This window comes from Chrysemys picta, chromosome 12 (assembly GCF_011386835.1).
Source record: "Chrysemys picta bellii isolate R12L10 chromosome 12, ASM1138683v2, whole genome shotgun sequence".
NCBI lineage: Eukaryota > Metazoa > Chordata > Testudines > Emydidae > Chrysemys > Chrysemys picta.
The window spans coordinates 6,207,623-6,276,803 of record NC_088802.1 but is presented as its reverse complement, the minus strand read 5'-3'; the positions used below and the strand labels follow the sequence as shown (position 1 = coordinate 6,276,803).

Genomic DNA, 69,181 nt, shown 5'->3' with positions numbered 1-69,181 from the left:
TTAACCTGTTCCCCCATCCCACTCACTGTTTAAAGAATAGACCTAAATAGGTTTCATTAGGAGCCACTTTTGTTATGTTAAATGGCTCACTGAGAGCTGAAGTTGCTTGTGGTGAAACTGTTTCTGCCTGGAACTGAAGTCACTTGTGGTGAAACTGTTTCTGCCTGGAACTGAAGGCCTTGGCTGCACTTGCAGCTATACAGCGCTGTGAGGTAAACCTGTCTTCGTACGGCTGAGTAGGGAAAAGCGCTGCAGTCTGTCCACGCTGACAGCGCAGTGGTGTGGCCACACTTGCAACATTTGCAGCTGTGTTGGGAGTGGTGCATTATGGGCAGCTATCCCAGCATTCATGTGGCTGCAACGTGCTTTTCAAAACGGGGGGGGGTGGATTGTGACAGGGAGTGAGGGGGGAGAGAGTGCTTTTTGGAGTGTGTCAGCACTCTATTTTGCAAGTTCCGAACTCCTGGCCCCCGAATCATTCATTTACTCACGCAAAGCAAACAGCAAACTGTTCGCTTTTCTCTGTGGTACGAGCTTTGAAACCGGCACTTCTGCATTCCTGCAGCCGGTCACAACAATGGAGAGGATTGGCCACTTGACAAGGTGATTAGTACAGCGCTGCAAGCGTTTACACTCACACCCGTGAGTCGCAGCCACTCCGCTGCAGCTGTTATTCCTCTCGGAGATGTGGAGTGCCTGCAGCGGTGTACCCAGGGAGATACAGCGCTGCAAGTGCCCTGCCAGTGTGGACAGGGAGTGAGTTACAGCGCTGGAAGAGGCTTTACAGCGCTGTAACTTGCAAGTGTAGCCAAGGCCTGAGTCACTTGTGGTAAGACTGTTTCTGCAGTGTTAGGATATAGGTTTCAGAGTAGCAGCCGTGTTAGTCTGTATCCGCAAAAAGAACAGGAGTACTTGTGGCACCTTAGAGACTAACAAATTTATTAGAGCATAAGCTTTCGCGGGCTACAGCCCACTTCTTCGGATGCATATAGAATGGAACATTTTTGAAGTGATAATCAAGCTAGCCCAGTACAGACAGTTTGATAAGAAGGGTGAGAATACTTACAAGGGGAGATAGATTCAATGTTTGTAATGGCTCAGCCATTCCCAGTCCTTATTCAAACCGGAGTTGATTGTGTCTAGTTTGCATATCAATTCTAGCTCAGCAGTCTCTCGTTGGAGTCTGTTTTTGAAGCTTTTCTGTTGTAAAATAGCCACCCGCAGGTCTGTCATAGAATGACCAGACAGGTTAAAGTTTTCTCCCACTGGTTTTTGAGTATTATGATTCCTGATGTCAGATTTGTGTCCATTAATTCTTTTGCGTGGTGTGGGGAAATAGAGCAGGGGGGCCTTCTTTTTAATAGCCAGAGCTGTGAATCTGAGGCCCCAAAATAAACCCTCCAACAGAGATCTGTTATTCTAACTACCCTTACACAAAGCAGTACAGGCCAGGGCCTGAATTAGACTAGACTGCACAATTCCCTGCCAAACTCGGTCAAGGGTCATGACCAGAGGCGGGGGGGCAAGGAGGGAAAAAATAAAAAGCTCCAGCAGCAGCACTAATGAAATATGTTCATGGCTGATGAAATATAATAACCGCTTGTGTGAAGCAATAGGTAACTTTAGCTAAATGCAATTTCTTAACTCATGCAGCTTCTCCCTTGGGTGATCTGTGACCCACTCCGTGATTCCAGCTATCTGCAAAAATAGCCAATCATAGATTCTCTTTAGGCGTCCCATGGAACCCCCCCCCCCTTAATCTTTAACCAAAAGACCCCGGAAAATAACATGTGTCTTGAGAAATGTACCCAAACTGGTGCCAAGTATCACCCCTGGGGAAAACCACCAAGTGCCCCTCTACCCAAATAAACACCCACTTCTCGGAAAATTAATGAGGAAGGTACCAGGGGGGAGGAGGGGGGACTGACCCCGACCCTACTTTCTTAACTCGCGGTTTGGGGGAGGGACTAACCCCAACCCTAATTTCTTAACTCATGACGTATTGTTTGTACTTTGCTTGCGGTTTGATGAAATAAAAGCCCGCCTGCGAACGGTCCTCGGGTGTCAGTCTTCGGACTGCACCCCAGTGCACTGGTATGTATGTCAATAAACTGGCCTCAGGCTTGAGTCTTTGAACTAAAATCACTGCGTGGGTGTCTTTGACCACGACAGTAGAGATGTGATGTGATTAGGTCCTATGATCATATCAGCCATACCATCAGGGGCTCGTTCACCTGCACATCTACCAATGTGATATATGCCATCATGTGCCAGCAATGCCCCACTGCCATGTGCACTGGCCAAACCGGACAGTCTCTACGCACTGGAACAAGCAGCCAAGGAAAGCGGTGGATTCTCCATCGCTTGATGTCTTCAACCCAAGCCTGGATGCCTTTCGGGAAGATGCGTTAATCAAATACAAGTTACTAGGCTCACTAGGCAGATAACGAGGTGGAGTTCTCTAGCCTGTGATATCCAGGTCAGGCTACATGATCGGATGGTCCCTCCTGGCCTTAACATCCATGAATCAGGCAGGTCTTGGTTCAAAGCCCATTGACATCAGTGATTGACTTCCTTGGGGTCTGGATCTGGGTCCCAGAGCAGAGACACTGGCTAGGCAGAAGAGGTGGAACTGAGCTGCCTTGAGCTTTGACTTAGCTGGTCCCACCGTCACCAAGACCTGTTCCTTGGCCATCATCTGGCTCTAACCTCACCCATCTTTTATGGGTCCCACCAGCGGGCCTCAGGTTAGCTGGTGAAGCTGGTGGTGTCATGGCAACGCTCCTCGGTGTGGGACTCCCTCCTTCTGGATGTTTGGTTCAGCAACTCTCTCCTCTTTAGGGGGGGAATGTGTGGGGGTGCAGAGAAGGGATCCACTGTTATTATAGGACGGATTCATCTGGGTGCACAATAATTATCCTGTGTAGTGTTTTACATACTCAAATCCTTCCCACACTCTGCTCCTCACAGCATCTCTATCACTAGCAATCCCACCTGGTAGTTTCTGTCAGTTGTCTAGTAGTTACAGCAGGGGGGCTGGAAGCTAAGACTCCTGGGTTATAGCTCCAGGTCTGGGAGGGGAGTGGGGTCTAGTGGTTAGAGCAGGGGGAGATGGGAGTCAGGACTCCTGGGTTCTAGCTCCAGCTCTGGAAGGGGAGTGAGGTCTAGAGGCTAGAATGGGGTGGGGTGGGTCTGGGTTCTGTCCCCAGTTCTGACTCCCTGTGGCACATTGGGTAAGTCACTTCACCTCTCTTGTGCCTCAGTTTCTCCCCTATTAAATACTGGTACCGACCCACCTTTATAAAGTACATTGGGAGCAGAGCTTTTTCTTGGACAAAAAATGCCTCTTCAACCAAATCCAATTTCCTGTGAGCCGTTTCGATCCTGCCAGCGTTCTTTGATTTTTGACATTGTGTTTCAGCCTGAAATAACATTTTTCACTTTGTTCTGGTTTTTGAAAACAGAAAAAAAAAATCTCGGGTTTTGATTTTTGTTTTTTTTCCCTTTCCTCTCCCCTTTCTTCTCTCCCCCCCCCTTCATTTCTCCATCAGAAAACAGGATGAAAGACTGGGGTGGCTGGGGGTGGAAACTCAGACACATTGTACTTTATCCTGCCAATCAGTAACAGCCAGCTGGATGGAATTCCATCTCTTCCTTGTTCCTCCTCCACCCTGTATCATAAACTCATCGCCATATGCTGCTCCGACTGCCACTATACATTTCATGTTGCATTTCAGGTTCCTGCTTGGGGAGATCCCACAGCCTGGGTTTCTGCACAACCGCCCCTCTTACCCCAACCTTTAAACACTAGCTCGCCTTGCATTTCCCGACAGGGAATGATTGCAGTGAGTGAACAATGGGATTGCAGGAAGAGAGGGGCACCCCTAGGGGTTAATAGCTGTATTCCGTTCATCTTTCCATTGGGGTCCTTCAGAGACCGGCTCACTGGCATAACTGCAGTGAAAGGGAGAGGGCACTGATTTTATACGTCCTTGTTCTCGGCATCCTGTAAAGGGTTTACCCCTGTGTGTAGGGTTTGGTCTGTCCTGGTTCTTTCCTCTTTTGTGCTTTTCCACACTGATCCTCTCTAGCTTTCCTCTTGACTCCGCGCTATGGCCCCTAATAGTTTATTTCTAAAGCCAGACTTCTTAATGCCCGGAATATTTCTACCCATCCACCACCCTTGTAACTTTCTTTTTCACTCTCCTTTGGCAGGAGTGGGGTTGATTGCTGGCCTCCTGTCTCTTTCTTATTCTGGGAGAGCTGTAGGGTTTAATCTGTCTGTGTTGAGATTTTCTGTAGCACTCAAAAGCACAGTATCTGAAACGAATCACTGTTGCTTTGCGGGATAAGTTCTTTCCTTTCACTGGCGCCCTCTGAGACGCCTGTCTGGATCGATGGACAAAAATATCAAGTTGTTTGCAGCATTGCTGTAGCCGGGTTGGCCCCAGGAGGTGAGAGGACAAGATGGGAGAGGACAGATCTTCTATTGGACCAACTCCTTCACCTGGAGAAGAGCTCTGTGCAGCTCGAAAGTTTGTCTCTTCCACCAACAGAGATTGGTCCAATAAAAGATATTACCTCCTCCACCAGGTCTCAGAATGTAATTGTAAATGGGGAATTGTCACCAATCGTATCTGTTGCCTGTGGGGTCCTGCAGGATCGGTTCTTGGCCCTACACCATTTAACAATTTTATCAGTGACCTGGAAGAAAACATAACATCCTCACTCACAAAGTTTGGAGGTGACACAAACACTGGGGGAGTGGTAAGCAATGAAGAGGACGGGTCACTGATAGAGAGCGGCTGGGTTGCTTGGTAAACTGGATGAAAGAAACAATGTACATTTTAATACGGCCAAAGATAAAGTCATATCCCTGGGAAAAGCATGCAGGCCATACGTACAGGATGGGGAATTCTACCCTGAGAAGCAGGGACTCTGAAAAAAGATTTGGGGGTCATGGTGGATAATCAGCCAACATGAGCTCCCAGTATGACACTGTATATTAGGAAAAACTTTTTCACTAGGAGGGTGGTGAAGCACTGGAATGGGTTATCTAGGGAGGTGGTGGAATCTCCTTCCTTAAGGGTTTTTAAGGCCTGGCTTGACAAAGCCCTGGCTGGGATGAATTAGTTGGGGATTGGTCCTGCTTTGAGCAGTGAGTTGGACTAGAACTTCCTGAGGTCCCTTCCAACCCTGATATTCTATGATTCTATGATTCTGGGAGATATAAACAGGGGAATCTCGAGTAGGAGCAGAAGATTATTTTACCTCTTTGTTCGGCAGTGGTGTGACTGCTGCAGGAGTTCTGGTGCCCACAATTGAGGGAGGTTGTTGATAGATTGGAGAAGATTCAGAGAACCATGAGAATCACTGAAGGATTCAAAAACCTGCCTATAGAAGAGCTCAATCTATTTAGCTTAACAAAGGGAAGGTTAAGGGGTGACTTGATTACAGTCTATCAGTACTTACATGGGGAATAAATATATAACAATGAGCTTCAATTGAGCAGGGAAAGGTGTGACATGATCCAATGGCTGGAAGTTGAGCCTAGACAAATTCAGACTGGAAATAACAGGACATTTGTTAACAGTGAGCGTAATTAACCACTGGAACAATTTACCAAGGGTCCTGTGGGCGTCTCCATCACTGACAGTTTTTAAATCCAGATTGGATGTTGTTCTAAAAGCTCGGCTCTAGGGATTATTTTCGGAGCAGGTCTTTGGCCTGCGTTATCCAAGAGGTCAGACTAGATGATTACAATGGTCCCTCCTGGCTTTGGAATCTACGAGGGGATCTGCTACTTGCAGTTATTGCCAAGAGACGATGTTGTGTTTGGATTGTAAGCTCTTTGGAGAAGAGAGCGCCTCTCGCTTTGCACGACCTCAGCACCTTCCACAGTGATGCCCTGATCTCAGCCAGGGCCTCGGTGCTCTGTGATAAGCATGCGCTCTGCATCTGCCGTAGCTCCTGATTTTGCCCTGATGCAGGATTTGTGTTGGTGTTTTTGGAAGAGTGAATTGAAAATTGCTTTTCCCCCCATTAGGTTTCCTCACTGAACTGCGTTGTTCCCAACAAGTAAGGATGAGACTGTGTCACAACATTCCTTCTTAGACAACCCCTGATCCTCCACACAGTTCTCCATCTATAGTACTTTTCTTGCCACTGTTGGCATCTCACAATCTTTATTGTATTTACCCTGCAAGGCAGGGCAGGGCTGTTGTCCTTATAGAGGGCTAATGGTCACACAGGGAGTCTGGGACAGAGCTGGGACCCAAATCCAGGTGTCCGGCCAGTTCCCTACTCACAGCACCAGCTTTGCGCTTCACTCCACTGCTGTCCCTTTCTCCCCACAAATAACATTGCTGTCTGTCTCCCCTCCCCAGCAGGCAACTCCACTCCACCCATTGCTGCTGCTTTTTTGGCCATACGCCAGCACAGGGGTGGAGTTTCCCCACATAAAGTTCAGTACCCACAATGTTCTTTCTCTTTCCGTTCCCGGACTCGGTGAGTTCACTTCTCCGGGATCAGGGCGAAGTGGGGAGCAGGCGCCCGGTTCTGATACTTGTTCATTATTTAGGGAGTGGGGAGAGGGGGATTTGAATCATATTCCAAAGCCTAGGGGTGATTTAGCTGAGGGGCGGGGAGGGACAGAGAGGGGAGAGACAGGGGTTGGGGGAGGGGCAGGGAGAGACAGGGGTTGGGGGAGGGGATGATCTAAGCGCACACGGGTGTACTAGGCAGAATTGACACCAAGAATAGGAACGAGCCAGGTCTGGTTACTAAACTGAGCGTCTTTTGGGGACTGCGACCAGTTTCAGACCGAAGAGAAGACCGGGGGGCCAGGGAGGGACCCCTTGCATCGCTTGCGATTCAGATCAGTAGTAAAAGTGAAAGCATGTCGAAACACGTACTGCTATTGAAATGATCTTTGCTTTAGGGGAGTGTTTCTCAGCCTTTTTGTATCGGTGATGCCCTTTGGACTTAAAATAAAATTGTGACCCTCTCCCTTAAATTAAGACTTGGAAAAATGGTGACCCCCTCCCTTAAATATCATTAAGTAAATTATGAATACGACTCAGGGCTGGCATTAGGGGTGGCAAGCAGGGCCATTGCCCAGAGCCCCACCGCCCAGGGTGGAAGCATGTAACTTAGTTTCGTGGGGCCCCCTTGTGGAGGGGGCCATGGGCAATTGCCCAGCGTGCCACCCCCTAACACTGACCCTGCACCTGTGACCTCCTAAGCCCATCCCGCGACCAGGGCCGTCCCTAGGGCGGTACAGGGCCTGGGACAAATCAACCCTCACCGGCTTAGGGGCCCTGCTCTGCATTGGTAGGGTGACCAGGTGTCCCATTTTTAAAGGGACAGTCCCGTTTTTGGGGCCTTTTTCTTATATAGGCACCTATTACCCCCACCCCCTGTCCCGTTTTTTCACAGTTGCTATCTAGTCACCCTGTGCATTGATGGGTGGGCCGGTGGGATGGATCCGGCCTGGTGCTGGGCCGCCTGCTGCTGCTGGTAGTGCCGGCGCCTACCGTGACGCTATTGTTGGCCATAGCACCATGGTGGCTCAGGGCTCCGGCCGGGGGGGTACTCACTGCATCAAAACACGGGCGGCCGAGCCGGGCGCTGTCTCCGCTAACTGCCAACAAGATGGTGGGCCCTGTGGAAGTGACAGATTCACCTTCTGGGACCGACCGTGCTGGCCAATTGCACCAGCCCACGGAGCCCCCAAAGCGTGGGGTCCGTAGCGGTTGCCCCGATTCGCCCTAACCCAAGGGACAGTTCTGCCCGTGACCTGCCCTGGGGCTCGCAACCCCCTGGTTGAGAAACACTGTTTTAGGGTGATCCCTTCACTTCCCCATAACTGACATTACCCCCTGCAATTCCTGATCTTGGCCCCTGGCAGCAACGTTTTGTCTGGTATGAAACAAATCTGGAAGGGTGAAAAACTTAAGGTTCCCTAGATACAGTCAACCTGAAACCAAATCAGTTTTAATAAATAAGATAAAATCAGCCGCGGTTTTCTGCACTTAACCCGGAGTCTCCCCGCCAGGTTTTTTTATAATCAAATGTCTTTTTGTCATTAGCTGGTTTTTCGCTCCCTTTTTGCTGAGTGAAAGACACACATGAAACAAAACAGGAACTTGACTGAATATACAGGGGAAGCGATGGACCCGACGATGTACTAGTTACAGTCATAGAATCAGTTCAGGGCTCCTCCCATCTCGTTGTTGGATTCACCCGCTGGCTCCTGTCTTATAGGTGGGCTCTGATCCTGCCAAAATGAATGCACAGGCTTAGCTTTATGTGCTGCGAGTGGCCCCACTGGCTTCAGTGAGACTGCTCAGTGTGTGACGTTAAATAGGCATAAGTGTTTGCAGGATTGGGGGCTTTAGGTCAGTTCTACACTACAGCCGTAGATTGGTATAATTACGTCACTCGGGGTGTGAAAAATCCACACCCTTGAGCAATGTAGTTATACTGACCTACCCCCAGTGTAGACAGCGCTATGTCAACGGGAGAACTGCTCCTGTTAACATATCTCCCGCCTCTCGGGGAGGTGGAGTAAGTATCCTATTGGCTGACTGGAAAGCTCTCACCTATTGGCTTAGAGCGTCTTCATTAAACTGCTACAGCAGCGCAACTGCGCTGACGCAGCATTTTAAGTGTAGACCTGCCCTTAGATTGTAAACTTTTTGGGGGCAGAGAACAGCTTTTAGTTATTTGTGTGTGCAGCGTGTAGCACAAAGGGGCACTAATGTAATGCAGATAACAAATAATAACAACACAAGCTGCTGTCCAATGCACAAAGGAAACACAGCAGAGAGAATGTTTCCCCTCTAATTATTCAGTTACATCATCTTCTCTGTTACTGTGACTATAGCAGGTTCAAGCAGAATTGTGTTGTTTTTTTTATAGAGAATGACACAGAAAGACAAAGGATGTACAATGGCCTGGATACCTGCAAGGAACAGTGGCTGGATATGCCCCTTAATAGCAATGGAGACCAGGAGCGAGGAAAGGAACCAAGTAGGTGGAACCCCTCTGCCTGGGAGAAACACCGCGGCTTACACAGATGAAGTTTTGGGTGCAGCAGCCCACATGCCTGCCTGCGAATGCAGCAGGGATCTGATCACCTCACCGGCTTCCTTTGAGCACCGCCGCTTGCTTGGCATCTACTGCCACAACTTTCCCTGCAGCCGGGCGCTTATGGCTGTGTAACAGGGTGCAGGGGCATTTTGTGGGCTTGCCAGCTGCACCCGTTTGGGACTGTGGCCCTGTCTCTCTCGCTCTGGTTCAGGGCTGAATATCCCAGTTTGTTTCGCTGGGACACAACGGCAAAAGCGCAGCTGTGCAAGGAGCAGGTTGGCTTGTTCCATGCCGGGCTCTGATCTTTACCTGTTTAAATCTCTCACCGAGTTAGAGTTACTACGGTGATAAGTGCTGTCGAAAAGCTCAGGAGGAAATTCGTAATCCCATATTCAGTGCAGGGTAGATCAGAGACAGCTACAAACTCTGATCTATCAAGCAGTTAGTGACTTTCCATTTGCTTGACTAGGGGGTGTGCAAACTGTCTTCTGTCTCTGGACTAGGCCACGGTAAATAAATAACTCAGATCCCTCCCCCCCGCAGCAGCCCCAGGAGTGTTAATATGTTGGTCTCTTTCAGGTTACGGATTCAGGAAAACTAGAACATTTACAATCGTCGCAGCAGTCACAGTCTTCCTCGTCCTCTCGGGTTTAATCGCGACCACAGCTACCCTGGCAGGTGAGCGCGCAGCTCTTATGGATTCACTCTCTGTGTTTTCTGTTCGGATCTGGAGCTGGCTCGAGCGCACGTTTCCAGGGCCTGGCGCTGACATCCTTGCGAGGTTTGGGGGAGCCAACATAGCACTGCAGCTACTAGGGAAAGCTTAGCCAAACGGCTTCCCGGGTCTTAGCTCCTGTAGTTGCCTCCTACTTCTTTTTTAATGCTGGTTGAAAAATGGGAAGGGGGCTGGACCAGGGCTGGCCCTAGACCTAACGGCGTCCCAAGCGAGGAGCATCTTCGGCGCCCCCCCTCCTTCATTCATTAAATGTTTGGAAGGTGAGGTCATGTCCTGCATGCATTGCCTTACTGAAAACGTCACGGCCCACCACTGCATCCAAGCAATTGCCAGAGCTGCTTAGGGGATTCTCTGAGGCCTTGGTCTAAGGGGATTATTCTACGTGTTCCCCTTGGATACGGAGATGAGGAGGGGGCAGCCTCTTACCCTATTCTACGTTCTCTGTTTCAGTCAGAACTGCTAAGTCGTGTTTGGCCTGTGCGGACGTCCCATCATGTCCGGATGGCTGGGTCGGCTACCAAAGACAGTGCTACTTCTTCTCCGAGGACGAAAGGAATTGGACCGCCAGCCAGAGCTACTGCTCTTCACAGGGCGCCTCCCTGGCGGGGCTTGACAGTGGCCTGGAGATGGTGAGGGACCCAGGTGTTTTGTGAGCACAATAAACAGGCCTTGACCTGACAGACCATGAGCCAATGGGACAGTGCCCAGGCCCTGCAGCGTGAGGCGCCCCTGTGTGTCCCATGTCGGGAGGGAAGAGTGAATGAGGTTTCCCAGGTCCCTGGCTGGAGTTGGAGCTTTGCAGCCAGTGCGTGATTGAAATTGCTTATTGGCAGCCTGCCCCCGCTCTTTCTCTGAGCAGGAATTCAGTGGAGAAACACAGCTCCAGCCCTGCTCATCTCCTGGGAATTCATTCCCTGCCCAGCTCAGCACAGCCAGTGCTTCCGTATGGATGGATGTACAGGAGAAGTGGCTGGCTGAAGAGATGGCCTGATTTTGCCCGGCTCTTGAGTGTTGTAGGCATTTCCCCTTTACTATAAAGCCACCCTTTGCCCTCCAGCACCCTAGCCACTACACAGAGCAACATGCTTTCCCTTGTATGTCAAAGCAAAGACACAGGGGCTTGTGCCCTATTTTGCTTTGTGACAATAGAGGAAGGTGACCTAAAAAGTCGTTCTTTTTTAAATGCCCCCCGCTCCTCCTCCTGTTTTTTTTTTTTCACATGATAGATACTGTCTAGGCTGGAAGACATTATGGGCAGGGTGTCAAACATAAGCCATTCATCCATGCAATACAATGGTCCCCCTTTGTTTGTTTTGAAGACGTTCCTTCTGCGGTACAAAGGCAGCGTTTACCATTGGATAGGCCTCAGAAGGGAGCCCAATCAGTCTTGGAAGTGGCCCAACGGCACCGAATTTGACAAACGGTGAGTCTGTTTCTGGCTATAAATTTTCTCAGTGCTAAGTCACTGGTGTTGGAAGTGCTGAGTGCAGAGAGATCAACAAAGGAGATCAACCCGACAAACGTACATGGGTCAAAAACAGGTGAAAAAATCAGTATTTCCACCCCTTGTGGGTTTAGTTTGTTATGGGGTGGGGTGAACCCCGTGGCTCCACTCTCCTGAAACTGGCATCAGCACCTCTGTTTTCTCACTGTATCTCATTTAGCTGGGTCCAAAACAGCACAAGCCCCGGCTTAGAGCCCTCACCCTTTGAGGGAGTGATGCAGCCAGCAGCTGTTTGCAGTGACCCAGGACAGCCTTTGAGGAGCATGTTTGAGTCAACGGGAATACAGTATTTTAGGGACTTTAGGTTAGAATGGAAAAGCAAAGCTTATATACATGGCCATGCTCACAAAGTTACCTGCCTCTCTGGCCCAGTGGATCGAGGGTTTCATCTCTGACTGTTTGCTCCAACCCCTCGCTCTACCCTGCTCTGTCGCAGGGTCTGTCTCTGCCCCAGATGAAGGTGTCATTGTAGCATGGGCAGGGCTGTCCCCAGGGGGGTGTGGGGCCCGAGACAACTCTGCCCCCTCCGCCCCTTACCCCCAGCCTCCGCCCCCACCCTGCCTCTTCCTGCCCCAGCTGCGTCCCCACTCCACCCCTTCCCCCCAGCCCCCAGCCCGCCTCTTCCCACCCCTGCTCTGCCCCTGCCTCTTTCTGGCTTCCACCTCCTCCACTGAGTGATGCCGGGAGCTGGTGGGGGAGGTGGAGTGGACCCCTCTGGGCTGGCCTAGTGCCCCCCGCAGGACCGTACACAGAACCGTCCCTAGGGTACGGCGATTCGGGGTGGCCACCGCGAGGCCCCCCAAAGCGTGGGGTCCGGGGCAGCCTCCCCGATTCACCGTACCCTGGGGCGGCTCTGAGCATGGGGTAGGCCTGGCAGCACAGGTGAGCAACCTGAGTGCACGCATGCCAGGGTGTCTGGGCTATGCACTCAGGTGGCTAGCCCGCACTGACGTCCATGCTGCCACCTCGGCACATGCAGAGTAGCCCCTGTTAAACTCAAGGTGCGACTTTAAATCGGTTTAATTAAACCAGTGCAAAAGGCAGTGTGGACATTCTTCTTTCAGTTTACATTGCTTATTCTGGTTTAGCATCAGTCAGCTGGGAACTGGTAAAAGATAAAACAAAATAAAATGCTCTGAAACTGGAATAACAGCTTCCATCCACCCAGGGGGCTTCCCCAGTTTAACAAAATCCAGGCAAGTTTATGCTTCCCTGTGGGTGTGACCGACAAGTAGGGCCGGTGCTACCATTAAGGCGAACTAGGCGGTTGCCTAGAGTGCCAAGATTTGGGGGCGCCAAAAAGTGGTGCCCCCAATTTCCCCCCCCCCCGCGGCAGCTCCCCACCCCAGCTCACCTCTGCTCCGCCTCCTCCCCGAGCACGCCGCCCCCGCTCTAATTCACCTCCCCTCCCAGGCTTGCGGCGCCAAACAGCTGATTGGTACCGCAAGCCTGGGAGGCGGGAGAAGTGGAGCAGCAACGGCGTGCTCGGGGAGGGGGCGGAGCAGAGGTGAGCTGGGGTAGGGAGCTGCCGCACGGCTCCCCGGGCCTGGGGGGCGGGGAGCTGACATGGGGGGGTGCCTTAGGGCGGGGGGGGGAGCTGCCACGGGGGGGTGCCTCAGGGCGGAGGCGGGGTTGGGGCAGGGAGTGCAAGGTGGAAGTTTCGCCTAGGGCGCGAAACTTCCTTGCACCGGCCCTGCCGACAAGCCTTGGCTACGGACTGATTCTAGCTCCGCGGCTTCTGGTTGCAGGTTCGAAGTAAGGGGAGGAGGAGCCTGTGCGTATCTGAATGATGTAGGCGTCAGCTCGTCAAGCTGTGAGACGGAGAAGAACTGGATCTGTGCCAAACCTGATCGATATGGGAAACGAAAAGAGAATAGTCCGGAAGGGACGGAAAAGTAATGACACTCAATTGCTGCTTCCAAACAAGTCTTCTCATTAAAGATGCGAACTGTCTTACTCTCATTCGTAATGCATAGATGATCAGTAGGTATCTAGTCCAAGAAAAAATAAATCAAATCGAGAGGGCAGCCAATGAAATGGAAAGGCAGCACATTTAAAACAATAAAAAAATAAATCTTTTATTGACACACTGCTTAAGTATCCTGTGGAACTAAGGCCACAAGATGTTATTGAGACCATGAGCTCAGCAGGATTCAAAAACAGACTGGACATTTAGATGGAAAATGGGTGGGTGGCCCTTTAAGTGGAGGCGGGTCCCAGCCCCACCTGTTACACTCAGCTTGCTTCCCCAGGTGGAAAAAATAAGCAAAGGCACATGATAGGCAGGTCACGGGGCTAAATCAGGCCTGTGGGGGTGGAGAGAGGACAGAAGCTTGTGGCGCAGAAGATGGGAGATGCCAGGTAGGAAGCCCTGGGGGTTGGTGCTTGGTAGAGACTCTAAGAACCCCAGGAGGGTCTATGGGGAGAACGGTGAATAAGCAGAAGAATTGGAAGCAAGAAGACAGCTCCTGAGAAAGGAGAGGCTGTGCCCAGCCTGAGACTTGGGTAGCAGCCACGGTTATGTTTGTTTATGGCCTCGGAGACACTGGAAGGGGTGGGCTTTTCTTTTACAACTTAGCTGGAGGTCCAGGTCCCTGCAACAACCAAGCGAGGCTGGAAGGTCGGGAGATTCCCACCTGAGAGAGGGGAAACTGAGGCAGCATAGCCTGACACCATATCAGGCAGGCGATGCTGCAACAAGGAACTTTTGCTGCTTAGAAAAAAGTTACAAGGACCCCAAACCGTCCTGCTTTAGAGCACACAACAGCCTTCCCAGCTGCCAGACCGGAGAGAAGTGTCCCCCAGAATGGAGCAGTTTGGAATAACCGTTCCTAAAGGACAGTTGTTTTCAAACTTTTTTTCTGGTGACCCAGTTGAACAAAATTGTTGAGCTGGGAATGAGGGGTTTGGGGTGTGGGAGGGACTCAGGGCTGGGGCAGAGGGTTGGGGTGCGGGGGTGAGGGCTGCGGGCTGGGGCCGGAAGGGACTCTGGGTTTGGGAGGGGCTTAGGGCTGGGGCAGGGGACTGGGGTGCGGGGTTGGAGCACGGGCTTACCTCAGGTGGCTCCCGATCAGCGGCTCAGCAGGGGTACTAAGGCAGGCTTCCTGCCTGTCCTGGCACTGCGGACCATGCTGCGCCCTGAAATCAGCCAGCAGCAGGTCCGGCTCCTAGGTGGAGGCGTGCAAGTGGCTCCACGCGGCTCTCGCCTGCAGGCCCCTCCCCACAGCTCCCATTGGCCGGGAACTGGCAAATGGGAGTGTGAAGCCTGTGCTCGGGGCAGGGGCAGCACACAGAGACCCGTGGCCCCCCTGCCTAGGAGCCGGACCTGCTGCTGGCCGCTTCTGGGGCACAGCACAGTGTTGGAACAGGTAGAGACTAGTCTGCCTTAGCCGGGCAGCACCGCTGCCAGGACTTTTAACGGCCCGGTCGGCGCTGCTAACCAGAGCCGCCGGGACCCAGTGCCTTATATTCCGTGACCCAGAACTGGATTGCGACCCACAGTTTTAAAACCACGGCTATAGGAGATTTATTCCTTTTTCTGGGGCAGTGGCTGCTGCCAGAGAGAGGATCCCAGCTAGACAGACCATTGAATTGAAGTGACATCTTCAGACAATAAATTTTTTTAGAATGCCGCAGGATCGGGGTCTGAGTTGAACACACCTGAAGAGAGTGAGTGCCATAAACGACAGGGAGGTGTATGGGACCCACAACTGACCATCTAATCCTGCTCAGAGGCAATTAGTGAGGACCGTGCTTAGAGAACCTGGCAGCCCCAGGTTGGCGGCAGGGCTCCTTCCTGCTGTCTGTGGTTTTTGGAAGCTGTGACAGCCTACAAGGGAGTTGCTTGGTGTCCAGTCCCCACCGTGAATCTCTGAGCGAGACAGAACCAGGGAAAAGACTCTTAACAGCACAACATGAGAACATGCAGCCAGAGCAGTGAATTAACCACGGCGCATCATCCCCATCTCCCGTAAACTGCCCCCCAGCTCTGCCGACTTCAACGAGGCCTTGCCGATTTACATCAGCTGAGGATCTGGCCCCAGATGTGTCAAACCATGGAACAAAGAAAGTTACGTAGCCCTTGCGATCATCTTCACGGGACAGACCAAGACGGAAGGCCTTTTCTCCATCAATTGCATCAACAACAGAGCTGGAACGGCCTTGCTTAGATCAGGAGCGCGTTCTTCTGGCAAATCCATTTTAATTCAGCGCTGCAGGTTTCCGATGCAATCTGGTTTCTTTTTAACACCCCGCAGTCCCTTCCACCGGGCCTCCCTGCTCTGAGGAACCTGCAGAATGAAAGAGACAGTCACTGCCAATGTGTATAGACTTCGCAGGGAGTTGGGTCTGTAGCGGCCCCGTGGGGCAGGAAACTGGGGCTTCTTTTTTCCTGTTTCAAAGGGAAGGCTGCACTGGGTGGGGACCCAGGAGATCAGCACTCAGTTCTAGGCTCTGCCACCGATTCCCTGCATGACCTTGGGCAAGTCACTCCTTGATCCTCAAAGGTAATTAGGCTCCGAACTCTCCCTGATTTCAATGGAAGTTAGGGCCCTAATCCCTTCTACCTAAATACTAAAATCCAGGGAGTTAGGAGCCAAGATACCTCTGGGGTTCTGGGCCTTAATCTCTGATTAATCAATGCCTGTTTGAGGGGTAGAGACGGCGTGACCGTGTGTTCAGCTGAGATGGGGGAAGAGGGACGGGTGTTTTAAGCAGCAGGGAATGGCACATGCCACTTCAAAATTCTTCCTGGTTTCCCTGCACTTATAGTTGGTGATGTCCCCATCCCCTTAGCTTCCAAAGCTTCCCCATTTCTGACTGGCTCTGGGCCTCAGGCAGAGAAAGGAGATCCCGCCCCCCTTCCTTGTCTCCTCTCAAAACTCCAGGGGAAAAGGTATCAGAGAGGAAGGGGCTAGGAGGGAGTAGGGGGAACCAGGGAAGGGGGAATCTGATAGAGGAGGTAAAGAGTTAGGGAGAGTGGGGGAATTTGAGGGAAGGAGGAGGGGAGCCATGGGGGAGGGGGAGGGAGAACAGGGACAAGAGGAGCCTTAAGGGGAAATTGGGGAGTTGGAGAAAGTGGAGGGGGGAACCAAAGGGGAAACTCAAGGGCCTCTGCAGAGGCGGTTTCTATTTGTCCACCAAGGTTGGGGTGGAAATTCCTCCACCCCCATCACCCTCCAACTCCCGTTTCCAACCAGGTCCCTTGTTCCACAGCTGTGGGAGATCAGATAGCTCAGGCACTAACGAAGCGCTGGGGAGGAAGGAGCAATGTTATAGTAAATGGAAAGAAACAAAGCTGCTCTTGCAATATTGCAGTTACAAATGTAGCTGCCCAGACTGCTGGAAGTTCAGAGGCCCCAGCACCTTACGGGTTGCACCAGCATTATGGGCTTCCATTAGGCGCTCACTAGGGTCACCAGACAGCAAGTGTGAAAAATCAGGACAGGGGGTGGGGGGTAATAGGCGCTTATATAAGAAAAAATTGGGACTGTCCCTATAAAATTGGGACATCTGGTCACCCTAGCACTCACACAACACTGGCTAGGGGCATAGGCACCGAGAGCAGCTAGTTGGCCAAGAAGATGTAACTGGGCAGGGGTATGATCAGGTCCCATGTGAGGATTTCTCTAGGAGCAGGAACACCCAGTCTCTGCCTTATAATGGGGGGGGGGGGGGGAATAAAAACCAGGAAATGGCTATAGAAAAAATGCAGGCAAGCAGTCAAGAAAGCAGCATTCCTCCCTGCCCAGTGGTGCGTCAGGCATTTAAGAGACCCACATGGGGAATGTGAAAGTTTAGTCTTTTGCCCAGACAGCTGGCTAACGCCGGTAGAGCAAGGACTGACCAGCCTTATGGCCTGATCCTGTTACATTGAATCAGCTGGGCTCTAGCTTGTAGCTACATACCAACCCCCGTCTGCTTTAGCCTGGCATTGTTTTAAACCTACAAAGTTTTACAACTTTGGCTGCAGTCGTATAATTAGAGCAGTAAAATTCTCACCACAGCGGATGCAATTAGACAGGGCTGATCTACACCAGGGACTTATATCGGTCCAGCTTCGTCTCGTGGGGGGTGTGAACAAGCCACACACCGAGAGACGCAGCTGTACCAACCGAACTCCCGGTGTAGCCAGCACTAGGTTGAGAGAACAATTCTTCTATCAACCTGTCCACCACTTCTCGGGGAGATGGATTAACTACGCCGACGGGAGAACTCCTCCCGTTGGTGTAGGAAGTGACTACACTGAAGTGAAGCAGCCGTGCCGCTGTAGCGTTTTAAGTGTAGACGTACCCACAGGAATAAAAGTGCTTATACTGGTATAGCTATTCCTTTATGCGAATACACTGTCCTGGTTTCAGGCACCTTTATATCAGTGTAATTGTGTCCACAGTACAGCTCATAATGATGTAATTATATCAGTTACAATTCACCCCCCTAACTGACATAGTTATATTGGCATGACTTTTAGGTGTATACCAGGCCTCATTAGCTGCACACAAACTCCCATGCTTGATCACCTGGGAAGGATGAGCTGGGGGTTGGGTTACGTTCCCAGAATCTGCAAGTATGGCTCAAGCCAAACTGTTTTGGAAAAGATGTCTTGCCCTCACCCTAATATTTTGTTATGGTGGCCCTAGCCTCTGTTTGCCAGAAGCTGGGAATGAGCGACAGGGGATGGATCACTTGATGATCACCTGTTCTGTTCATTCCGTCTGGGGCACCTGGAATTGGCCACTGTCAGAAGACAGGACACTGGACTAGATGGACCTTTGGTCTGACCCAGTATGGCCTTTCTTATGTTATGTTGAATATGTCTCTCTGATTATCATGACACCTGAAATACACACGAAAACCCAAACTTTTCCAGTGACGCCTGTTGTGACCTTCACTTCTGCAGTGCTGGGAGCTCTTGCAGTTTTACTGCGAGTCTCATGCTATTTTGTGCTTTTCTTTAAGTCACAGCTCTCGGAGTCAGGTGATTACAGGAAAATCTCAGCTTGTTTTTTAAAAAACAAAGTTTCTGCCCCTCCTGTTGTTTGAAAATATGACCCTAAAAACCAGAAGGCAAAGACAAAGAACCCTAAATGCATTATTTAAAAAAAAACTCATGATTTTTAAACAAATCTCACCATTTTGGGGACCGAACTCATGGGTTTAGGATGCTTGAGTTTTCCCACACTGTAATAATTTCAAAGGAGGTGAAGTGTGACATTTTGTGGCTTCTGAATCCGCAGAGTCAAGGGTCAGACTAGATGATCATAATGGTCCCTTCTGACCTTAAAGTCTATGAGTCTATGAAATGAGGCAATAAGATTGTTTGCAAACACAAACAGTACAAACATTAGGAAACTCACAGGTTTTCATTGAAGGGGGAGCTGTCTACCCAAATCCACGTCCTCTCAGGAGATTTAAAGTTTAATCCAATCCAAAGAGAATTTTTCTCGGATGTGATCGTCTGTATGTAATCCTGTAAAGTGTACGAGACAGGCGTCCGGGTGAATAAATGGTGCTTTAATTCTCTGATGTCTGCTCCAGTGTTGACAGCACCACACTCAAGTGCCGCAGTGGGGAAAATCACAAGGGCAATAAAAAAACACCACGACATACTGTTAGGGTGTCCAGGTGCCCAGTTTTCGACCAGAAAGTCTGATCGAAAAGGGGACCTGACAGTGTCTGGTCAGATCTACTGACTGGACACCCAAAGTCCAGTTATTGCAGGCAGGGGGAGTGGGGAGGCCACAGGTCATCACCTGTGCCATCCCCTGCTCAGCCGGGGCCACCTCCTATCTTCATTGGGTGGCTGCAGCTCCCAGCCCCAGCTCTGCAGATATGTCCCTCCTGACCCAGGCAGGGGGGCTGCTGGGAGGGGAAAAGCAGTGAGTGACGGGGGGAGAGGGGAAGAGGAATGTATGGGGGCGGGGATTTGGGGGAAGAGGCGGGGCAGGGGTGGGGCCTCAGGAGGAAGAGGCGGGGCAGGGGAGCTTCCGGCACTCCTGCTGGAGTGTCAGGTTTTTAAATATTACCAAGTTGGCAACCCAACATACTGTCCCTGCGATCTTAGCACTCCGAGCTGCTGACCTTCAAACAAAATATCTGCTGGCGTACCGGTGGGGTTGGAACTACATTTTCCCACAGGGGTTTATTACAGAGCAGTGCTCCAATATCCTGCAAGAAAATTAACTTTACCATCTCCTCCTGGTCCCTGGCCACCAGTAAATGAGAGCTCTTCGTTAAGCAGTCGTCACGGCTACTGTTCCACATTCTATTTTCTTTAGACACCCAGTAACATTTTCCCTTGTACGGCAGCCAGTCCCTGGGGCAAAGTTCGCACCTGGCGCCCTCTGGAGGGGGAATTGGAAAGAGCAGTCATTAATGAGTTGTTTGTATTACTGTAGCATCTACTGTAGGTGCTGATCAGCTGTTTGGCAGGTCAGGGAGGGGCTTGGAGGAGGGTGGAGAATGGTGAGTGGATGGGGGCAACAGGGAGAGGGTGGAGGGGACAGGAAAAGAGAGAGCGAGGGTGGGGCCTCGCGGGAGGGGGCGAGGGGATTGACATTATCAAACTGAAATATTGCAACGGTCCTGGATCAAAATTGTTTGGGATTTTCATTTCCCAGGAAATGTCAAGAATTCAGCTCTTGGTTCTGAGGCTGATGAGGAAAAAAAAATCCAAACGGTTGGAATTTCCCACCGAACAGAAATTTCCATTTCCCGGCAGGCTGTAATACCAGCACAGGGGCTTTGGGGCTGGGAGCGAATGGCTAAAAGCAGGTCCCACAAACAGCGCGGAGAAAAACAGGTTAAATAACAACCCACTGAAGATGCACCTACCCAGAAAAATGGAAGTCAGCGGCTGTGACGTTACCTGTTGAGCTGATTTGGGGTGGGTCACACAGGTACTGTTTCAGGGAAGACCATTTCTCCTGGCTGGCGACGCATTTACTTTCATTTCTGAGTCTCTCGGAGGCCGCCTCACCTTCAGGGGCCAGTCCATTCCCTGAGGAGCCCTGAAAAACTTCAGCACAACATCCAGGTGAATGAGCATTGCTGGTTGTGCTTTAAACCATTACGAATGCGGGCCTGTAAATTACACCTCATTCAGTAGCACTAGTGACTACGCTAGGGAAAGAGATGAGGGGACTGAAAGAAACAGATGGACTGGGCGTCTCCTTCGCTACCGGCGTTCAGCGCCTTCTCACTTTTCCTGTCTGTGTAACAAAGGTAAGGCCTTCCTGAGCAGCTCAGGTGAATTCATGCACTGGGATCCCGTCCTTTTCATTTTGTCCTGCTGTTGAGAATGATCAAGTTGTTTGTTGGCAAGTGTAACGGCATGAAAACGAGCAAGAAAATTCCTACAATTCCCTAGCTTTTTCTATGTTCAAAGACCATGGAGGTTGCAGAGGGCAGCGCTCAAGTTAGGCAAATGTTTCAGCAAAGCTTGCTTGTGAAACTTCATCACCTCTGCCCCCTGGTGCATCTGCGTTAGTATGATACGCCGGCTGTCCACACAGAACCCTGGCCTTATTCAGTGCACAGGTTGGATGGTGACTGCAGCAGGGATGCAGGGTTGACTTTGATTCATAGAAGGGGTTGGACGGTGGGCAGCGTGTGAGAAGCAAGGGGCTGCATATTGCACAAGCTACCTCTTACATTCAGCACTGGAGCCATTCAGTTTCCTAGATTGGCTGGAGCACCCCTGATTTCAGGCACCACCTCCTCAGTGCCTGCTTCTATCTCCCACTTTTACTGAGCCAGGGAGCTGGGTGAATGGATATTTATGTGGGAGGCGCTCTAGGCTAGAGGTTGGCAAACTATGGCCTGCAGGCCACATCAGGCCCGCAAGACCGTCCTGCCCGGCCCTTGAACTCCCAGCCAGGGAGGCTAACCCCCGTCCCTTCTCCCGCTGTCCCCCGTCCCCTGCAGCCTCACCTTGCTGCGCCACCAGTGCTCTGGCCCGCCGCTCCTGCCGGGCAGCATGGCGGTGTGGCTAGCTCTGGCCAGGCAGCGGGGCTACGAGCTCCTGCTGCTCTGAGCGGCATGGTAAGGGGGCAGAGAGAGTGGTGTGTGTGTGTGGGGGGGGGGTTGGATAAGAGGCAGAGGATCCCAGGGGGCAGTCAGGGGACAGGGAACAGGGGGGTTGGATAGGGGGTGGGATCCTGTAGGGGGCGGTTAGGAGTGGGAGGTCCCAGGAGGGGGGGTCAGGGGACAAGTAGCAGGGGGGGTTGGATGCGTTGGAGGTTCTGAGGGGGCCAGTCAGGGGGCGGGAAGTGGGAGGGGGCAGACAGGGGGCAGGGGCCAGGCTGTTTGGGGGACACAGCCTTCCCTACCCGGCCCTCCATACAGTTTCGCACCCCCGATGTGGCCCTCGGGCCAAAAAGTTTGCCCACCCCTGCTCTAGGCAAAGTCTCTATGGTTACAACATTGGAAAACCGCTCTAGGATCTGAAAACATAGGGACTCCTAGGGGTTTTCCAGGACTCTCTCCTTAGAAACTGCCCCCCTCGTCCACAACCAGCCCCCAGTCAGAGACAGAGGGGGGGATTTAAGCAAGGAGGGGCCAGTTAGAAAGGATGGAAATCATTGAGGAGAGCAAAGATGTATGCAAATCAGGGCATTGCATCATTTGCATAACCTCTTCTGATTTCTGGACCTGCACCTTTACCACAGGTGCTGTGAGCACTGCCCATCCTGTGCACTGTCTGAGGCGGGGGGTTCCATGGAAAAAAACCAGCGCATGCTCATGTAATTATCATGATGCCAACACACAAGGGGGGCTGAATTCAGGTTTTGCACAGGCATCGCTGGCGTGTCCTAGTTCCTAACTGCTTGACTTTGCCACCTCAATAAGGTCCTTGTAATCTTTCTATGGCATTGCCTGAGTTAAAAAAAAAAAGCAACTCCTCCCTGAAATGTATCAAAGCCATTCCGTGATGGGATATTTACTATTTTCTTCCACCTTGCACAAAATGGGCACCGTGGCGGAGCCCTGCCTCTTTGTGTGCACAATTTTGAGCATTAAAAGGAGCTGAACTTCTAAACCAGCCCTATGTAATTCATTACCTGCGTTCATTGATCACGGAGATTGAGGTGGGCTCCTTCGAACCTCTACCTTATCCCAAGTGCAGCTTCACATCAGAAATGAAATGCTCCTTAGCCTTCTCACACATGCATGTGTAGAGCCAATGCAATGCTTACGGATTATACAAGCCTTGTCCACACACAAACGAGCACTGGTTTAATTAGTGGGGATGCCTGTTAGGAGTGCTAGTGATGATAGTGTAGTATTCGGCCTGTATATTTGCCTGAGATAGAATGTGGGGTCTTGAGTTGCTTGCCCATTTGCCTTTTGATATTTTTATATTCTTACTAATATGTGTGAACAAAGAACAGAGACGCCGTGTGTTACATCTGCCCACACGCAGACGGGGTGAAAAGAGATACGCGAGAGAGCTAAAGTGTTGCTGGATAGAGTGGGAGTGTAATATACAAGCGTACACTTGAAGACTGCCTCGACGCCTACCTCAGGCAAATATACCACCCTGAATACTACATGATCATCACTAACACTCCTAGCAGTGCCCTTATTTCAGTTTTGCTTAAATCTGCTCCCAATCAAATTAAGCCAAAATAAGAGGGTCAACAACTGGGGTTGTGTCGGTTTAACTAAATTGGTTTAAATTCACACCTTTAGTTAAACTGGGGAAACCCTCCATGTCAGCATTGGAGAAATTCCATTTAAATTCTATCTGCAAGCAAAGTGCTAAGGGAGCAGATCTGCTATTAAAAACCATCCTCCTAGTATAACAAAAATCACTGCGCACGCACACTGAACTATTAAAAAACAGCAACAACAAATTCTTAGACTGTCCCCAAATCAAAATGTTAAGGAACCACAGAAAGGAACGTTGGTGACCCATATGTTCAAGGCCTAGAACTTTTAAATGTCTCCCCCAAACTGATGAGTAGAGTGGATTGACATTCAAATTTCTGTGCCACTGCATTATGATGACATTTTCATTCCAAAATTGTTTGGAACAAAAAGTAGAAATTTCTCAATTTTCTGTAGAGTGGAAATTTTTTAAAAAAATATCATTTAGGGAAAAAAATCAAAACAAGTGCATTGGAAAATTTCCAAAAGAAATGCTGAAATATTTCAAAATTTTGAAATCAAATTTTTATTTGTATTGTTCACCATTAAAGTTTTTATTGAGTTTTTATATGTGGTTCTATTTTTCAATTTCTTTTCATTTCATTTTCTTTTTAAAATTATTAAAAAGCAGCAGCTACCGGTTGTCTTAAACAGCCTGAGCGCTCATCTTATTTCCTTGTTGGATGTGTCCCCTGTTTGATGTTATGAAACCGTTTGACACATTGAGCAAGAAAATCAGAGAAGCCCTGAATACTAACGACAACAGCAAGTTCATTTCAACGTCTTGTGTTAGCCAGAAATCTTTTTTCTAGGCCATCAAAAACAACTGCTGCTTAGAAGAGTAGCTCTTTTAACCAATTTTAAAAATAAAACATAAATTGCAACCAAATATAATGCCTCATTTCTGGGCTGCCCAATTCCTAGGGGAGCTGGTTCTCTGGTTCCCCAACTCATTTCTACAGCAAACTCCCTGTTTTGCTGTCAGAGGTGTTAAAAAAAAATGTCACAAGCCTATTTTCCCCTCCCCACTTTTGTCATATCCAAGAACGTCTGAGCTACTTTTGCTCAAACTTTTTTAAAAAATATTGCTAAGAATGAACAGGGGAAAAATTAGCTCAAAATGTGAAAACTGTGGGAAATTATAAGAACCCTTGTAATAGAAATGCCTTAACGATAGGTATCACTGTGCTCTGACTGCCTGTGATATGCTTGCAAGGGAATAACTGGTGTGGAGAGACTTACCCCAAACACTCAGCACTATGACTGTCATCAGCAGGACAACGTACCCAGCGGCTCCGATCTTCAAGACAAGTTGATGCCAGTGCGGACACTGATGGAAATCTGGCCAATTCAGTATTTGGGGAAATTATAATAAAAAAGGAAATATTGCAATTACTTGATGATTTACATTCTCTTTTAAACAAGTCTCAGAGGGGCAGCCATGTTAGTCTGTATCTACAAAAACAACAAGGTGGCACCTTAAAGACTAACCGATTTAATTGGGCATAAGCTTTCCTACGTGAAAAACCCACTTCTTCAGATGCGTGGAGACTGCATCTGAAGAAGTGGGTTTTTACCCACAAAAGCTTATGCCCAAATAAATCGGTTAGTCTTTAAGGTGCCACCGGACTCCTCATTATTCTCTTTTAAAGCTTGTCCAGAAACCCCTGCAAGAGGATGGCGCACCAATGTATACTGCACCAGCAGATCCGCTCCCCACAACTGCTCGCAGCACTCCTATGTAATAGAGAAGTACTGACACCTTGATTTTACAGCTGGGAACTCAGGTCCAGAGAGATTGGAGTGGCTTGGCCATGATCACACAGGAAGTCTACGGCAGAGCAAGCTCAGATCTTTAGAATCACAGCCCAGCATCTTAGCCACCAGACCACCCTACCTTGGCTCATCGAATGATAAATGAATCATGATTCTGGGGGCTACGATCCAGCTGTCCGTCAGGTGAATGTCCATTTTAAGAGCCTCCCTGAAACTGTCTAGGTAGAATGATGCACCCCCTAATATTATCATGAAGTAGTAAAACAATAGCAATTGTTCTGCAATGTATTGTGGAAGAACTTGTCTGTCCCTGAACCTTGGTGTGAGCCTGTGACCAGCCAGCAGCGTGTTACGTCCAGGGCCGGTGCAAGGAAGTTTCGCGCCCTAGGCAAAACTTCCACCTTGCGCCCCCCCCCCACCAGCCCTGTGGCAGCTCCCCGCCCCCCCTCTGCCCTGAGGCGCCCTCCCGCGGCAGCTCCCCCCCGGGGAGCTGTGCGGCACCTCCCCACCCCAGCTCACCTCTGCTCTGCCTCCTCCCTGAGCACGCCGCCCCCACACTAATTCTCCTCCCCTCCCAGGCTTGTGGCGCCAAACAGTTGATTGGCGCTGCAAGCCTGGGAGGCGGGAGAAGTGGAGTGGCCCAGGAACGCTGTAAAAAAAAAATTGGGGGCACCGCTTTTTGGCACCCCTAAATCTTGGCACCCTAGGCAACCGCCTAGTTTGCCTTAATGGTAGCACCGGCCCTGGTTGCGTCTTCCCCTGGGCCCCCACTCCTGCACTCCCTCTTCCTCCCAAGACCCTGTCCCCCATTCACTCCTCTCTGCTCCCTCCCCTGTCGCCCCACCCCATTCTGGCACCCCTAGAGTTGCCAATTTTGGTTGGACGTATTCCTGGAGGTTTCATCACATGACCTAAGATTTAATCTGTAATTCCCGGAGACTGCAAGACAATCCTGGAGGGCTGGCCACCCTAGTGAGAAGCAGCTGAATCGAGGTGTTGGTCTGTGTGACTCTCTGGAGTGGGACAGAGGCAAGACAGCTGTTTCTTTGGGCCCACCCAGCCCAGGCAGAGGAAAGCTGGCCTGGCAGGCTGTGAATATGGCTCTCTCTCAGCCAAAGGGGTAAGGTTTTTATCCGAGACCAAAGAAAACCACAAAGAGCAAAAATTGAGTCTTCGCAAGAGAGACAACAGAGGGTGTCTCCTGCTTTTTAAGATCCTTCCTCTCAAATCCCTTCACACCCCAGCCACACGTCTTACATTTAACAGTCCAGAAAACAAGATTATGGCAACGAACACCAAAACTAAACAGCTCTGCCTGTGCCCTTATCACAGCTAACATTGTACATCAAATCAGCAGACGACACCAACATTGAATGGTGACATAACTAATTAAATGAGATCAGAGCTCTGAGGGCTGCCGGCAGCTGGAGAAAATATCAGAGTGAATAAATGTAACGCCCTGGCCCCGGGAGGGGAAATCAACTGCTGAGGGAGAACATGGAGGGGGTGGCTTTAAACCAAGGTCACTTTCATTTTGTTTTATCGGCCTAGTGGATGGACCGGTGGAGCGGGATGCAGGAAACCACGGTTCTTTCCCAGCTACTGCACTGACCACCTGGGTGATGCCGGGCAAGTCATTTTCTTGCTCCGTGCCTGTTTCCTCATGAGTAAAACAGGGATAACGATACTGACCATTGTAAAGCACTTTGAGATCTAGGGGTGAAAAGCTCCAGGTAAAATCCAAAGATTTTTACTTATTTCAGACCGAGCATCAGTAAGCAGTTTAGCACTGTTGCAAAAAAACAAACAAACAACAAAAAACCCCAATCCTAACATTGTGCTGGGCTGTATTAGCAGGAGTGTCGTAAGCAAGACATAAGATGTAATTCTGCCGCTCTACTCCATGCAGATATAGCCTCAACTGGAGTATTGTGTTCAGTTCCGGGCGCCACATTTCAGGAAAGATGTGGACAAATTGGAGAGAGTCCAGAGAAGAGCAACAAAAGTGATGAAAGGTCTGGAAAACATGAGCTAAGAGGGAAGATTGAAAGAACTGGGTTTGTTTAGTCTGGAAAAGAGAAGATTGAGAGGGGACATGATAACAGTTTTCAAGTACCTAAAAGGTTATCACAAGGAGGAGGGAGAACAATTGTTCTCCTTTACCTCTGAGGATAGGAGAAGCAGCAATGGGCTTAAATGGCAGAAAGGGCGGTTTAGGTTGGACATTAGGAAAAACTTACTGTCAGGGTGGTTAAGCACTGGAATAAATTGCCTAGGGAGGTTGTGGAATCTCCATCATTGGAGATTTTTAAGAGCAGGTTAGACAAACACCTGTCAGGGATGTTATAAAAGGTGCTGGTCCTGCCATGAGTGCAGGGGACTGGACTAGATGGACCGCTCAAGGTCCCTTCCAATCCTATGATTCTACGATTCTATGATTAATGGTTCATGTAACCAAGTGTGGAAGTGCTGAACTGGGGACTGGGTGGGGACCGAATACATCAGTTTTCAAAAAGGAAAATATTTGAGAACCACTGGGCTGTACTCTCAGCCACTTCTTCTAAAGGAAAGATGGTCCATCTCCATTAGCCCATGTCATTCTCTGTTAGCACCGTGAAATGTCTCTGTTGCAAATGTAACCTTCTTACCTGAAGGATTCAGGGCTAAATTCTGATCTCACTGCTCTGGTGTAAATCCGAAGTGACCCCACTGTTGGGGAGTTGGGGTTGGATCCTGATCTCAGTGACCGTGGTGTCAATCCACAGTGACTCCAGAACTAGTTAGTCTGGGTTTACACTGGTTTAAAGGAGAGCAGAGTCTTTGCCCTGCTTTCTGAAATAATACATTTAAATTCACTCTCTGCGCATCCCGAATCTCAATGCTCATTCTCGCTCATTCTTCCCCAAACTCAACCACGGAAGCTTTTTTTCATCCCTTCTGTGACAAAGTGGGGAAAATTTGTAATATTTTCATGATTCCTATGTGTGCCTCAGTTTTCCTCTGAACTTTGCATTGCCACCTACGTGTCGGGCAGGAGGGGAATTAACATTGCTCCTGGAAAAGTGCAGGAGACTCAGATGTGTGTGTCACCTTGCTGCCTGGCTGGAATGAATTGCGTCCTTAATGCACTGGCTGAAACCAACCCAGATCAACAGAAGGTTCAGAGAGAAGTCCCAAGGACTGAACCATCAATGCCTAAGAGCAGGAAACTTCATTAGGTGAGACATGTAAACAGAGCTGAAGAACAAAAGGGAAAATGGTGCTGGGTGGCTGGAATAGAGACTTCCCTATGCAGGGACTGAGAAGCTCTCCCCTGGGGAGGACAAAGGGACTGAGAGAGAGAGCCAGAGATGAAATCCATTGCAGCTTGGCTGGTTCATAGCACTGGCTTGGCCAGGATGGATGATGGTGTAACTTTTGCTTCTTTGCCAACCCAAGGACATTCAGAGTCTGTAGGCAGGTTACCTTGTTCTGAAAAGGCTGCCTGCATCACTGCAAATTCTCCCTGAGTGCATTGTACCCTTGGAGGAGGGGTACAGAACAAACCACCCACAGGGGTCTGGCTTGGCTGGATTTGTGGCAGGGACCCATGGATCACTGGTGCCCGAAGACCCAGTCTTGGGGTCCATGGACCGCTGTGGCACTATGTGAACCCTGGGGGTTTGGGACGCTGAAGGGGCACAGACTAGACCCTGTGAATCCGTGCCAGCCTCCACCTACCCCATTATTCTAGAGACACTCGGCAGGAAACATTGACACCTACAGCGTTAACTTGTTCCCACCCCAAGTCTGTAAATAATAAACTAAACTAAGCCTTAAGGATACCCTGACAAAACTATTCTCTGCTTGTCTTTCTGTGCTAGGGCTACAATTAGCTCTGAAGTGGCTTGGGAGACATTTACATGGACACAGTACAAAGTTTAAAATATACTATACGGATCAACTAATAAACAGTCATTTACTGGGCTAGGCCCAAGGCCCAGATTTGGTCCTGTCCAGCACGGGGGTATGGACCACATGACCCAGCAAGGTCCCTTCTACTCCTACATTTCTATGACTCTATATTACACAAACTAGTGCCTCTGTGCTGGACCCTATCTCTGTACACTCGTCTCCAGTCAGAAACCGGGAGATGTAGCTGAAAACCCCAATCTTAGCACAAAAGTAGGAAGTAAGAGCACACTCACTGTGGGGTTGAGATGAAGGAGGTAAGCGGGCTCCCGGGATGTTTAAATCAGCATAGACGACCTCCCCCGCCATGGCATGTACAGTCCGAGAAGAGAGCACACCAGTAAGCAGGCTGTGAAGAAGGAGAACCACCTATTATGCATAAAACAAAATGAACAACACATCCAAAGCCAGGAAGTGTTATCAATCAGAAGCCGTTGAATTTCTTTCTTATCACCACTCTGTGGATTTCCTTCGCTGTTTAAGGCTAAGGACTGAACCGTTAGCGTAGTTTTAATCAAGGCATTTGCACTTGCAGAGCTGGGAGGCATTGAATTGATTGGCTTCCAGACGCCCCCATGCTTTCCTGTAAACAGCAGCTCTGCGAGCTAGAGGGGGGCCCAACATTTTTTGCTGCATAAAAATTGAGAAAGAGCGTGGAAATGAAATTACAAGGGGTATTTCCCAGACCTGCTGGGAGCAGCCCAATCCAGACCTGTCCCCTCTCCCTCTCCAACAGATTTGGGATAGTCAAGCTCTTGTACTGATGCTCCCTGTGAAAAGAGATGGCGTTGGGTAGATGGCACATCACGGCTGATTTCTTCTTTCCTGTCTCTGTCCCAGAGGCTGCCATGCTGCATTTTGCTACGGGGGAGTTTAAATTCAGACTCAGGGATTTGTGCACAAGTTCCACAGATCAAAGGGGTAGCCATGTTCGTCTGGATCTGTAAAAGCAGCAAAGAGTCCTGTGGCACCTTATAGACTAACAGACGTATTGGAGCATGAGCTTTCATGGGTGAATACCCCTTTCTTCGGATGCATAGTTCCATAAAGTTCCCAATGCACAGGGACCAGGCCCACAGGTATAGAGTTGGAGTGTATGTAGGCTACCTTGCACAAGCTCTGAAAACCTTAGTGAGCAAGGATGCTCTTGTGGATAAGGAACAACTTGTGAGCTGGGGGTTCAAATCCCAGCTCTGTGACACAGACTCACTAAGGGACTTTGGGCAAATCTCTGGGCCTCAGTCCTTCATTTCTCCTTCCCATTTAGATTGGAAGCTTTTTGGGGCACAGGCTGTCTCTTACTATGTATTTGTACAGTGTGTGTTGTCAGATATTTGGCTGTGTGTGTGTGTTCTCTCTGTGTGCTGTCCCAGCTCTGTGCAGACAGCTGACACAGAAGACCTCAAACGACCCGCCCAATGACTACAAGATCCGTTAAGGTACGAAGGCACCCAGCCTGGTTTATTGTCCATGAAGCACTGTATAGGTGTCTTATACTTGCTACAAGTATACTCAATACGTGTATGCCCATGACAATAGATGCAGCTCAATTAGTGGCCGGACTTTTCACTAGCCCTTCGGCTGGCCAAAGACACTCTCTTTGAGACTCCATTTTGGTATCAAGGTGTTCTGGTACCACCCTTCTGGAATGTTCTTTCATGAGTGCATTGTGCCTAGTACCTCTCAGGAATGTGTGTTTCTGCACTATCAGCCCTGTTCTTGCCAGATTCTGTGAGCAGAGCCTGCCTCTTGCTCACAACCTTACTTTACTTTATATCATCAAAGCTTGGACCACTACTTTAGCCCAGGCCTCAGGCCTCATACCAGGCCTCTGATTCAAAGGTTTATGTTTCAGGCCCTCTTCCTACACAGTGTGCAGCGCAATGGAGGCCTGATTTCAGTTGTGTTCTGTAGATGCTACCAAAATGCACACAAACAATGTTGAGTGGCTGGTTGTTTACAGATATATGTATATATATATATATACGCGCTGCGGAAGTTGAATTTTTGTTCCATTGCAACAAACTCAGCCCCCATCTCTGCTTAGCTGCTACCCAGATATGTGTGGCTTTGACCTGAACATGTACCAAACCTATGCGGAAAATAACTCGACCCGCCTCTGTGGTGGTCAGACACAGAATAGTCTTAATATTTTGTCGCTTCAGTTGCACAAACCACTATATCCTCCAAATGCTTGACAGGGGTTAAAAAGTGCAAATACGTAATCTGCCAAATGCCAATTGTAATGTTGTTGTCAAAGCGTTTTCCAGTTTGTATGTAGCAAGAAGTGTTTCTTGTCTCTGGAGCGTTCAGAGCGGCTGCTGCAACGGGAACAGATTTCTTTAAATCAAAGTGGGTTTTTCACAGGGGAGTTTTACAAACCATTTTTAGTGAAACCAAATATTATTTTCAAGGAGAGTGTGTCCATTCTCACAGCATGACCTGGCAAACACAACCAATTCATAAAGGCAGACAGGCCAGAAACTCATCACCAGAAACAATATTAGAAGGAGAAAGAAATTAAGAACTATAGGCATGGTGGAAAAGAGATTGTTTGAATGTATGTAAACGAAATACCTATAGCTGTTACAGCTTTTCAAACACAGAGGGCAAACCGGGCCAGCTCCAGGGTTTTGGCCGCCCCAAGCAGCCAAAAATAAATAAATAAATAAAAGGCCGCGATTGCGATCTGCGGCGGCAATTCGGTGGAAGGTCCTTTGCTCCGAGCAGGAGTGAGGGACCGTCTGCCGAATTGCCGCCAAATATCTGGACGTGCCGCCACTCTCCGGAGCGGCCGCCCCAAGCACCTGCTTGCCAGACTGGTGCCTGGAGCCCACCCTGAGGGCAAAACATACACTTTTGAGCTAATATTTTACATAGAACTGTTCAGCAATGTCCCCCCTCCCTCTCCAGGAAAAAAAAGTAGTGAAAATGAGACATTTTTTATCTTTATTGATATTTTTCTTTGTGTGTGTGTGTGTGTGTGTGTGTGTGTGTGTGTGTGTGTTTGTGTGTGTGTGTGTTTGTTTGTTTGTTTGTTTGAAGTTTAACATTATGCAGCATTTTGATAGGACAGCTAATACATATGTTACACAACTAAAATGCAAGAAAAACAGAAATTTGGACCTAAATGTGAGATGAAAGACTTTAACTGATGCTAACAACTGAAAAGATAGAAGAGGAAGACAAAGAGTAGAAAAGCATCAACCACAATATGTGATCAAGGTCACAAAGTTGAGGAAAGTGACTGGTAGCAGGTCTTGTCAATGCAGCTCTAGGGACTTACATAGGCCAGTTTATAAATGTGTATTTGTGTATAACACTAAGAATCTCTATTTAAGTTATAAGATTTCTGTTATAAAAGAATGGATCTGTTAATAAAAACAAAGAAAAAAATCTGAAAAAACTAACGTTTTTTGGTTTTAAACTGAATTCTAGATTTGTTTTTCAATGAAATTCCAAATAGTTTGAATTAAAATGATTTTTTGGAAAGAAAATGTCTGTTTTGCACATAATCCATTTTCCATCGGAAAAAGTAAAATTTTGACAGAAAATTTTTCACTAGCTACATTAAGTGAAAAGCAGGTTAACTCAGTGTGCCTCCATGTCTCCCTCTAGTGGCTGAACCAGGTTTAGAGGTTTATGAGTCTGCGACTGCCTCAGGGCTAACAAAGCAGCCCTTTAGCTCAGGCTTCACAGGATTCCAGGTTCAATCCTCCCAGGCAACCCTGCCAGGAGCTTCAGAGTTGATGTCACAGCTGGACAGACCAGTAAGGGTCTCACTAATGTTGCATACAGATGTAACACCTATTCCTACTTGATATGCCCCTCCTTATACATCCAAGGATGTCTTTGACCTTCTTAGCCACAGTGCACACTGAGAATTAATGTGGAGTTGATTTCCACCACAACCAATGTGACCTTCTCAGTGTCACTGTTTTTTTTCTGAAACACTGCAGGGGTTTCAGCTATGCCAAATGGTATCCTTACATAACCGAACACTGTGTTACATGTTGAAACCTGTATATCACTGTGAACTGTTTAAACTCATGCCCATTGAAACCGGGGCCCGTTGTCAGACATCACTATGTCAGATACACAATGTCTAGCAAAACTAGATTGGATATGCATAATCACCTGTTTAGCTGTAGGAAGGCTGTCTGGTAAGGCTATCTCAGGGAAGTGACTTTGTCTAAGTTGTTCTTAAAAACTTCCAGTAATGGGGATTCCACAACCTCCCTCAAAAGCTCAAAATCAAAACAAAACATTTTCGTTGGGGGTGAAATGAACCATTTTTCTTTGACCCCAAATGATTTTTTTCTGACTTTTTGGTATGCTGAAAAATTTGAAAAAATTTCATTTTGGGTTGATCTGAAACTAATCCTTTTCCTAATATTTCAGGAGCGCCTGTGAACTGAGAAACCGGTCAGCTGCAGAGCTCTACCTTTGAGTTAGCCTAGCTCCAGTGAGAATGCCCATGCTGCAAAAATAACACTCATGTTGCCCTGTCCACAATAGCTCTGTTCGCACCTGAATGTGGTGCTAGCACTTCTCGGGATACAATCCTACAGCTCTCCAGTGAGCGGAGCCGCTCTAGGAATTCTTTCCCAGTGAATTGTTGGAGAACTTGTCTGTCCTTTTGGGGCACACTGGGGAATTGTGGGAAGGCATTGGAGGACTAGTGGCACTGAAGTTGTGCTAGCCTGCATCCACACTACAGAGCAGCTGTGTTAGCAGCTGATGAGTTGTGCTCACTCAAGTTGTACTGTCTGATGGGACAACAACGTGAGCTACAAGCAACATTGCATTTGAATTAAAGGCTTTTGTGTGCAGACAGGACTCAAGTTAGGGCAGTATTTGAGTTATAAGTTCAGCTGACTTTGCAGTGAAGACAAACTCCAAAAAGACAAAGCTGCTCCTTGGTGACAGGGCTTTAGCTTATGTCTACACTGAAAAATAAAAGGTGTGTTAAACTGGATTACCTAACTCAGATTAAAATAGCAGTGAAGACACATCAACTCGGCTTTTAACGTGGGAGGCAGCTCAAATTAAAGCCTATAGAGGAGCCGGGGGTGGAATTTGAGCTGCTAACCCTGAGTTAAAACCCAAGTTGCTGTGTCTTTACCGCTATTTTAATCCAAGTTAGCTAATGTGAGTTAAAAGACACACCTCTTTTTGCAGTGTAGACATACCCTTAGCTGGTGTTTCTGCAAGGGTTGCCTGTGAACCATTTGCAACTTCTTCTGTTCAAGAAACAGGACTGGAAGAGCATGTCTCTGCTTTGTGGGTGCCCCTTTGTCTCTGGCCCCAGTGTTGCATGGGGTCCTCCTCTCTGGTGCCCCTACTGGGCTTTCCCACAGATGTGCAATGGCCTTTCTCAGCCTGCATCTTCTCCCTACTCACCCTCAGAGTGTTCTCCTCCAGCGGAGTCACGCAGTGGTTCACTCCGCTTCTGGGGTACTCAGTGTCCCAGTTGACGTACACAAAAGGTCCTTCCACCCTCCTGGGCTTCTCTCAGTTCTCCTCACTCTTGTCAAGGCACTGATTTCCCAGGCTTTTTCCCCATTGGGAGTCCAAAATTCCACATGAACTGGTTTCCCACCCCTCCTGGGCCTCTCTTCTCTTTCCTGATGTAGGGCCTTGCTCAGGGCTACCCCTCAGGAGCCGATTCTGCTCCAGGTGGGTCTCTCCACTTGACTTCCTCAGGTTCTTCCCAGAGAGGAACCTGCTTTGTTCCTTTCTCCACGATCTTCCTCCTCTGCTGAGTCCCCAGCCCTAGTTAAGTTGTGCTCTGTCTGCTTCACCACCACAACTGGGCTCGGTTTCTAATTACGCCCCATTACATCCAACTGAGGTCACTAATTAGCTAGTATGTTGCCAGCTCGTCAGAGAGGCTGAAGAATAGCTGCTAAGTCCTGGGCACGGGCATTTGTACTGTCTGTGAATAAACAAACCATACCGAGAAAATCACCTGATTAGGCACTGCCCCTTTCTACTCTGAGGGGAAACTAGCCCTCAGCTTTGCCAGCATGGTGCTTTATTTTTGTATGATCTGGCTTGAGGCCTGTCTCCTTTACTGGAAAGTCTCTACTTCAGAAGCCCCAACAGCGTAACAAACGTTGCCTGTGTTGTCACCGACCTTTAGCCTTCCTTTCCTGTGTGATCTCTTTGGTCTGCTGCTCGCAAAAGGTGTCAGTTGTGCTCCCATGACAGAGACAGCTTAGGAAGGGCTCCCTCCTGCCACAGTCTCCTCTTAAACAGAACCAATGTGGGATGTTAGAGGGTTTTCCCTTCACCCTCTCCCCTGGTTCTTGTCACACAGACAGAAAGCAGAAGACCAGAAGTCCGAAGCGCGGACAATGGATGTTTATTGGGGTAAGTTTCCAAACAGGCATATTCCGAAGTCCTTCACACCAGTTGGGCTTATCTGTACGTGATAGAGTCTGTTCCCCAGTGTTCCCTTCCCAGCTCTGACACCGCAGAGCATTTACCCCGTGTCCCCCTTCCCAGCTCTGACGCCACAGAGAATTTACCCCGCGTCCCCCTTCCCAGTTCTGATGCTACAGAGCCTTGCCTGTGTCTCTGTTCCCTGTTCCCTATTTCCTGTTCCCATTCCCCCCCTTAGCAAACGTGATTCCAATTTCCCTTCCCCCCACTTCCTGTTTGACCCCAGTTTATATAGTAATATTCTCAGCTCTATCATTCTTAACCAATCATTTCATTGAAATTTAACTAACCAATCCTAACATATTGTAACATAATTCTCTAACCAGTTATATCCCACTACCCTCATTAACTTACACCTAGCAAAATTAATTCCACAGCAGACAGAAACAATTAGAGAACCGGGCAGATTAACAATAGAAAAGTGGGGGCCATAAAGATAAAACAATACAGAAATGAGGGTTTCACAACCACAACCATTGATAAGTATCAGAGGGGTAGCCGTGTTAGTCTGAATCTGTAAAAAGCAACAGAGGGTCCTGTGGCACCTTTAAGACTAACAGAAGTATTGGGACCATAAGCTTTCGTGGGTAAGAACCTCACTTCTTCAGATACTTCTGTTAGTCTTAAAGGTGCCACAGGACCCTCTGTTGCTTTTTACAGATTCAGACTAACACGGCTACCCCTCGGATACTTGACACCATGCAAGGCACTGCATTTAGCCGTATGGAATGGAAATCTATCAACCTCATGAAGAAACTTGCGGCATCTGAAGAAGTGAGGTTCTTACCCACGAAAGCTTATGCTCCCAATACTTCTGTTAGTCTTAAAGGTGCCACAGGACCCTCTGTAACCATTGATAAGTGATTTCTTGCCAGACAGGATGCTATCAAGCTACGTTTTCTTTAAAAAGGATAAGGGGGCCGAGGTTGGGGCTGCAGCTGGGGGTGGATCTGGGGCCAGGAGCGGGGCTGCGGCCAGGGGCTGAGGTTGGGAGCGGGGGCGGAGCTGCAGCCGGGCTGTATTGGGAGCCAGTAGCCGGGCTGGCAGCCTGGTGAGGCTCCGCTCCCGGCCTCACCCCCAGCCTCAGCCTTGGGCCGAAAACGGAGCTGCAGCAAGTGGTCAAAGCTGAGGGCTGGTGTGGGGCCGGGGCCTCTGCACTGAGGCTGGGGGATGGGGTCAGGGACGGGGACAGGAATCAGGGTTGCGGTTGGGGGGAGGGACCGGAGCAGAGCTGGGCGCAGAGTGGCGCTGGGTGGAACTCCCTTCCCACCCCCCATGGGAGCTGGCCTGGGCCCCGCTGTGGCCCCCTCCCAACGTTCCTTAGGGGGGCGCACCCCACAGTTTGGAGACCTCTGGTGTACATGGACCTCTGATCCGATCTGGACTGGACAGTCCTATGTTCCCAATTACCAACCAATCAGGATTCACAGCCACATAACAGAGACCAGTTTTACATCTTGGCAAATGTATGAATAAGAAACTGACTCATGGATTGTAGCAGGAAACTCTCTCTGATCAATGAGCCCTGCGGTAATTCAGTGGCATAGCTACCAACAGGTGTTACTGACGATATTAGCAGCTATCAGCGCTCAGTCCTTCCTGTAACTACTCTGTGATCTCTGTGCATGAGCTGAAGTACGGCTGGCTCCTGCATTGATCTGAAAGAACAATGGGAAGGGTGCAACTACCTAAATCTCCAGTGGGTTTGTTTTACTACAATCGGCTTCTGCAGCAGGCTTAGCCACTTTGCAGGCAATTCCTCTCTGCGCAAAGCCTCTATAAAAGCCGTCCTTTTTCGCTCAGCAGATCTGCTCCCTGTAGGTATCCAAGTCCCATCTCCTGACTACAGAGGCTCCGATAACTTGTTAGTGCCTTCCCCTCTCTGTGGAGTGAGCCCAGCTCTGGGAGCGGGATTCAATTCAGGCTCACGCATCGGCCTCGGAATTATATAGTAAACTGCAGTGAGTTCCAGCTGTGCAAATCCACTGATGGCACCAGGGCTGCAGAGGGGTCACTGAGGGCAGGATGGGAAGGCAACAGGGGCCATAGATTGCAGACGGCAGAGAGGAGCAGATATTTGTAACTTTGCATGAGGCAGAAGCAAAGGGCAGGAGGATAAGAGTATTTGCAGGGTAGGGGTCAGCCATCCGGACACATGGAAGCAGAAATGCTCCGTTTGATGATGAGCCATTGCACATCCCAATGTGGTTGTGTACATGCGGGGAGGGATAGCTGAGTGGTTTGAGCATTGGCCTGCTAAACCCAGGGTTGTGAGTTCAATCCTTGAGGGGGCCATTTAGGGAACTGGGGTAAAAATCTGTCTGGGGATTGGTCCTGCTTTGAGCAGGGGGTTGGACTAGAACCTCTTGAGGTCCCTTCCAACCCTGGTATTCTATGATTCTATGGTCCCTGAGCTGGTCAGAAATCACACAGAGCTTAAGTTGCTTGCATCAGCTCTGCTTTATTCTGAGTCTGAATCAAACTGACTGTGCAAAACAACACCTACAAGAGGTTCCCATGGCCCCACTGAGACTCTCTGTCTGGGAAGCTCAACCCTTACAGGCACAGCCCCTCCCTCCCAGTACCACATCTCTCCTTCTAAGCAACACCTAGAAGAAACCAACACACAGTTACTAACAATGTTCAACTAGTCTCTGAGGTGCCCTGCACTGTCCCCTGCAACATCAGCTCTACAGTTGTCAGGAGGCAGCAAGTCCACTTGTCTGGTTGTTCCCTGTCTGAGACCTCCATTGTCCCAACCCATTATCCCCATAAAAGGGGGATAATGATACTCCCTCTGTATATTTAGATTTCAAGCTCTTGGGGCAGGGACTGTCGCTCGCTATGTGTCTCTGCAGCGCCCGGCACAACGGGGCCCTGATCTCAGCTGAGGTCTCTATGCACAGTAATAATACACAGTGACTCATGATAATAATAACGGAGGACGGGGCCCACAGAAGGACAGTTCAGTAGCCTACCAGTGCATACTGTTCGGTGGCTTATTGCTATATTAGTCACCTAACCACAGCTACCTCTCACATCTTGGCAAATAAGGTCCAATACACAGAGTGTCTCTCCCATTTCCTTTATTGACTCAGAAGAGAATGCCTGTTCGTGAATTGTTCATGCAGTGGGTAGATCAAGGGGTCTCAACCTTTTCCACATCAAGACCGACTTCTCATTGAACACTACAGGAAAGGCAGCGTGATTACAGCCCTTTGGTAACAGCTTGTTTGCCACATCCAGGTTGAGAAGCCGGTAGGAGAGGTATTGCTTCAAGAGGCAGGGAAGAACATAGTGTTTTCTTTGATGGGTTTTGTAGCTGGTGATATGGAAAACTATATTAATATTCAGAAAAATAACTTTTACGTTACTGAAAGCCCTAATGCTGACACTTTGGAACATTAGTTGAGCTGGTCAGAATATAGGGGAGGGGGTTTGTGTAGAAAACTTCAATTTTTTTAGCCAAAACTGAAATATTTTGATTTGGAAATGCTGCTGTGGTACCTCATGGGAGATGTAGTTCTGTTTCCTCATGCTCCCATTCTCCTCTACATGCCAGGCCTCTCGGTCAGACTACGTCTCCCACAATGCACCGCAGTCTCCCATCTAGGAGTGGGGATCACAGTGGTCCCTTCTGGCCTCAGAATCCTCGAGAACTACATTTCCCAGCCCAATTGTCCATCGAAACACAGGTTTGGACCAGTCCTCAGTGAGTCGACAGTGGTCAATATCTCCAGTTCAGAAAGCCAAATGATGACTAATCATTCTCCCTCATTCCAAAGGCCTTGCATTGCCTTTTGCCGTGGCTTTGTGCATCAGGCTGGCCTGCTGCAGACCCAGCGTCTCCCTGTGCTGCATCTTGAGCTGCTGATACCTTTGTCGTCGTTCAGATACGCGCATTCACCTCCTCCCCTTATTGGAAACCTGCAACACAAAGGCCATGGGATTTAAAAAACAAATAACCCCGTTGGCGTCAGTGGGGCAGATTCCCAGCTGGCGTAAGTCATATAACTCCACTTAAGTTGCAGAAGTCAATGGAGCTATTCCAATGCACCCCAGCTGAAAATATCTCCCCGCACGTTAGTCACCTTAGACCATGATAGAAAGGGAATGTAACGAAAGGGACTTACTGGTCATTGAATGGGGTGTCATTTACCCATTTCCAGGGCTTGTCTGCTTGTTCCCTGGTAAGGCCAATCCAGGTTTCTGAGCGTCCCTTATAGTGCAGCATAAACTCCTTATTAAAAAAAAGTGAAAACAAATATTGTGTACTGCATGTTACTGAGACGCTAATGGAGAAGATGCAATAAAGACACAAAGGTCTGCATCACATTCCACACGTGTAACTAGTGTACAGGACCAGCCTATCCAATAATACATATCAAGGATTGGGGGAAAAAATCCAATCGCTTTTTTTATACTTGGAACTTAAGGCCACGTGAACAATTTTAACATGCCAATTAGCCCCAGATGTACTCATTGAAAAATATACATTTAGGCCCTGATCCCATAATATATGGAGATATACCTATCTCATAGAGCTGGAAGGGACCCCAAAAATCATTGAGTCCAGCCCCCTGCCTTCACTAGCAGGACTAAGTACTGATTTTGCCCCAGATCCCTAAGTGGCCCTCTCAAGGCCTGAACTCACAACCCTGGGTTTAGCAGGCCAATGCTCAAACCACTGAGCTCATAAGAGGCTAAACAGTTGAGCACAAATTGAAATGAGTCAACAGTGTGATGCTGTGGGCAAAAAAGGCTATTATTATATTATTAAGAATATATTAATAAGAATATTATTAAGCCCATCATTCTGCTCAGATACTACAGCGATCAGTGTGGCATAAGAACCTCTGTAGACTGGACTAGAATAGACACAGCTTGGGCAGCCCCCTGCCTCTGGGCGTGCAGGAATCTATCTGCCTGGAGCGCACCGTCGGATCAGGGCCTTCATTTGGGCTTCTCATCATGAGACTTGGTCCCGAGGCATCTCCTCGTTCTAGAGTTGCGGAGCCCTAGCATAAAATATTCCTCAGGTTTAACTACAGAGTTCCGCGCAGCAGCTCTGCACTTATTACCTAGCTGTTCCAAGCCCGGATTATTGGGATCGCAGAGTTTCTCACCTTTTCCTCCCGGGTGTCAACTGTAGCCAGGGAGGCACCGAGCGAAGAGCAGTTTCTCTGGCTGGAGTTCCAATCCCCATCGACTTTTGAGAAATAGTAGCATTTCCATGGGTATGTTTTCCCTTGGGACCCGATCCAATCGACTGGACATGTGGTAGCGGCATGATTTGGGCAGGGCCTACTGCTAACCACTGAAAATGAAATTAACACAACAGTGAGGATCTTTCCCATCCCCTCTCTGTACAGGATTCAGAGGCAAAGAGTGAAATTCCACCTTGGGCTGAGAGCCTGCGTACAAGGATTATACCCGCCACCCACTTAAATTCTCAAAATAGGATGTAAGTGGCCCAAAGGTTGTGTGCCGGGTCTACACTTGGGTGACAAGAACATAAGAACGGCCATAGTGGGTCAGAACAATGATCCATGTAGCTCAGTGTCCTGTCTCTGACAGTGGCTGCTGCCATATGCTTCAGAGGGAATGAACAGAACAGGGCAATTATTGAGTGATCCAGCTTCTAGCAGCTGGAGGAAACCCAGAGCATGGGGATGCATCCCTGACCTTCTTGGCTAATAGCCATCGATGGACCCATCCTCCTTAAACTTATCTAATTCTTTTTTGAACCCGGTTATACTTATGGCCTTCACAACATCCTCTGGCAAGGAGTTCCACAGGTTGACTGTGCGTTGGGTGAAGAAGTACTTCCTTTTGTTTGTTTTAAACCTGCGGCCTGTTAATTTCATTGGGTGACCCCTAGTGCGTGTGTTATGGGAAGAAGTAAATAACACTTCCCTATTCACTTGCTCCATGCCATTCATGATTTTATAGACCTCTATCATCTCCCCATGTAGTTGTCTCTTTTCTAAGCTATATAGTCCCAGTCTTGTTAATCTCTCCTCATAAGGAAGCTGCTCCATTCCCCTGATCATTTTTATTGCCCTTCTTTGTATTTTACTCGGAACTATTGGCAGGTTCAAATATCCCTGCAGCTGGGTGCTTATATTGTTAGCTATGAGATCGACACCGGAGTTTAACCAGAATAGCTCTGCCACAAAGCTTTGATGCTGCATCATGAAAGGCTACGGGAGCTTTGCCATTGATCTCAATGGGAGCAAAGTCAGGCCCCAGACCCCCAGTATAAATTCCGTCATAGCACATTAGCAAGCAATGGAGGTGAACAGCTTAATGTGCAACGTAGCTGGAAGCTGGCAATCAGACACAAGAACCTCAGGCTGATGGCAGGGTTTTATGAAACGGGCATGCCAATACTGTGGAATAACATCGTCACCGGGGGACTAGGCCTTTAAGGAGAGATGGGGCCTGCCTGATCTGTGCCATATGTAATTCTGTGCTTCCCAGCCTGACGGGGTGGGACTAAGGGGGCTGAAATAAATCAGTCGAGAGTGGAACCACAGAGAGTGGGTAGGAGCCTGTGGAAGGCTCTGAGCCAGGGGTCTGCAGGAGGCTGTTACTTCAGCTTGGGTGGGCAAGTGCTCCATCTCAGAGAGACGGAAAGGTAACCCAGAAGGAACTGGGAACTCACCCTGGAGGGTGGGACTTTTAGCTGGACTTTTGTTACCCTGGAAGGGGGTTATGTTTGTTTGTAACTTAGCCGGAGGGACCAGCCACATTTCCAGCACTGACTGGTGTCTGGCAAACTAAGAACGCCCACCTTGGGGAGGGAAACTGAGGCTGGGAGTGTTGTTTGACCAACAGAGGCTACTATGAGGTGGCCTGAAATCACATTTAGACTTCACGTGAGATATCTGCATCCTAAATGCCAGGTAGGCATCTAAACGACGATCTCAGGTGCTGAGAACCTATTTATATGCGCAGTTATGGGAAGTGCAGACAGAGGCATGGATTTTTGCACCCAGGGCTCCGGCCTTCCTATCCGCAAATGTGACTATTCAGGGATGGAAAATGCCCCTAAACCACTATCAATTTTACACGTTCTAGGAAAATCTCCATTGTCATGCCCCATTTATGATTAGTTAGATATGGACGGAGGTGTGCATGGAATGTAACATGTAAGAATTAAGACCCGGCTGTTTCCCAGAGGAATCTACAGTCTAATACAGACAAAAAATGACATGGAAAGAAGGTTACATTTGCAAAGTCCAACACTCAAAAGTTAAGGCCAGGAGGCCACTCAAAATCCCAGCTGCTAACAAATCTCTACTGAGCACGTATGAATGGAATTTTCTCAAAGGCTTATAACTTCCCCAAATGTGGGTGGCTTTTCATGGGACCCGCCAGCGGCATGCCCTTGACACAAAGGGTATGTCTTTACCGAACTGTTAACCCAGGCTCTTCCCCAGATTTTAGCTCCCGTCCATGCAGGAAAAAACAATGACGTGTTTGGAGGTGATTTAAGCGCACACTGGCTGACCTGGGGTATGGGTTAGGATCTAGGCTCCGGTTTAACTCCGGCTGGAACCCACCAACTTTGTAGGGAGGACGCAGGCTAAATCGCTCAAGTGAATGAATCTATAAAAATCATTCAAGTGCTGATTGTTGTCCAAGGCCTTCCCCACAACGCCCCCTGAAGGACAGAGAAGTTCTCCCACAAGTGACTGGGAAGGAATCCCAGAGGGTCTCAGCACAAAGAACCATGAGAAGTCCTAGGGAGACATGGGAAGCACACAACTAGTGAGGACACAGTAACTCAGGTAGGGCTTTGCTGTGGGGACGCCTGCACCTGGGCAAAGCTAGCCTGGGTGTTCCGACCTGGGGGCCAATCACCTGGGTTATTTGTGCTGTGTAGACATACCTAAAGCCAACTCCCCTGTCAAATTTCAAGTCCCCACTCCAAAGCAGAGAGGCCCTAGAGATTCTCAGCCAGAAGGCTGTAAGAATTATTTTGATGGGGGTGAAACAACTAGTTTCAGCCAGAGGGATAAAGCAAAGCAGAAATGTCAGACTTCGGGCTCTTTGCTTTCCTATCGCATGCTGGTTCAACACCAGCAGAACTACAAAGGTTGGGGAGGCTGGATTGTGCATCTTCCATGATTCTGACTGTGAAGGGAAAACAAACACCAAAAACTCAATTAGGAATTGCTGTCAACTCACCTGCCAAAACAATAACAGCAATAATGAGAAAAACCAGAAACAGGACCGTGACTAATCTGTATTTCCGGAGGATACGGAAAAGCCAGAAGTGAGATTCATCTGAAAAAGAAAAACACATTCATGTTCTTGAGGCTGCTTTAGGAGAGATAGAGGAACCACATTTATCAACCATGTCCTGCAGCCAAGCCCCCAGTGGCCAAGTATTGTTTTGCAATCACTATCTGTTATGAACTGTACTTGCTAGTAAATCCTGGGGAATGTAATATTGTGCACTGTAGCCAGAGCCCTGTGTATTCTACAATTCTATGACTGCAGGATTCATACCTTGCTGCATAATTGTGCTACGGAAGCTGACTTTTAATTTAAAAATACATGTTTCTAGTCCTTGTGGTTGCAAAGAACAGCTTGAAATGGTGACGTGAGTGCAACTGATGCAGCAGTATCTGCCTGAGTCTGAGAAAGCCTGAAACAAGAGCTCTGAGAGAGGGCAACTACCCAATTCATCACTATGGGGTGTTAACTCTGAAACCTATACATAATAATGTAACATGTACATAAAACGTAAGAACAGAGTAAAATAAGCTTAATTTATTATAATTAGAGCTGATTGGAAAATGTTTTCAATTTGCAGGGTTTGAAATGCCCTCCCTAAGATGAAAAACATTAAATTAAAATGTTTGCTAAAAACTTCAATAAAAGTTTTATTTAAAAAAATTGACCAGAGCTAGTCAGATTAAATAGCACAGGAGATGCTGCACTGATTGCAGAGGCAGATTAAGGTCTCCTGGGCCCTAGGCTGGAGCAAGTGCAGGGGCCCCGGCACCAGAGCCACGGACCCACTCATCCCTTCCACCTATGGCCCCGCCCGTGGCACCACCTCATTCCACTCCTTTCCCCGTGGCCCCGCCCCCTCCTTGCTCCTTTCTGTGCCCCCACTGTGGCCATGAAACTGGAGAAGCTCTGTGCCCCTCCTGTTGCCCTGGGGCCATGGTGGGGAGCAAGCGCTTCTCCAGCCCTGTGGGCCCATGTGGTAATCCACCATTGACTGATTGCATTATCTTTTTCATATTTAATCTCATAAGAGCTCACATTTTTAATTTATCTGACGCCACCAGAGAATTTCCACCAGATGCAACAGAATCCAGGAACACTGAAGCAAAATTTAAATCCAGTTCACCACAGAATACATAGGGCTGGCCTATAGTGTTATGTTATGTATCCATTAGCGTGGCAATTTGCACTGTCTTCTAAGAAGTGTGAAGGAGACACACTACTGAGCATCTATGCAGCTATTTCTTGTCCTCCCACAACCTCCGATGGTTAATAAATAGGATCAGACAAGAACAGGGCCCGAGTCACACCAGTTCTGGTACTTCTGTTGGGAGGAGAACAGCGTTCTGGTACGCCTGATAAAAGTACAATGATCAGAAGTACCGGAACGCTGTGAACCTTTCGATTAAAGGCGCATTGGTAAGCTTGTAAACACAGCAATTCTTTCCATAATTCTTTATCGTTCTTCCATTTGTCCAATGACAGCGAAGCTTCGCTTACCTGGTCTGGTTTTTGTCTGTGAGCCTGCAGGGTTAGGAAGTGCCTTAGCTGTCTCGCCTCCATTCTCCATTTAGCAAGTGGGGCACATTGTTTTCCTGTATCTTCTGGCTGCAATCAGTATCGACTGGCTGCAAGGAAGGGTACATTATTCAAAGGTGGCAGAGCTAGTTTCTGTTATCGAGTGTCTTATAGTACCACCTACAGGCAATGACTGAGATCAGCACCCCAACAACCTAAGTATTGTACACCCACATCATAAGAGACAGCTGTATGCAATGCTGGCCCTGAGCTTTCTCCCATAGTCAGGATCTCCCGTCGGTTTGCGACAGCACAGCACCGGCAATAGCTGCGATTAAGGCTGCCTAAGTGTTTCCATTATAATCACCTGTTAAATCACTGTCTGAGACTTTCACCATCCGTCTCAACTTTTCCACGTCAGGGCTAGCTCAGGGTAAATTTTTCCAGATTTGGAGCAAAAGTGGCTCAACATTTGGAGGTGTGTGTGTGAAAGGAGAATACAAGAAGCCTACATGCGCCCCATTCATTATTAATGTTATTATTATTGACCACAACAATTTGTTAATCATCATTCATAAACCATTTTGGTGTTGCTGAATCTGCACTTTTCTCCGAAAGGAAGAAAAATGGCGTCCATTTCGAGCGGTGCAGGCCCCTCCCAGATTCTAATGCGATGGGAGAGTCAGTTCCGGAGCTGTGTAGTCAGGAGGTAGTTAGGGGTGCTACAGCCCAAGATCTATTTCCGTGGATGAGTTCAAGAAGTTGCCTTGGTGTTGGGAGTTCTGATCGGTAGATTTCACAGGCTGGTTGTTTTCCACGGCAGAGTGTGTGGGCCCCTTCACAGCCGCCTCTCCTCTGAGGCTGGTGTGCTGAGGGGCTCCCCTCTCCTGTTTCAATCCATTTCAATCCCTGATCTCAGCCACGCTGAGCCACAAGGCGCATTTTTACTCCTCCTCTGGTGAGCGAGGGGAGTGGGGAGCACACGGTGAAACTGGAGACAGGTTGAGAAAGGTGCGTTGGGGATAGAAAGGGTTGGAAAGGAGAGGAGGAGAAGGGGGAGACTCAGAGAGAGGGAAGGGAAAGAAAGGTTAATCATGGGGAGGAGAAATGAAAAATTGAGGGAAAGAGAGGAGCAGTCACAGAAGGGAAATTGAAATGTGGAAGGAACACACATGCACGCTTCAACTTGGCTGGCTAGGGGATCTGCTGGAGGATACAGATTCCTTTTGGACACATCTCACCTCTTGGCCGCATTCTCTTTCCTTCCTCCAAGCTGACGCAACATCATGTGTCCACTTGACAAGGACACCCAGGATAACGTGTCATATGGGCTACCTAGGGAGGTGGTGGAATCTCCATCCTTAGAGGTGATATAAAATTATTCTACTTAACTGCCAGAGGGCAAATTTGTCACCTACACATGTGAAACATGCAGCGTCAGCTATATCTTCACTGAGGAAGTTCCTTCGAGAGGAAATGTAGCCAAACTCCAAACCTGGAAACAATGGACCTTTCTGTGCCTGCGTCCTGTACATAACTAACTGCTTGGTTTGCAAAATAACGCAAGGAGGGGGCAAGTAGATGAACAATAAGGGGTCATATGAGGGGCAGATACATGTAACTTGCTAATTATGTATGGTAATGATAGCAAATTTTGGCCAATCATAGAGCGATAGATTATCATAATCAACTGCATAGAATGCTTTGGTGTAAGTGTTTTCTTTGTTCTTGCTGACTTATGAGCTCGAACCCAATTGCAATTGAAATAAACGGATCGCCCCTCCCGGGGCTCCTTGCTGGGCTAGCTGTGTCCGTCTCTCCTTAGTCCTCAGCTGGAACGGACAGGAATTTCTATGACAGAGGTTTTTAAGGCCTGGTTTGACAAAGCTGGGATGGTTTAGTTGGGGTTGGTCCTGCTTTGAGCAGGGGGTTGGACTAGATGACCTCCTGAGGTCTCTTCCAACCCTAATCTTCTATGCTTCTATGACTTCCCTTTCATTTTTATTTTCTTTCACCACCCTCCCCCTCTCCCTAACCACCAACATGATGTAGGCCAGTAGATCTCAAGCTTTCCAGACTGCTGAACCCCTTTCAGGAGTCTGATTTGTCTTGCGTACCCCCATGTTTCACCTCACTTAAAATCCATTTGCTTACAAAAGCAGACATAAAAATACAAAAGCGTCACAGCCACTATGACTGAAAAATTGCTGCCTTTCTCATTTTTACTATATAATTATAAAAGAAATCAACTGGAATATAAATATTGCACTTCGATTTCAGCAGATAGTCTATAGAGCAGTATAAACAAGTCAACGTCTGTTTGAAATTTTAGTTTGCACTTACTTCGCTAGTGCTTTTTATGTAGCCTGTTGTAAAACGAGGCAAATATCTACATGAGCTGATGTACCCCCTGGAAGAGCCCTGCGTACCCCCAGGGGTCTGCGTACCCCTGGTTGAGAACCACTGATATAGGCAACCTTACCTTGAAAAGGGCTTGTATCGATTAGTCTGGTTGCTTAGACAGATGTACATGGGACTTTACAGAAAAATTAAAGTCTCCAAAAATCTTGCAATCTAAATTACACACACACCCCTTCAATGCCCTCTCCCCAGCTCCGTGTGGGAAATCCCACATTACATTTCAGAACTGAGGCCTAACGTACTTCCCTGATACAGAATGGAGAAAGAAATAGAGAGAGAGAGTAGAGTCACGCACTCCCATTTCTTTCCTCCTCACAGTGCTCCACCATATTATCTATCTTAGGGTTTGATCTTGTTACCCATCTCTGCAATATCCTCTGACTATTGCACTAACTCAATACCTCTGCACGATACAAGAGTCACGTCTTACCTGGGAGCTCAGAGCTGCTCAGCAGAGAGAGGAGTGTGAAGGGCCCAGAAAAGAGTCAGTGCCACCCCCACAGGGTAACAGTCGTAAACTCTTCCAATTGAGAGCGACATTCCCAAGACCAGCTGGGAGTCAGAACACGAACATATCAAGAAAACCACCAGATGAATTTCATCCAATCACAGCATCAAGGCATGTCAGGAGGTTTTTCTTGGCAGTTGTTATGGCAACGGTGAGTCACTTGTACATGAGCATGCAAGATGAAAGTCTTCATAGAAAGAGGACACAGCAAGCTCAGATAATTGTGATGGGTTAAATCCTTCTCCCAGGGGCAGATGAACCTTTCTAAGGTTCCTTTCAGCGGCAGAATAGCTGCACAAAAGATGGTTAATGGCCTGGCCACTTTTTTATGCCATGTGGTCCTAGGTGAATGGGGAGAGATAGGCACCTGGGATCCACAATAGCCAGCCGGCTAGGGGTCTCCTCGCCTGAACTAGCCAATGGGAGATGCCAGTGAGAGGGGGTGTGTCCAGCACCAGGTTTACAATGGCGCCACTGGGGCCAGGCCCACAATCAGAAGGGGCCCCGGTGCCCTGACTGTGGCCCCCGCCCCCACCTGTGCTCTGCCCTGAGGCCACGCCCCCACTCGCTCCTCTCCACCCCTCCCTCCCCTCCACCCATGTGAGTGGCGGGCCTTGGGAGGAAGAGGCTGAGTGAGGGCGGGGCCTCAGGGTGGAGCATGGGTGGGGCCTTGGGGGGGGAAGAGGCAGAGCCGGCAGAGGCCTCAGGGTGGAGCAGGGGGTGGGACCACGCTCTGGCGCTGAGGCCCACAAAAGATTAATCCAGCCCGGGTGTGTCCTAAGCACCATCCCTCTCATGGAGTTAGGGGCTTAAATCCAGGCTACAGGAAAGCATCTCTCTCTGCTTGCCGGGAAGCCCTCTCCAGGAGTCATGAGTCTTCTGTGCCGAAACCGTTTCTTGCAAGAAGTTTGGGCACCTGTTTCACTATATTAAAAAAATAGGAGCGAGGCTGCCAACTTTATGACTTTCAGCCCAGTGGGCAGAGCGCTCACCCGTGAGGCAGGAGATACAGGTTCAATCTCCCACTTTGCCGGATGGCAAGAATGAATTTGAATTGGAGCAGAGAAGTATCTGAGTAACATTTGACCTTTGCACTGGGAAGGGTGGCTACATGGGGGAAGAAGGTAAATTTTGGGGTGGCTATAGCCCCCACAAGGCCCCCCCTCTGCAGCGCTGCCCTGATGACAGGTATTTCTTAGATGCAATCTTGTTTATTTACAAGGCATGTACAAAGTCTTGGGTCTGTGAACCCAGAAAGAAGCAAATAGCAGGAAACAGCTTCGTCACAGACAATCTTTTCCTCCTGCACCCTTGACCCAAAAACCAATCCCCAGCTTTCTGCCTGGGTCAGACACCAGGCTTCAGATGCTCCTTCAGGCTGTGTGTGGCGCTCTCTGGTCCTTTTCATAGAATATCAGGGTTGGAAGGGACCTCAGAAGGTCATCTAGTCCAACCCCCTGCTCAAAGCAGGACCAATCCCCAGACAGATTTTTGCCCCAGATCCCTAAATGCCCCCCTCAAGGATTGAACTCACAATGCTGTGTTTAGCAAGCCAATGCTCAAACCACTGAGCTATTCCTGCCCCCCGTTTTGTGTTCTTCCTTCCCTACACACGCACACACCCCTTTCCCAAAACAACACTCAACAAAAACCACACTGCCCCCTCAGTCCAAAACTCCTCAGCAGGGTCACAACTGTCTTAGGTGGAGGGCTTGTGATGAGATTATCCTGACGGTTAATTGAAGGGTGCATTCGCACCCATCAATCTCAGAGGTGCGCGATTCACGCAGTCACCAGTACCTCTCAGCAGAACGATGGCATTCAGGTTTGGTGGGAGTGACTTCCAAAGGGGCAAGAAAGTGCAGGAACAGGCTCATTGCTCTACAGGGATTCTAGATGAGATGTTACCACTCTACCCTTCAATGGTATAGAGGTGGATTTGCAGGGGTTAGATTTGCTACATTGTCCCTAAACTGAAGCCACCATCTGTTTTCCATTTTCCCTTCTCCTGGATGCACTTTGTTGGGGGAGGGGAAGATTATTCTACTAAACTCAACCCAATTCGTGACTCACAACAGATTTGGCAGTTCTCCTGAAGGGGAAACAGACCCCTTCCCTATGGCACTGGGGTGGAAAAGGAGATATTAGCTGGTGGCTATGCTGTGACATGGTACAATTGACTTCCCTGTCCATAAACCATATCTGCACACACACACGCGCAGGGTAGGTGAATCCACAACACACACAGACACAGAATGGGGAGAAGACACACCACACACACACACACACACACACACACACACAAACATGGTAGGTAAATCCAGAACACACACACACGCATACACACAAGATAGGTGAGTCTAGAACACACACATACACATACACACACACGCGGTGGGTGACTCCAGAACACACAGAGACACAGAATGGGGAGAAGACACACACACACACACACACACACACACACACACACACACACACACACAAACATGGTAGGTAAATCCAGAACACACACACACGCATACACACAAGATAGGTGAATCTAGAACACACACATACACATACACACACACGCGGTGGGTGACTCCAGAACACACGGGCCACAGACACACACATGCAGGGTAGGTGAATCCAGAACACACACACATGCACGATAGGTGAATCCAGAAGAAATACATACACACACACACACACAGGGTAGCTGAATCCAGAACACACACACACACACACAGAGGCACAGTAGGTGAATCCAGAACACACACACAAACACATATGCAGGGTCGGGGAATCCAGCGCGCGCGCGCACACACACACACACACTGGAGAGAAGAGCCCTATGAATCAGGAAGATGGAAAGAGACCAAAGGGCGTTGGCAGAATGCTGACAGCCCTGCTGCATACGCACTTCCTGATCCACTCCCCAAGCTGCCTTAGTGACCATATTTGTTCATCGCAGTGTCTCATTGCACCGAGCTAGCGAAGACCAGACGTGTCCATTAGACTCTCGCCTGCTGCAGTGAAATCGCACTGCGTGGCACTGGTTCATGACTGTTATTTGGCTGGTTTTGTGAATGCCGTGCTGCTGTCTCCAGCTTCCTTTCACATTTATCTTTCTTGGTGTCCCTTCTGCCTGGGAGATTTTGATTTTTCTGTTTGCTTGTGGCCGCAGTAATGAAGATATGACCCACAGTGAGCAAGTATGGACTTGCCAGGGCATTCAGCAAGCAGGTATGTGAACAATTTCCATCTTCCACAGGTAGAAAAGGGACTGATGTGGAGAAGGATAATGTTGGATTTAGTGACATGGACCGGAAAGAACAGTGAGTGAGTCTGAGAAGGACAGTGAGGATAGGATCTAAGTTTACTGGTTACATTTTTTCCTGTTCTAGTAACTCCTCAGATTTAGATGGGTTAGGCTGCCACATCAGCATTAGCAGAGTGATTGCTGTTAACAAGGCAAAATATGCAATGCACGAACTGCTTAAAAACTGCAGCACTGAAAACTTAAAAGGTTATAAGTGGTTAGCCTGGCAGAGGTGCTGGGCAAGTTTGCAATGTAGCCCCCTCAACCTCTTCAATGACAAACCAGGGACAAATCAATGAGAAATCAGGGACAAAATTAAAGTGAGGAAGAAGAATTCCCCAGCTACCTAGTTTCTGCTTTGGGGTGATCGACTCTGCAAGTGACACTCTAACATGACCGCGTTGCAGATCAGAGCAGAAAGCCCACCCTATGGAATTTTGTTGCAACCGAGCTAAGGTACACCAGGGAGGGACCTGGCCCCATAAGATTTTTGTGACCTGGGGAGAGCAAAGCGTGATGGGGCACTTCAGTTATTAACAATTTTTTGTAAACCAAAAAAAAAAAATCACTATTTAAATTATATTTGAAATTGGTGTTGGGAAATATTTTTGAAGGTGAGACAGTGTTTTCAGATCAGGGGAGACAAATTCTTACCTTTTCTGGCCCCTCAAAGACCATGTTAAATATTTAGTATTTGTCTCATAGCATGGGCCAGTGACCAGAACTCCATGGTGACAGGCACCGTGTAAACTGGAGCTGGTTAGAAAATGGGATGTTCTTCTACAGAAAATGCAGACAGAGAGAGAAAGGGTCAGATGGTATCTATAACCCTTGTGCAGAGCCAAGCCGCCGCTCAGCTGCTGTGCTTGAAATATTCTGCAGTATTCCAGACAGAGGCTTGATGTCTGCCAAAATAAGAGGCGTGGCTTATGAGAGTGAGGCTCTGGCATGGGTGGTTTGGACGGGCAGCAACCACTCCCCGTTGATGACCAGGGTTTGAGCCAAGGAGGGAAAGGGAAAATAGTAGTGGTATTCTCCCACAATCCGCCTCCAAACCAACTCTCACTGATTTGAGATGCCAACATTAGCTGTCACTTAGAGCTGGTCAGAATTCCAAATTTCCGTTTCGCCGGAAGTTTTGACATTTCGAAATATTTTCATAGAATCATAGAATCATAGAATATCAGAGTTGGAAGGGACCTCAAGAGGTCATCTAGTCCAACCCCCTGCTCAAAGCAGGACCAATTCCCAGCTAAATCATCCCAGCCAGGGCTTTGTCAAGCCGGGCCTTAAAAACCTCCAAGGAAGGAGACTCCACCACCTCCCTAGGTAACGCATTCCAGTGTTTCACCACCCTCCTAGTGAAATAGTTTTTCCTGATATCCAACCTGGACTTCCCCCACCGCAACTTGAGACCATTGCTCCTTGTTCTGTCAAAACAGACAGAATCAGAACACATGCCAATATATTTGAAATTTTCTTCCAAATTGGATTCTGGAAAATGTTTGACTTTAGAAAAAAAAAATTGTATTGGCATTTTAAAACTTTTATTTAGAATTTTTTATTTTATTTGATGGGGCTTTTCATTTACATTTTTGATGTTATTCCGTGAGGTGAGTATTAGTACATAATATGCATTACTGCTATTGACGTTATTATATGAAAAAGATGAAATAGTCCTTTATTTTATTTGTTTAAAATCATGAAAGAAGGCAGCTTCTCAGTACCGATGGATACTTTGGTCTAGAAAACATAAGCTGTAGCTCCTGTTTGTGTTTGTAAATGAAACAGTCTGACATGAAAAACCGTTTCTATGAAAAATGTCTGACCCGTTCGATTGCCCCTCAGAATAGATTGTTCAATGCTAAAAATATGATCAGGGAAGGTCTCTTGGTTCTGCTGGGTTTTTAGGGTGTGGCTCCTTCCTGATTGGAGGGGAAATTGGCAATAATTTCCCAAATTTGCTTCCTGTAGCATCAGAATGAGCTGGCATTAATAAAGATCTTCTTAATATGACTCTCCTCCCTCTCTTTTCTTACATTTTTTGAGCAGTGAAATAGTTAACAATGTGGACATTAAAATCATCGGGATTGGACATCTGAGATAGGAAAAAATAGAGGAAAGTAAGAGGTTTCTTCTTATCTCTGTCAGTTATTTTAGGGTTTGTCTACACTTACATTAAAATATGACAAATATTTGTTACCGGAGGTGTTTAACATAGTTGTAAATTCTTCTTCATCCCAAGTTTAATTACAAGGAATAAACACACTTGTCCTGCCTACAGTGGAATTTACAATCATGTTACTTAACACTAGAGCTGAGTGAAATTTTTTTGGCTGAAAAAACCAAAGGAAACAAATTCAGATTTTTTTTTTTACATTTTAAAAATTAAATGTTTTGATTTTTCTGTGCAAAATGACTTTAGTTTTTTTAAATTACATTTGAAAAAAAGGGAAACATTGAATTGATTTTGTCAAAACATCTACTTCAACCTGAAATTATTATTATGTTTTAAACTTTTTGATTTGTTGACATTTCATTTTTGGTTTGACCTGAGACCAACGTTTTTCCTCCCAGATTTTTGGAATTGCCAGCAAACTGAAAAACTCATTATTTGTCTAGCTCCACTTAACATAAGTTGGTTCAAATTTGTTAAAACACAACTGGAAATCTGAGTGTAGACGTGGCTTTAAAGGTTACTTGTAATACTAATAAACACCAAATTTCCATATGGAAATGTGCTTTTCAAATTGATAGCACCTTTTAATTCTCAGTTGCAGCTTCGCTTTAACTACTTGTTCATTGTAATAAACCCATGGATAATTTTATTTTCTGTGCACTGAAACTTTTAAATGGCTATGCACCTCTTGCCTGCAAGCTGCCACTTTGGTTCTCAGAGATATCGCAGACTGTTACAGAGAGAGAGAGACACACACACTGTGCTCTCTCCTAGAGACTTTATTTAGTTCTTATTTTTATCATTTCTTTTAATGTAATCCCGGCACAAAGTTTCAGATTGCTCTTTCTGTATAGATATAAAAACATACCACTCACTGAACAGATGTTTTTGCTTCCTTGACAGGAGCTGACAGTGGATTGTAGCCAGGTTCCTGCTGAGATTTCTTCCTCAACGGACTCTTCTGAGGCAGCTCCTTAATTATTCCATATTGTAAATCACACTTCAGGAGGTCTAAAACATGACTTTAAAGTACTGCTCCGCCCCTCACCCCACAAAGGAATGCTCCACAACATAGTTACACAACACTCAAATGCATCCCTCACCACAACACACATAGGGCAGAAGGGAGCCCAGTGTAAGGTTTCTTTCAAAGGGCAGTTTCTCTAACAGTACTGGGTATCCAGAAATGACTATGGGGGAGGGATTAATGTCTCCCATGAAGGTGAGCATCTCCAGCCCTCTCCCAGTAATGTCCTATGGGGTCAGCATTCGGCAACTACTGGAGACAGTAAAGAAGGGAAATTAGATGAACTTTTCCTCCAAAAGACCCTCTTACACCATGATTTCAGTGGGGTTTGGCCCTAATTTAACATTCCGATCACAGGCTCAGAGCCCTAGTTAGTTTAAGAATGACTCATGGATGTCCTTGTTGGGTCCCTTAGCTTTGAGATTAGCCATATAGGAGCTGGGTATTATTATTTATTATAATTATATGACAAAGGGAGTTGTTTTCTAAAGCGATTTCTTTAAGTCTTTTTTATTTATTTAAAATAAATATTTTTTAAAATAAAAATATTGTTTGTCGAGTCTTTTTAAAATAACTACAGGAAAATATGGTCCATTCAAATGGATGATGTATCCTGAAGAAGAAACAGCCCACAATACAAACAGGAACAAATAGCAAGGAAAAGTCAATGGGACTGTCTCTCGCTGTGTGTCTGTGCAGCACCCAGCACACCGGGGCCTGATCTCAGCTGGGGCAGGGACTGTCTCTCGCTGTGTGTCTGTGCAGCACCCGGCACAACGGGGCCTGATCTCAGCTGGGGCAGGGACTGTCTCTCGCTGTGTGTGTGCAGCGCCTGGCACAACGGGGCCCTGATCTCAGCTGGGGCAGGGACTGTCTCTCGCTGTGTGTCTGTGCAGCACCCAGCATAACGGGGCCCTGATCTCAGCTGGGGCAGGGACTGTCTCTCCCTGTGTGTCTGTGCAGCCCCGGCACAACGGGGCCCTGATCTCAGCTGGGGCAGGGACTGTCCCTCACTCTCTTCTGTGCTTCCCCCCACCGGGTGGTACTGTATATACTGAGAGCTACTCTGACTGTCCACTAGGTATCACTGCTGCTCCTCTCAGTCCCATCTGAAGGGTACATGTGGGCCTAGTAGCAGGAAGGTAGAAGGCTACCTGCATGTATTAAAAAATGTTGATAAGTGCAAAGTAATGCACATTAGAAAAAATCAGTCCCAATTATACATACCAAATGATGGGTCTAAATTAGCTGTTGCCACCCAAGAAAGAGATCTTGGAGTCATCTTGGATAGTTCTCTGAAAACATCCGTTCAGTGTGCAGCGGCAGTCAAATAAACTAACAGAATATTAGGAACCATTAGGAAAGAGAGAGATAATAAGATAGAAAATATCATAAATGGCACTCAGTAAATCTGTGGTACACCCACGCCTTGAACACGGTGTGCAGTTCTGGTCACCTCAACTCAAAAAGGCTATATTGGAATTGGAAAAGGTGCAGAGAACGGTGACAAAAATGATCAGGGGAATGGAACAGCTTCCGTACGAGGAGAAATAAAAAAGCCTGGGACTGTTCAACTTAGAAAAGAGACAACGACGGGGGGAGATGAGAGAGGTCTGTAAAATCATGGCTGGTGCGGAGAACGTCTCATTTACCCCTTCCCATAACACAAGAACTAGGGGTCACCTGATGAAATAAGCAACAGAGGGTCCTGTGGCACCTTTAAGACTAACAGATGTATTGGAGCATAAGCTTTCGTGGGTGAATGCCCACTTCAACTGACAAAGTGGGCATTCACCCACGAAATATACAGATCTGAGTGCTGGGCACAGGATGGGCTGGGTTAATCTTGGGGAAAGCGTGTGTGTGAAATTCTTACTGCTGCGTGTAATTGCACAGGAACAAATGGGTCTCTGTCACCCTGTGTCTGTTATTGTCTCTCTTTTCCCCCAGGGGTAGCACTGAAACTTCATTTTGATCCTCCACGCTCCCCTGCTGTCCCTTGGTGCCCTGACGGCTGGGTCGGGTACCTGGGGAAATGTTACTATTTCTCAGAGGCCGAAGGAAACTGGACCTTCAGCCAGAGCAACTGCTCCTCCTTCGGCGCCTCCCTGGCTACGATCGACACCCTGCCTGAAAAGGTGAGACGCCTCCAGACTACAAAATGGGCCTGGATCAGGGACCTGAACTTGGGTCTCTTCCCAGGTGTGTGCACTAACCACCTCACTCACTCTCGGCCCCAGCGACTGTTCAGGTGTCAACGTGGAACAGCTTCAGCAGGAGAGAGTGAGAAGGACCCACCCAGAAATAACGTCTTTCTTTTTCTTTTACCCAAAGGCTTTCATGCTGCGCTATAAAGGCCTTTCCGAGCACTGGATCGGCCTGTAGAGGAAAGAGGACGAGCCCTGGAGATGGGTGAATGGTTCAGAATTCAACAACCTGTGAGTCTTCTCTCTTTCTAAGTGTTGGGACGCATGTGACTCGAATAAGCATTGAATCTGGACCAGTCTAAGCTTGGTTGGAAGACAAAACCACCAATAATCTTTTTCTGGCATTAAAAACTCCTATTCGGTGCGGGATTGCGGGGCGATGCATTGTTTAATGGAGCTGGCTTTGAGGGGATCTTAGGTCTTCTGTACGTGGGCGTTTGTTTGCACTGTTGTAGCAACGTTATTAGCTGATGTCCCCTGTGTAACTGACCTGGCCCAAGATACCTTTTATTATTATTATTAGTAGTAGTAGTATTGATGTTGTCATTATGGTAGCACCCAGAGGCCCCAACTGAGATCAGGGCCCAGTTGTGCCGGGCGCTGCACAGACACACAGCGAGAGACAGTCCCTGCCCCAGCTGAGATCAGGGCCCCGTTGTGCCGGGCGCTGCACAGACACACAGGGAGAGACAGTCCCTGCCCCAGCTGAGATCAGGGCCCCGTTGTGCCGGGTGCTGCACAGACACACAGGGAGAGACAGTCCCTGCCCCAGCTGAGATCAGGGCCCCGTCGTGCTGGGCGCTGCACAGACACACAGCGAGAGACAGTCCCTGCCCCAGCTGAGATCAGGGCCCCGTTGTGCTGGCGCTGCACAGACACACAGGGAGACAGTCTCTGCCCCAAAGAGTTCACAGTCTAACTAGACAAGACAGACCAAGGGTTGGGGGCAACAGAAGGTACAATCAGACTAAATAGTGTGATGGGCTGGAAACATCCTACCTATGGTCTGATCCCCATCCGGCCTGACGTTTTGCCTGCATTAGGGACAAACCAGTGCTAACCCCAGGGCTGCATGCTCCACATGGGAGGACATCATGAAATGAACAGAATTTGATATTAAAACAAATCACAAGGGGATGCTGGGCCCAGATGCAGCAGGGGGGAGAGCAATGGAGAGCGGGGTAATTAAGGCCCCGTTGCTACTTGCTTTCATCTGCTGCGCTACCCAGAATGCGGAGCCGGGACTCACGGCCCCACGGCACTTGTGTTGCAGGTTTGAAATCCGAGCCCACGGCAACTGTGCCTCTCTGAACGACAAGGCTGTCGGCTCCTCGTGGTGCCACACGCTGCGCAACTGGATCTGCGCCCAACGCGATGCGCACACGAAGGGCTAGGGAAAAGCCGACGGGCCGCGGCGCGCGGTGCCTGACGTGCGTGGGACTGGTCAGGCCAGGCTTGTCGGACTTGCGATCTGCTTTTGCTGCTGCGCTATCCGCATATATTGCAACGGGAGGAGCCCAGTCACTGCCGCGGTCATCTGCGCTGCTGTAGCGTGACAGCGCCACCTGCAGGGCGCCGATAAGATGGCTGGCGAGTTCCAGACTCCGGGCTACCGTTGAATGAAGCGTTTCCTTGCTGCTGAAGGGCTGCTCCAGGAGAAGAGCAATGCAGAGCTGACTCTTCCGTGCTACGTTGGGTGCTGGTGGCCGGGGCGCAAATGATGCCGCTGAGTGACTTGCTGCTGATCCCTTCTCTGAGGATATTTACATCACAGGGGCACCCGGAGGCTCCAGTCAAGGTCAGGGGCCCCATTTTGCTGGCTGCTGTCCAAACAAACTTCAGTAAGACTCGTCCACCACCCCAGAGAACCTCACAGCCACAAACGGGATGCCAGGGAAAAGGGATACGACATCCGAGCAGAATGGCTGGGGCTTCCTATTGCCGCATGCTTAAATGCAGCCCTCGTCTGTATTTATTTCTTAATGTGTTTGTGTCCGACCCAGCAGAGTCCGATCTCTCCTTTCTAGAGGTGATGGGCTGATGAATCTCATCAGGGATTCGTTCCCGAAAGGGGTATCCACTCATTTAAAAACCTTTAGACAGATGCTTTTGAAACTCCCATCCAAGTGTCTTAGAACCTGGAGGTAATCTCTTTTATTGGACCAACTTAGAATATAAGAACGGCCCGTACTGGGTCAGACCAATGGTCCATCTAGCCCTGTATCCTGTCTTCCGACAGTGGCCAATGTCAGGTGCTTCAGAGGGAAAGAGCAGAACAGGCAATCATCAAGTGATCCGTCCCGTCACCCAACAACTTCTTTAAGCTTGGCTTCCTTTTTCTTCATATTGTAGCGTTTCCATAGAGACGGCAAAATTCGGTATCTTCCCTTGTCGCGTGTCCCATGTCGGTCCCAGGATAAAAGATATTCCCTCCCCCACCTTGTCTCTCTCGGAAGCTTTAGTCTCATTGACAGCGACAGAAGGAATTTTGCCGTGGGTGCATTTGATCCACCTCTCTGAGAGAATTCTTCTGTCAAGCTACATCTACAGTCGATGGTACTACGGTGCACAGGGTGTGACATTTTTCCTAGCCCTGAGCGATGCAGCTGGGTCGATCCGATTGTTAGGTGCAAACCCAGCCTTACCCCCATTCTGCAGTGGTGTAAAGGAGCTGTTTAAGGAAATGGAGGGAATCAGGCCCCAGGGCGTTCGCAATAAGGCCGAGACCAAACTGTGAAAAGTCAAGAGTCAGGGCTTAGTTTCAGCCCGCCTCCCACAAGCTGCCTAGCTTGGGAGAGACTTTGGGGGACTTTCCCTGTTTTGCCCTGGCTCAGTATTCTGTATACTTGAGAAACACTGCTGCTTAAACCTTTGTCAGTATATAAGTAGGTTTTTGTACTCTCTTTTGCACTTTGTGTAAATAAATGACCTCACTGCTGGGTCTACGGTTTTGTTCTGTCTTCTTCCCTGCGTCACTTCAGCGCCTCCTCGGTGCCAGCAGGGCTGTGTCCAGGTGGAAGGAAGGAAAGGGGATTTTCTAGCAGCTGGCCAACTAATTTGGTGGGGGGAGGAGTCTGAGTTGCCTGATCACCTGCAGAAGCAGCCAGCGCCACCCAGCCTTCCCCTCCTCACCTGGGGTGGAATCTGGAGCGTGGGGTGGTTCCGAGCGGTCCTTAGCAATGGGTTCGGAGGGGGCTTAGGTGACGGGGAGGGGTGGGACGAGAAATAGATGTTAAAGATAGTGACTGTGGTAACGAGGGCTCCGTATTAAGTACCTTAGGTTAAAAAAAAATAGATTTACGTTAGACCTTTCTAACTATCAGGGTAATTAAGCACTGGAACGAATTACGTAGGGAGATGGTGGCGTTTCTATCATTGGAGGTTTTTAAGAGCAGATTAGACGAACACCTTCCAGGGATGGTCTAGATAATACTTAGTCCTGCCTCGGTGCAAGGGACTGGACTAGATGATCTATCGAGGTCCCTTTCAGTCCTACATTTCTGTGATTCTCTCTCTGCCTCCATTTCCCCTTCCACCTCTACAATAATGGTGATCACTTGCCTTTTGCAAAGCACTGAGATCTGCACAGGAAGGGCACTACATGCTAAGGATGATGGTTATTGGGGGTTGTCATGGATCCACACACCCAGTGCTTTAGAACAGTCCCTGGGAGGACCCCTTCAGGGTGCCAGACCCCCTTAGGGGCTCACTCTGTCACCAGGGTAAACCCTTTGGCTTCACCACCTCCTTGGACTGAACCTCGAAGTCTCCAGCCCCCCTGCTTCACACTGTGAGCTCCCTTCAGTGAGGCCACCTGAGATGGGCCTCTGAGGGAGACGTGTACCCCCAAACGGAGCCATGCAGCCCTCCTTCAGCATCGGCTGTGACTCCCGGCCAGCGTGGTAAAAGCAGGAGGGTTTATTAGCTGTCTGGAACACCGTGTAGAGAGTCCTTGGTTAACATAGAGGAAAAAAAAGTTACAGCAAGGTCCATTCTGGTTGGCCCAGAGCCCCAGCCAAAGCAGTGTGTCCCCTCCTAGCTCCCACTCTGTCCTCTTTGGTCAAGATCTCAGGCCAGTCCCACCAGGCCCCTTCTGGGTCCTTTGTTGTCCAGGTGCTCAAACACGGCTGGCTTCCTGCGGAGGGATGGGCCATCCATGGTCGTTCGTAGCTTGGTAGCAAATGTCCCGGGTGTTGGCTTTGCCATTGTCTTCATGGACTTCCAGCGACATGGGCCCCACACTCGAGACCGGCGTCAGCCACCCCTGCCTGAGTGTAACCAGCCCTTTTCTACCTCCTAGGTGACGATGCGGCATACAGGGGAAACTGAGGCACGCACAGGTGTCATACAAAAATATTACAGAAAATTCCCACTCTGTCACAGGGGTGAGCTGGACCTTTCAGAGGACTAGGAGTAGGGTGACCAGATAAGTGTGAAAAATCGGGAAAGGGAGTGGGGGGCGATAGGAGCCTATATAAGAAAAAGCCCCAAATATTGGGTCTGTCCCTATAAAATCGGGACATCTGGTCACCCTAACTATGAAGAGCATGTGGCTCTCTCCCATCAGCTTTTTACTGAGTGACATTGGCTGGCCTTTGTTATGCAGGAGGTCAGAGTAGACAATCAGAATGGCCTTTCTATCTAGGAATCTATTATTTCTAAGGGTACTGCCTCCCTATTGTCATTGCTTAGATCAGGACGGCTTCTTTCTGACAAATCCACTTAAATTCAGCGCTGCACATTTCCGAACGCATCTGATTCCCCTTTATCACCCCACAGCTGTTTCTCACAGCTGGACCAGATACCGGAAACCTGTGGAACAAAGGGCGGGGGGAGGAGAAATAATCCGTGTTAGTGTCTAGACTTCTCAAACAAAGGTCCAGAGAAGCGTCTCTTTGTATTAAATCTACTGGCCTGCTCAGCTATAGGTATTCCATTATCTCTGCGTTTTTCCCTGCAAGGTTATAAATGTCCCAAACCTCCCACCACGTCTGGTCTCCATGCGACTGCTGGGGACTGAACTCACCAGTCTAGCCTAGAGGCGGCGGTGGGAAAACGTGTTGGAAGAAAGCTTGCCAGGCTCTCTGCTGAGTATGGCTCTTTGTCTCCTCCTAGTGGTTGGGCCACAAAAGTGCCCAAAGTCCAGTCCTTTCTCTCAAGCAGTTGTGTGCATGCTTTCAGACCTGGCAGTCCCGTGATCGGCCTGAGAATCAAGGGGAAGTTGCCTACCTAATAACATTCAGCATCGCCTTTAATTCCTGATAGGAGGGGACTTGACTTATTGTTAGAAGAAGCTAGAAAATTTAATTTCCATTTCATGGGATATTCCAAAAATATCAGGAGGTTTGTTGGTGATTTTTTTTGCTGTTGTTCTCAATCAGAACAAAACATTGAAATTTACAGCAAAATGAGGTTTCCAAAAATTTTGTTTTGGAAACATCTAAACAGACCTTATCGCAATGTTTCAATCAGGTCAAAATCTTTCCACTGTTATGTTGTAATGTAATATACAATGTAATCAAATGGATGACACTGAAATAAACTGTTGTGATCGTTTTCCATCAAAAATTGAGAAAAACTGATACAGTCACAGGCAACGTGTCAATTTCATGGAATCGGTGTTTTCTGAGACCTGGTTTTCATCTAAAAACTTCAGTCGACCTAACTACATCTCTCAGGGCTGTGAAAAATGTTGCGTCCTGTGCCACATCGTTAGGTTGACTTACCCTCTAGCTGTAGATGCAGCTAGGCTGATGGAAGAATGCCTCCATCAACCCAGCTACTGCCTCTTGGAGAGGTGGACTACCTACAGCAACGGAAAAACCCCTTCGGTTGCTGTAGGAAGTGCCTACGTTTGGTGCTACAGCGTCACATCTGCTGCACTGTAGCTGTTGTAGCGTAGATGTTCCTAGTGGGAAAGCTGTTCCGTTGGGAATTTTTCTCCCCGACTCTCTGTATTATGTGTGTTCTAGTAATGCTTAGGCCTGGTCTACACTGGGAGGAGGTGATCGACCTAAGATACGCAACTTCAGCTACGAAAATAGCATAGCTGAAGTCGATGTATCTTAGTTCAACTTAGAACTTCCCGTCCTCACGGCGCGGGATCGACGGCCGCCGCTCCCCCGTCAACTCCGCTTCCGCCTCTCGCCGCGGTGGAGGTCCGGAGTCGACAGCAGAGATCGATCCCCAATAGATCTATCCCTACCCGCCGATCCGGCGGCTAGTGAAGACGTACCCTTAGAGGCCTCAACCAGTATCAGGATCCATTGTGCTGGGCGTTTTATCTATACACTTAGCAAGAGGCAGTTCTTTCCTCCAGAGGCCTGCAATCTAAATACACAAAGCAGCCAAAGAATAATTATTCCTTATGACAACTGGGGAGTGGAGGCCCAGAGAGTTTAAGTGACTTGGCCGAGGTCACGCAGGGAGTCTGTTCGTAAATCCAGATCGCCTGAGCCCCAGTTCAAGGCCAGCCTTTCTCTCTGACTCTGCAAACATCCACAGTTACTTAATGATAAGCTTTCCTCAAGACACACATGAAATATTTAACAGCAAGAAACACTCACAGATTTTGGTTTAAGATGGAGCCGTCCACCCAGGTCCATTTCTCCTCTGGGGATGTAACATTAAGCCCAATCCAAACGGGATATTTCCCTTGTGTGATGTTCTGTATGAACTCCTGTGGAGAAAAGCAGGAGCGTGAATTTAGCCTGGGGCAAAAGCAGTCGTTCTAAAGGACACCAGAGAACTTAATCCACAATCTCCAAAGACAGGTTTCAGAGTAGCAGCCGTGTTAGTCTGTATCTCTTATGCATCCGAAGAAGTGGGCTGTAGTCCACGAAAACTTATGCTCTAATAAATTTGTTAGTCTCTAAGGTGCCACAATCTCCAAAGAGGCCTTCAGTTGGACCCAAAACAAACAAGGGGATTTTTTCCCCCTATAGACCTGGCATATAACACTTGTTAGGACGCTAACTGCTAGGCCTCAAAATTTAATTTTAAACAAGGAATCGTCATTGAGCGGGTGTGTTTCCAATGGCGTCCCACAGGGACTGGTTCTTGGCCTTACGCTATTGAACATTTTTAGCAAGGACCTGGAAGAAAAAATAAAATCATCACTGATAAAGTTTACAGCGGACACAACAATTGGGGTGCAGTAAATAATGAAGAGGACAGGCCAAGGATACAGAGCGAGCTGGATTTCTTGGTAAAATGGGCGCAAGCCAACAATGTGTTTTTAATATGGCTAAATGTATATAGCTAAGAACAAAGACCGCAGGATGGGGCCTCTACCCTGGGACGCCGTGACGCTGAAAAAGATTTAGGGGTCACAGTGGATAATCAGCTGAACATGAGTTCCTAGTGGGACGCTGTGGCCAAAAGAGCTAATGTGATCCTGGGATGCTTAAACAGGAGAATATTGAATGGAGCAGAGAGGTTCTTTTACCTCTCAGTTTGGCCCTGGTGTGGCCGCTGCTGGAATCCTGTGTCCAGTTCTAGTGCCCACAGTTCAGGAAGGATCTTGCTAAATTGCAGAGGGGTCAGAGAAGAGCCGTGAGAATGGATTAAAGGATTTGAAAACCTGTGATAGACCCAAGGAGCTCAATCTATGTAGCTTAACGAAGAGAAGGCTAAGGGATGACTCGATCAGTCTGTAAGTACCTACATGAGAAACAGATATTAAATAATGGGCTCTTCGGTCTAGCAGCCAAAGGTAGAACGCGATCCGAGGGCTGGAAGTGGAAGCTAGACAAACTCACACTGGAAATAAGATGTACATTTTTAAGAGCGAGGGTAATTAACCATTGGAACAATTTACCAAGGGTCGTTGTAGATTCTCAGTCACTGACCATTTTTCAACCCAGATTTAAAACAAGAGGTATTTTTCACATGCCTAAACAACATAGCTAGGCTGACCTAAGTTTTAGGTGTAGTTTGCACCCTTTATTTTTCACATTACCATCTCATCCTGGTCCTGGATCACCAGGATGTGAGACCTCTTCCTTGGACAGTCATCACGGCTCCCATTCCAGTCCTTATTCCCTTTAGAGAACCAGTAGCACTTTCCTCTGTGCGACAGCCAGTCCATGGGGCAGAGTCTGCACTCGGAGCCTCCACCTGGGGGAAAGGGCCACGGCATTAATGGGGCTGAAGACACTTCATGGTTCAACACTTTCCATGCAGCGGGTTCAGGCACTTGACTGTGAGTCAGGTGATCTGGCTTCAATGCCGAGCTCTGCTGCACACTCTACTGTGTGACCTGGGAAAATTCATGGCAACCTGCCGTGCCTCAGTTTCCCCACCTGTCATATAGGGATAGAACTACTTTGTTCATCTGTCTTGTAAGTTCTTTGGGGCAGGGACTGTCTCGCTGTGTGTCTGTGCAGCGCCCGGCACAACGAGGCCCTGATCTCAGCTGGGGCAGGACTGTCTCTTGCTGTGTGTCTGTGCAGCGCCCGGCACAACGGGGCCCTGATCTCAGCTGGGGCAGGGACTGTCTCTTGCTGTATGTCTGTGCAGTGCCCGGCACAACGGGGCCCTGATCTCAGCTGGGGCAGGGACTGTCTCTTGCTGTGTGTCTGTGCAGTGCCCGGCACAATGGGGCCCTGATCTCAGCTGGGGCAGGGACTGTCTCGCCGTGTGTCTGTGCAGCGCCCGGCACAATGGGGCCCTGATCACAGCTGGGGCAGGAACTGTCACGCCGTGTGTCTGTGCAGCATCCGGCACAATGGGGCCCTGATCTCAGCTGGGGCAGGGACTGTCTCTCGCTGGGTGTCTGGCATGATGGATAGACACCTGATGTCCCTTCATGCCATGTCCCAGCACAGCCTCTGCCTTCTTCCTCACTCTGTTCTAGCCCAACCCTTCCCCCTCACTCTCTTGTGCTTTTCCCCCGTGGTACTACATATACCGAGAGCTACCCTGACTGGCCACGAGGTGTCACTGCTGCTCCCCACAGCCCCATCTGAAAATGCTTGTGGTTAACAGCACTCCTGGTACCCAGTGCGGAGAAGCTCTGGAGGACAGGTGGGTGCGGAGAAGCTCTGGAGGACGGGTGGGTGCAGAGAAGCTCTGGAGGATGGGTGGGTGGGTGGTGGCACATGTGGGCGGAGTAGCAGGAAGGGACTTTTCTAGCAGGAGCTCTGATAGATGCACTAGAGCAGGCGGACAGCTCAGGCAGGGAAGGAGCTGCGGTTACCTGCGCTGCTGTGTGTTTGCAGCTCGCACAGATTCTGTCTCAGATGAGCGAGGACGTCCGCTGGGCTGCTGCTGCGGCCTTCTGCGCTGTTTAAACTGCTCCGCCCGGAATCACGGTCCGCAGGGGTGTTTGGGGGTGTTCCCGTCTGTCCTTCGTGAGAGCCGCCCTGGAAAACTTCCCCACACAGCAGCCGTGTGAACAGAGGCTAGAGAACTGCCTGGTGTGTGTGTAATAAAGTACTGAGTAATATGGATCCCAGCCAGTCATTTAGGAGAAAGAAACTGAACTGTTAAAAAGCCACAGGCAAGTTCTATTCTGTTCCTATTTAAATACAAAAGTGAAACAGGCATGTATCAATTCGTACACCCCCCTTTCCTATTACATGTAGTAATCTCTTAGCGCTTTCACATTTCTCTTGCCTGCTTTTGTCTATTTCCAGCTGGTCCTGTAGTTCTTTTATTTTGAATTATTTTCCCTGGGCTCAATTTGCCTCTGCCTCATTCGTTTCTTTCTTTGGCATCAGCATCTTTGCTTATGTTATCAGTAGAACGGGTCTGAAAAACCTGACGGAACAGTTTTCTGTGGGAAAATATAATTTAATCAAAACTGAAACATTTTGCAGGAATTTGTCTGTTTCAATGAATTTTTTGATGAGGAAAAAATCTAAAGGAGTTGTTTTGATATTCTCATTTTGTTTCAAAATGTTTCAATAGGATAAAAACATTTTGTTTTGACTTTACTGTTTTGATTCATTTCATTCCAACTTTTATGTTGTAGTAAATATTAATTTTAATATATTACATTTTATATCTATTATTCAGTGTATTGTAGCTATTAATTATTATTATTATTATTATGTTTCAACATAATCAAACCGACTTGATAGTTCCCAGCCAAAAAAAATTGGAATTTTTATCCAGTGGGAAATTTCAGAATTTTGGCTTTTCATTCCAATTTAGAATGAATACAAATTTCAATTTGTCAGAATTTCCCACAGAACCAAAATTACAATTTCCAGCCAACTCTAATTATCAGCGATAGCAGCCCAGTTCTGGGAATATGGTCTGTTACGGCAATTTGTTCGTCCATAGCTATTGGGGTCTGTAGCATTCAGCATAAGAACATTGTAAAGACTTAAGGCAGTTTTTCCAAAAGGTGGGGGGCATGGACAGATCACTGAGTTGGTCTCCAGAGCTTCTTCTAAGTCAATCTCTAGCTATTATCGTTGTGGGGGGAACCCTAAAAACGTTGACCAAAGTATAACTGATCCAGCAACTTCTGCCTGAGTCTGCAGAGAGCCTGAAACAATAGCCCTGGTATGTGAACTGCCCCATCCGTTTTAACAGATGCTGACTTACAGTCTATGAGTCTCAGGCCAGAAGGGACCATCATGATTGTCTAGTCTGGCCTCCTGCACATTGCAGGCCACAGAATTTGTATACTAATTATGATACTTTAAATGTCAACATTGTTAGGTATTTCACTGTGCAACATCGCATGTGAGAAAGGAGAAGGAAGATGGTATTTCGAAGAGACTCCAGCTGATAGGACCAGAAGCAGGGACTGCTGCAGTGAAGGGAGGAGAATAACTGGGGAATAAGAAGCTAGGAATGGGGAATAAGAGGCTTGGTGGTGGTTACAGTGGATCATAAATGGAATAACAAATTTATTTGGGCATAAGCTTTCGTGGGTTAGAATCCAGTGGGTTCTAACCCATGAAAGCTTATGCCCAAATAAGGTTCTAACCCATGAAAGCTTATGCCCAAGTAAATTTGTTAGTCTCTAAGGTGCCACAAGGACTCCTCGTTTATTTTTGCTGATACAGACTAACACGGCTGCTACTCTGAAACATAAATGGAATATGAGTCAACAATGTGATGCAGTTGCAAGAAAGGCTACTATCATCCTGAGGTGTATTAACAGGAGTGTCGTATGTACAATACAGGAGGTGATTGTCCCGCTCTACTCAGCACTGGTGAGGCCTCACCTGGAAGACTGTGTCCAATTCTGGGTGCCACACTTTAGGACACATGTGGATAATGTGGACAAATTGGAGAGAGCCCAGAGGAGAGCAACAAAAATGATCAATGATTTAGAAAATCTGACCTGAGAGGCAAGGCTAAAAAATCTGGGCCTGCTTAACCCTGAGAAAAGAAGACTGAGCAGGGACCTGACAACAGTCTTCAAATATGTTCAGGACTGTTATAAAGAGGAGAGTGGTCAATTGTTCTCCATGACCACTGAAGGCAGGACGAGAAGTAATGAGCTGAATCTGTAGCAAGGGTGATTCGGGTTCAATATTAGGAAGAACTTTCTAATTGTGAGAGAAATTAAACTCTGGACCAGGCTTCCAAGAGAGGTTGTGGAGTCCTCATCACTGGAGGTGTTTAAGGACAGGTTGGACAAATGCCTGTCAGGGATGGTCTGGGTGTATTTGGTCCTGCCTCATTGCAGAGGGCTGGACTTGATGATGCTTATTCCCCAGTTTGTAGCTGCGCATTTGATTTTTTTCTTCCTAAGTAAAGCAATGTGCACTTGTCTTTATTGAATTTCATCATGTCGATTTCAGACCAATTCTCCAATTTCTGAAGGTCGTTTTGAATTCTGATCCTGTCCTCCAAAGTGCTGGCAACCCCTCTCAGCGTGGTGTCATCTGCAAAATTTATAAGCCCACTCTCCACTCCATTGTCCAAAGTCACTAATTACTTCTGAAAAGTGTGGTCTAGGGTCTCACAGGGGAGGAAAACCACTCTTAAAATTGTAGGAAAATGGGATTGTAAATAGAGCTGGTTGAAAATTTTCTTTTTTATTAAAAATTTCAAAAATATAAAAACTATCTGTTTTCACACTAGACATATTTTGTTTTATAAAATTTGTCCTGGTGTTTGGAAACTACAGAGCCTCTTGTGTGAGACACAATGGGAGAGTATCAGGAATTGACCAGCACATTCATTGTATCAAGGAGTCGGATTAAAAACATCTTGTACCAACATATTACAACCTGTGCCAATCAAAATCTACCCAGTGGCAAACTGAAAACTGAAATAATTTTGACAAATGGAAAAAAGCCCAACAATTTTTTCACAAACAGAACAAAGCACTGAAAACTTTTCAGTGAAATTGTTTGTACGACTGACAAGTTGTCGGAACCAAAAAATTGTTTCCAGATATACAAGATTTTTTTTTGAATGAAAAAAATTGTTCACAAACTTTCGACCAGCTTTAATTGTAAATGGTCTGACAGTCAAGAGAACCCAGTAGCAGTTGTACTTTTAGCTTGTTTTTCTTTTTTTTAAATTGACTAGTTTTAATGGTGATCGTCTCTTTAAGGAACCTAATCAGGAAACCACTGAAGCACATCCTTAATTTTAAAAGCCGCGGTCCCTATCTGTTTACCTGAACTGGGGCCTGCCCA

General features: G+C 48.2%; 4 protein-coding genes and 1 long non-coding RNA gene across 6 annotated transcripts; 2 read left to right on the top strand and 3 right to left on the bottom strand.

The window, feature by feature from the left end:
- The first annotated feature begins 8,876 nt into the window (after positions 1 to 8,876).
- LOC101951576 (C-type lectin domain family 2 member D-like) lies at positions 8,877 to 13,425 on the top strand. The gene is made up of 5 exons (XM_005311294.5): positions 8,877 to 9,033; positions 9,673 to 9,771; positions 10,280 to 10,458; positions 11,149 to 11,252; positions 13,082 to 13,425. The coding sequence occupies exons 1-5, from the start codon at positions 8,946 to 8,948 to the stop codon at positions 13,230 to 13,232; spliced, it is 621 nt and encodes a 206-aa protein (XP_005311351.2). The 5' UTR covers positions 8,877 to 8,945; the 3' UTR covers positions 13,233 to 13,425.
- LOC101950941 (killer cell lectin-like receptor subfamily B member 1B allele A) lies at positions 13,386 to 38,786 on the bottom strand. Its single transcript, XM_065564228.1, has 7 exons — positions 38,664 to 38,786; positions 28,946 to 29,058; positions 24,225 to 24,323; positions 20,200 to 20,349; positions 19,521 to 19,675; positions 18,689 to 18,801; positions 13,386 to 15,622 (listed from the first exon to the last, which is right to left on the bottom strand). Exons 1-7 carry the CDS (start codon positions 38,666 to 38,668, stop codon positions 15,499 to 15,501), a joined length of 759 nt encoding a protein of 252 aa, XP_065420300.1. The 5' UTR covers positions 38,669 to 38,786; the 3' UTR covers positions 13,386 to 15,498.
- LOC101951674 (C-type lectin domain family 2 member D-like) lies at positions 38,226 to 47,933 on the bottom strand. 2 transcript variants are annotated; one of them, XM_065564230.1, is made up of 7 exons: positions 47,773 to 47,924; positions 46,163 to 46,281; positions 44,904 to 45,031; positions 43,353 to 43,451; positions 40,283 to 40,473; positions 39,290 to 39,396; positions 38,226 to 39,083 (listed from the first exon to the last, which is right to left on the bottom strand). In XM_065564230.1, exons 3-7 carry the CDS (start codon positions 44,971 to 44,973, stop codon positions 38,975 to 38,977), a joined length of 576 nt encoding a protein of 191 aa, XP_065420302.1. In that variant the 5' UTR covers positions 44,974 to 45,031; positions 46,163 to 46,281; positions 47,773 to 47,924; the 3' UTR covers positions 38,226 to 38,974. The 2 variants fall into 2 exon arrangements, with proteins under 2 accessions (XP_065420302.1, XP_065420301.1); XM_065564229.1 differs by lacking the exon at positions 46,163 to 46,281 and having other exon boundaries at positions 47,773 to 47,933.
- A 2,835-nt stretch (positions 47,934 to 50,768) lies between these two features.
- On the top strand, positions 50,769 to 59,512 carry LOC135974921 (uncharacterized). The gene is made up of 4 exons (XR_010591987.1): positions 50,769 to 51,078; positions 54,237 to 56,498; positions 56,695 to 56,798; positions 57,841 to 59,512. It is a non-coding gene; the product is annotated as an uncharacterized LOC135974921 (long non-coding RNA).
- Positions 59,513 to 60,487: 975 nt separating this feature from the next.
- Positions 60,488 to 65,955, bottom strand: LOC103306902 (killer cell lectin-like receptor subfamily F member 1). Its single transcript, XM_065564227.1, has 4 exons — positions 65,767 to 65,955; positions 64,528 to 64,685; positions 63,134 to 63,246; positions 60,488 to 61,379 (listed from the first exon to the last, which is right to left on the bottom strand). Exons 2-4 carry the CDS (start codon positions 64,654 to 64,656, stop codon positions 61,256 to 61,258), a joined length of 366 nt encoding a protein of 121 aa, XP_065420299.1. The 5' UTR covers positions 64,657 to 64,685; positions 65,767 to 65,955; the 3' UTR covers positions 60,488 to 61,255.
- Between the last annotated feature and the right edge of the window lie 3,226 nt (positions 65,956 to 69,181).

What these genes read in the sequence shown, in the direction of transcription:
- LOC101951576 (XM_005311294.5), top strand. Translation starts at nt 8,946, where the DNA reads ATGTACAATGGCCTGGATACCTGCAAGGAACAGTGGCTGGATATGCCC. An exon ending in GACCACAGCTACCCTGGCAG is followed by an intron (nt 9,772 to 10,279) that starts GTGAGCGCGCAG and finishes TCTCTGTTTCAG; the next exon opens with TCAGAACTGCTAAGTCGTGT. An exon ending in TTGACAGTGGCCTGGAGATG is followed by an intron (nt 10,459 to 11,148) that starts GTGAGGGACCCA and finishes TTTGTTTTGAAG; the next exon opens with ACGTTCCTTCTGCGGTACAA.
- LOC101950941 (XM_065564228.1), bottom strand. An exon ending in ACCCCAAATCAGCTCAACAG is followed by an intron (nt 19,676 to 20,199) that starts GTAACGTCACAG and finishes TTCCCCCTCCAG; the next exon opens with AGGGCGCCAGGTGCGAACTT. An exon ending in TCCCCCTTCAATGAAAACCT is followed by an intron (nt 15,623 to 18,688) that starts GTGAGTTTCCTA and finishes TTCATTCTGCAG; the next exon opens with GTTCCTCAGAGCAGGGAGGC.
- LOC101951674 (XM_065564229.1), bottom strand. Translation starts at nt 44,973, where the DNA reads ATGGAGAATGGAGGCGAGACAGCTAAGGCACTTCCTAACCCTGCAGGC. An exon ending in ACAGACAAAAACCAGACCAG is followed by an intron (nt 43,452 to 44,903) that starts GTAAGCGAAGCT and finishes TTTCTTTTTCAG; the next exon opens with ATGAATCTCACTTCTGGCTT. An exon ending in TGCTGTTATTGTTTTGGCAG is followed by an intron (nt 40,474 to 43,352) that starts GTGAGTTGACAG and finishes TTTCATTTTCAG; the next exon opens with TGGTTAGCAGTAGGCCCTGC.
- LOC103306902 (XM_065564227.1), bottom strand. Translation starts at nt 64,656, where the DNA reads ATGGACTGGCTGTCGCACAGAGGAAAGTGCTACTGGTTCTCTAAAGGG. An exon ending in TCCAGGACCAGGATGAGATG is followed by an intron (nt 63,247 to 64,527) that starts GTAATGTGAAAA and finishes TTTTCTCCACAG; the next exon opens with GAGTTCATACAGAACATCAC. An exon ending in TCCATCTTAAACCAAAATCT is followed by an intron (nt 61,380 to 63,133) that starts GTGAGTGTTTCT and finishes TTTGTTCCACAG; the next exon opens with GTTTCCGGTATCTGGTCCAG.